Genomic DNA, 70,915 nt, shown 5'->3' with positions numbered 1-70,915 from the left:
GAGCACTGGTGCTGCTGCCAGGGCAGAGGTGGAGGATCACCCAGAGCGGCTCCCCAGGGAAAAGCTGTGCACAGACCCAGCCCCAGCCCCAGCATGGCAGAAGGCAGCTGCAATCTCCCGACCCACCCTGCCAGTGCCAGCCTCACCTCAGCCCACTCCTGAAAGGCTCCAGTGCAGCCTTTGAGGGAGCTGGAGCTGCCTCGGGCTCCGGGGCAGTCTGGTGGCAGGAGGGTTGGACATGGGCACAGCAGCAGTGGTGCCAGGAGCAGGGGGAGGACCAGGGAAACTGCGGTGAAGACTGCTGTCCTCAGCTGCATGACCAGGGCACTGGACGGCTGATGCCTCTGTGGCCGGCCAGGCTCCAGGTTCAGGGTGGATGCCAGCTCAAGGGCAGGAGCACCAGGATTTTCATGGCCTTCCAGTGCAGCCGTGACTGTGGTGAAGGCAAGTGGGCAGACCCATGAACATGCAACTGCAAAGGCCAGTGCTGGAAAAGGCAGTGTGGGGCTGGAGAAGGACCTCCCTCTGCTCCCCATGGGGAAGAGAGTCCCCAGGCAATGCTGGACTGTGCTTTGGTTGAGGGGAGGGGAGCAGAGGGCAGGGTAGAAGAGGCAGATGGAGCCTCCTGGGGTGTGTGAGGGAGGTTTCCCAAAGCCCAGGGCTGAGCTGAGCACCTCTGGATCTTCCCCCTGACTCTCTCCCAGCTGGGCTCACTCTGCCCTCCCCTAGGAGCTCTCATCCTGTGCCAGCCGTGCCAGAGCAGAGGCCGAGGAGCTGGAGGCACCTCCAGCCAAGCTATGCAAGCCCCGGGGAAATGGTCCTGAGCACGGGGCAGGCTGAGCCCCTCCTCGTGTGTCCCGTCCTGCTGGGAGGGCACCATGGGGATGGGAAACAACCTGTGTCTGCCCTGGGGGCAGTGTGGGACATTTTGGGAGGGAGGTGAAGGAGACAGCCACCCTCCTGAAACAGCAGCTTTTCTGGTGGCTCAGGGTCTCTTCCAGTAGGATGGACATCTGTCATCAGCACTGTCACCTGTGGGAAAGCCCTGGGCAGGCATTTCAGAGACCATTCCCCATCTTCGCTGGCACTGGTCACTGAGAAACGAGCCCTGGATGCAGCCTGCGGTCCCCAACAGATCACACTGGGACTCTGAGCTCGTCCCCCAGAGCCCACAGGGCTCACAGGGCTCACAGGCAGAGCAGCAGGCCCTTTTGTGGGGCAATCCCTTGCGGGTATTTTTTGACCACAGCTTCTGAAGAAAGGCCAGACTGGAGGCATGTCACAGAGCAGATCTACTTTTATTCTAGGAATGTTCTTCTGGAGGCCAGGTCTGGCACAAGGGTGCCCAACACCTGGTCCTGCCTGTGCTCACAGGACACATGCACATGGAAACACAACCCTGCCACCACCAGGTTATGAGAACTACTGGGTCACACACCCAGCACGGAGCACAGAAGGACACCATGGAAATGAAGAGAACTCTAAAAAGAGAAATTCCTGTTGCTGTGGGTGGATGTGTCTCCAGGAAAGTGGAGCCACCACGTGAAGGCTGCAGCCAGGAAATGCCTGCTGTGGCAATGGGGGGATGGCCCTGTCAAGCACAGGGTCTGTCCCTGCAAGCATCTGCCTGACTCCCCTCCCCTCCACTCCTCCTCCCCTTTTGTAGTGTTGGAACTGAGTGCTGCAGAGGGAAGGGATCAGCCCATGGTGACAGCTGGCTGCCACCCTCGCAGGAGAGCGGTGTGACACCATACCCTGACAGTGGCCAGGGGTGTTGAGCTCTCCTAATGGACATGAGACAATCTTTACTCATCTGAGCCTGCCTCTGTCCCCCTGAGCTCCCTTCGTGTCAGTGCAAAAGAGACACTGCAAAGGGAAACTCCTCATTGCACTGAGGGCATCCGAGGGAGCTCAGATTAATGGTCTCTGAGGCTCCCCCACATCTGCTGATGAACGGGGAAGCCTGGCTTCCTGCTTCAACATGGTCTCTGGGTCACATTCAAATGAGCGATTCCTGAGGACAAGTGGCACGAACCATTTTCTTTTGTTGTCAAACAAGAATGTAATAGAGAAAAGTAGGAAAGAAAGAAATGAAGAACACATAGCTTTGATGCCAAATGCGCTGTGAATAATGAGTGGATGCACGTGAGACAGTTATTGGGGCTGATATTGTACCCATTGAACCAGTTTCCTCAGGGCATCCTTGAGCTCCTTGTTCCTCATGCTGTAGATGAGAGGGTTCACTGCTGGAGGCACCACCGAGTACAGGACAGCCACCACCAGATCCAGAGCTGGGGAGGAGAGGGAGGGGGGCTTCAGATGGGCAAACAGGACAGTGCTGACAAACAGGGAGACCACGGCCAGGTGAGGGAGGCACATGGAAAAGGCTTTGTGTCGGCCCTGCTCAGAGGGGATCCTCAGCACAACTGTGAAGATCTGCACATAGGACAGCACAATGAAAACAAAACACCCAAAGACTAAACAAAGACTAACCACAATAACCCCAGCTTCCCTGAGGTAGGAGTCTGAGCAGGAGAGCTTGAGGAGCTGGGTGATTTCACAGAAGAACTGCTCCACGACATTGCCTTCACAGAGTGGTATGGAAAAGGTGTTTGCAGTGTGCAGCAGAGCATTGAGAAAACCAGTGCCCCAGGCAGCTGCTGCCATTTTGACACAAGCTCTGCTGCCCAGGAGGGTCTCGTAGTGCAGGGGTCTGCAGATGGCAACAAAGCGGTCATAGGCCATGACTGTGAGAAGAGAATATTCTGCTGAAAAAAAGAAGAGAAGAAGGAAGAGCTGGGCAGTACATCCCGAGTAGGAAATGGCCCTGGTGTGCCACAGGGAATTGGCCATGGATTTGGGGACAGTGGTGGAGATGGAGCCCAGGTCGAGGAGGGAGAGGTTGAGGAGGAAGAAGTACATGGGGGTGTGGAGGCGGTGGTCGCAGGCTACGGCTGTGATGATGAGGCCATTGCCCAGGAGGGCAGCCAGGTAGATACCCAGGAAGAGTGAGAAGTGCAAGAGCTGCAGCTCCCGCTTGTCCATGAATGCCAGCAGCAGGAACTCATTCAGGGAGCTGCTGTTGGACATTATGTTCTCTCCAAGCATGGGGGACTGTCCAAAGAAGAAAAGACATTGAGATGTTAGGAGAGATTTTGCAAGCAAAAAACCCCACCAAAATGTTCCACTTCTCATAGACACACCCCCCCACCTCGCCATTGCCTCTCTCTTTCCTCAGTTGGCTTTTGTGCAGCTCCCTTGCTTGAGCTCCACTGTGCACTGGCAGAGCCTGCTGTGAGGAGCTGGGGCCTCTGCCCACGGGCTCCAGTGGAGTCTGTCCTGCTGTACAGTGGTGGGCATGAAGGAATGGGGATGACTAGCTCTCACATGCAGAATTTCTGTCAGGTGAACTCCACTCATCACGCGGAAGGGCTTTTCAGCATCTTCATCACCAGTTCTAAAGAATGAGAGATGAGGAACAGAGGTTTAAGGAATTTTTAATATATATATTTTCTTGTAGATGTCCTTGCCACTCCTGGGGAGTGTTCCTCACAGGTAGAAATTCTTGGCATTTCTACTGAGAGTCCTGAGAGGAAAGGATTCACTGCCACTTGGTGCAGAGTGAGGACAGCTACTCTGTCTATTACTCTTGCTCACAGATGTCCTGTGCTTACATCCCTTTGAGCTGGAGGATGATCACGCTCATATGCTGCCCTAAAAAGAAACCAGCTACTGCTGAGAGCACAGAAGTCCAGTTTCAAAGTGCACATCTCCAAATTTCTCTCCCTTTCTCAGGGCACTTGAGCGAGGTCTCCACACTCCCCTTCTAGCAAAGCACACACAGGGCTCTCTCCAGCTGCCCATTTACAACCTCCTACCCCCATTCCCACACTCTTCACATCTCTCTCTCTCAGATCTCACAGAGATGCTATGAGACATCTGTGCCTTTTCTGGAGGGCAGCTCAAAGCCTGGCAGGAAGCAACAGGGAAACAGTCAAAGGACTGTTAGGACTGAAGATGGAATCTCCTTAAGGGAAAGTCAGTTCATTTTCCGACTCCACAGACTGCATTTCCTGGAGCAGCACAGGCCAGAAGGGGGCTGGGGCAACCCCCCTCCCATGCAGACCCCTTCTGTTGTACATCTTGCAGTGTCAGTGTCTGAACTGCAGCTGGAACGCCCTAACCCCAGGCAGCCCATGAGAAACATAGGAGCCCCATGGACAGGAGGGGAAATGAGGAGCAACACCATGATCCTTCTGCCAAGGCAGATCTTTCTGCCAAGGGAGGCAAGCAGAGACACACAGATGGGCACTCGGCAAAGCCTTCATCTGACCCCGGTGGGCATGACACCTCACAGAAGGTGACATTGCAGGGCAATTGCACTTAGCCCTTTTGTCGGGCAGCACAAAATGGGCCCGGGGCAGGAGAGATGCCCCTCTCCTCTGCTGGGGGTCTGGCTGCAGAAAAGGTGGCTCATGCCCTGGGGTCCATGACTGTCAGGGCAGAGGCTCTGCTGAGGGGGAGAGGAGACACGGGTGCTTGCTCAGAGGAAGGTGTCTGTGTCAGAGGGACCATGACTTGCCCAAATCCATCCTCCCATGATGAGTCTGTCGGCAATTCTCTCTCCTTCCCTGCCCATCTCTGCTGCCTGGCGCTGTCCCTGCTGAGAGCTGTTTCTCAGTCCCAACATCTTTCCCTTGTCAGTGCTCACAGATCCCATCCCACCCTGTGTGTTCTCAGCTCTGCCCTACAGAAACCTCCCGGGTCAGGGCACTGACCAGGGGCACCTCCGTGTTTGCAGGTCCTAAGGAGCAGGTGACACAAACCCTGACGAGGCCAGAGAAAGTGATGTTGGTGCTGTCTGTAGGTTGAGGTGGGCATGAAGCAGCTTGCTGATGTCTCTCACAGACCTAGTGACCTCTGAGAGCGAAGGTTTGGGAGTTCCTTGCCAAACCAGAAAACTCTTTCCTTTTTTCTCCCTGACAACATTAGAAAACTGAACGTGCAGACACCAGAAGGGAAGCTCCTTCCCTTTCAAATAGCCTTTTTTTTTGTTTTAAACTTTCCTCTGAAAAGACTCCTCAGAAATGTCCTGTGCATAAGCTGGAGGTGTGAGCAGCCCCGATCCATGCAACACCCTCTCAATAGGAGAATAAACTTGCCCTGACGACGAGGAGCACTCTTCCCACCCAGAGTTTCTCCCCGCCGCACTGTGGGGAGTTTCCTGGGCAGGCTGAGCGCTGACCCTCGCAGACAGCAAAGTCACTGCCCCAGGCACACAGCACCCTGGGGTGCAGGGACACAGCTGTGAATCACAGCCCTGGGCAGACCTCTGTGCACACCCTGGCTTCACACCCTGCAGCCGTCCCTGGGAGAAAGGAGAAGGATGCCCTGACCCTGTGACGGCGTGGCTGGGAATCCCTGCTCTGAAGCAGCTCCTACTCCTCGGCACTGCAGAAGCCAGGAGAGACACCCCCAGAAACCCATCAGTCATGGGAAGGGCTGCATTTAGAAGACCCCCTCCATGAAACTCAGTAGCATTGCTCCACAGCCAGTGACTTACCGTGTCAAGGGCTGTGAAGGTTCCCCCCACAATGAGCTCTCCTCTGTCCTCCCACTCCACACTGCCTTTCACTTCTCTCTGTCTTCTCTCATCTTATGTCAGCAAGAGCAGGCAGTAGCTGGAGCCCTGCTGCTCTTGGCAGAGCAGCTGCTCCTGCACAGAGCTGTCTTTCGACAGCGCTGCCTGGTTGCCAGGAGCTCCCTCTGTCCCAGGAGCCTGGCCCCACTCAGGAACCAGTGGCCCAGCTGAAGGTGTGATTTTATTTGTCCTTTGTACTCCCTCCCCCTGGGAAATGCTCACTAAGGCAGACTAAAGTAATCACTGATGGGCCCCTCTCTAAACAGTGAAGAGACACTGATTCCAGCACTGTACTTGGTCTCATCAGAGGAGGGTTAGCTCAGAGAGGAGGAAATGTCCCACTCTGGAAGCCCCTACTCCCTTCTCTTAACTAGGTAGGACACCTAGACAAGGGAGTTCATTTTCCCATGATTCAGGTATCGGTTCCAATGAGTCAATCTAGGCATTTCATGCCAGGTCAGAAATGCTGAGGTGGAGTGGGATTCCACTCCCTCCCGTGAACTCCACAAACACACAGGAGGTGGGATTCCCCTTGCCCAGCTGAAGTGTGCACAACAGAGATGCCTGTACACAAGATCCTACCGTTCTGATCACTGGAGATGGAAGGTGGGAGTCAGTTGCTCACACACAAACACCTGGCGACATTTGAAGAGACAGCGGTGGTCCAAGACATGTGCCAGTGTCCGCTTGCTCTGAAAGAGGAACCATGAGACCTGCATCCTTCTAGAGCATCAGGTGGAGGCTAGGTGGGAAATGTCCTTGTCCATCTCAAATGGCAATAGGTACTTATTACTACTACTAAAGCTCCAGTCACTACAGAGTTGACAAACAAGCAGATCCCTACATTGCAAACAGCTAGTGCAATTCAGTGCAGACACTTGATTCTGTGACATAGAAATAGGCCAGCAGGGTCATGTCAGATGCCTGAGGTGTCCAGCACAACCCCACGTCCCTAGCAGATACAGCATGGGACCTACAGGAAAACATGTCCTTTTGGAGTGGTTGCTGGGCAAGTGCCGCGGCCATCTTGTGTTCACTACCTATGCTCAAACAACTGAATCCCACCACTGCCTTTAGGCCAAGTCCATCCCATCTACATCCAAGTGTGCTGCATAAATGGGAGAGGCACATCACACCAAGGTCTCCACTCATGTCTCTGCACTCTCAAACTCTTCAAGCTCTTCTTACCCTAAACCTCTTCTCACCCCAAACCTCTTCTCACCCTCCAATGACATGAACAGGAACTGTGCTCATGATGCCCACAGAGTGGCTGGATCACAGGCTGTCCAGGCCCCGGGACTTCTTCAGGGGCACCTTGTCCTTGCTGCAGATCGGTTCACTTCTGTCACAGGGCACAAGGTGATGCAGAGCCAGCTCGGGCAGCAAACACATCTCCTGCCATTCCCGCACAGCCCTGCTCTGTTTCTCCCTGGCTTCTGGTACTGCAGGGTTTGCTCTCTCAGTGGGAACCTCCTTTCACCATTACATTGCCATCTCCATCTATGCCAGTGTACCACTGCTCTGAAGTGGGGCCATTGCAAACATGGGGTCCTTGGCTCTTGGTAACAGCTTTCACCATGATCAGTCTGTGCTCTGTGTCACAGCTGAGCTTCTGCAGCCCAAATATATGCAAATACATGCAGCCTAAGGTACAGATGGGAGCAGATGGAGATGTATAAGCTGTCACAGGAGTGAAACAGCAGAGTCCAAGCAGTCCAGGAGGTTTCTGGAGGGTGCCAGGGACAACTTCGTAGCACAGCTGCCAGGTGGACCAAGAAGGGTGATGCTTTCCTGGATGTGGAAGTTGGAAACAAGGAGGAATTGAGCAGGGGTGGGATAGTCAGCGTCAGCCTTGCGTATAGTGACCATGAAAGAGTGGAGTTTCAGATCCTGAAGGGAGCCAGGAAGAACTGTAGCAGAGTACGGACCCTGGACTCCAGAGGAGTACACTTGGGCTTCTTCAGGGGGCTGGTGGGGCAGCCCATGGGAGGCAGCTCTGAAGGGCCCAGCAGCTCAGCAAAAGCCAGCAGATCTTTAAGGACACCATCCACCAAGCACAAGAATGGCTCATACTCTTACTCAGTACAACTAGCAGACATCTCAGGGGACCAGCTTGGCTAAACAGGGCGCTGGCACCTGAGTTGCAGGGAAATAAGGCAGCCTATGGGAAGGGGAAGGCGGGAGAGGCCGCAAAGGAGGCATTTAGAAATATTGTCCGGTGACATAGGCATGGTGTTAAGGGAAGCCAAAGCTTTCCTAGGATAAGACACTTAGAGGGGATGTCAAGGGCATGCACATGAGCTGCTACTGCTCCAGCAAGAATAAAAAGGGAAAGGTGGGATCACTGCTGAACGGGGCAAGGAGTCTAGCAACAGCAGAGGCAGATAGGTCTGAGACACTCCACACCTTGTTAGCTTCACTTTTCCCAAACAAGGTCTCCCAGCCCGCTGTGCTTCCACTCAGGACTCTTGAGGAGAAAAGCAACCAACAGTGGAGGAGGACTGGTGAGGGATTACTTGTGAGAACTCAAACTATACAAGTCAGTGGAGTTGGGCAGCTGTACACAAGGATGCTGGGAGGGCTCACTGCTGTCACAGCAAAGCCACTCGCTATCATCTTTGGAAGGGTGTGGAGACTGGGCAAGTTCCCAGTTTCTGAAGAAAGGCCAATATTAGATCCACCTTCAAAAAAGGCTAAAAGGACAACCTGGGGAGCTGCAGGCAGTTCAGCCTCACTTTGGTGAGCAGCACGCCATGGAGTGAACCCTCTCAGGTCACATTTCTGGGCACATGAGGCAGAAGAAGGGGATAGGGAATGGTCAGTATGGATTTACTCAGTGTAAATGGTGCCTCACTAACCTGAATGCCTTCTACGATTAAAAAACTGTATTTGTGGCTGGAGAAGAGTAATTGTCTTTTACGTAGACTTATAGCAAGGTGTTTGATGCTGTCTCCCACAATATTCTTGTATGCAAGTTAGAACACTACAGTCTAGAGGGGTGGGCAACCAGGTAGGTAGAAAGATGATGAGGCTCAGAGGGCAGTGGTGAATGGGTAGTACTCTTCCTGGAGGCCAGGCAGAAGTGCAGCACCACTCATCTCCCCAGGAACCTGTCCCTTTTATCATCTTGATTAGTGACACAGAGCAGGCAACACTCATCATGCTGGTAGATGACCCCAAACTCGAGGCAGGTGGGACCAGCCATATGCTTGAGGGCTGCCCTTCAGAGGGACCTAGACAGGCAGGAGGAAGAGGCTGTCAGGAATCTCCCAATAGTCACCAAGGGCAAATGCCAGGTCTTGTGCCTGGGGTAAACCAACACCCTACAGTGTTACAGGCTGGGGCGTAAGTGCCTAGGGAGCAGCTCTGTGGAACAAGACCTCAGGGTCCTGGCAGACAGGGGACAAAATATGAGCCATCAGCATTCCCTGGCAGCAAAGAAGGCCAAAAGCCTCCTGGGCTGTATGACCAGGAGCCCAGCCAGGAGGTCCAGGGAGATGATGATCCCCCTCTAGTCAGTATTCATTACATCCAGTACAGAATTGCAAGAAAGAGAAAGAGGTTGGTAACTGGGAATGAGCGTGGCAAAGGACTCTCAAGGTAGATGGGGAGCTGAAGCACTTGCTCTGTGAGGAAAGGGGGCTTGTTCAGTCTCGATAAGAGATGGCTTTGGAGGAATCTCAGAGCAGCCTTCCAATGGCTACAAAGAGGAGGAAGATGGAGGCAGGCTCTTCACCGTAGTGCATTGTAGGAGGCCAAGAGGCAATGGGCATAAGTTGAAAGAAGAGTCATTCATGCAGGAGATAAGGAAAAGCTTTTCCACTAAGAGGTGGGTCAAGCACTGGAAGTGGTTACCAAGACAGGCTGTGCAGTCTCCTCCCTTGGAGGTTTCCAAGACCAGACTGGATCAAGGCCAGAGTAACCTGCTCTGATGCCAGAGCTGATTCTGCTGTGAGCAAGGAGGTTGAGCTAGAGACCTCCTCAGGTCCCTTCCACCTTGAAGGAATCTATGATTTGTCCTCCTCTGGGTCTTCACTTGTTGATGTCAGGGAAAGCATGCAGGTTCCCCATGACAGTGGAAGCAGGTCAGCTTTCTTGTCCTTCTCCAGTCGAAGTTGTTCAGATGCAGGGCTTCTTGGCAGGGACCCCCAAAGCAGCCCTGATCAATCCTTTGCTTCACTTTTGATTTCCTTTTTTTTTCTTTTCCCCCTTTTAAGTTCATCTCTTTCACCATCCTGATCTCCTCCCATACAGTTAGCCCACCCATGCTTATTTCCCCGCATAATTTGCCCATTGGTGCTACTGCACCAATTTTTTTTTTCTCCTCTCTTGGCACAGAAGAGCTTCAGTCCAAAAGGACCTTGAGAAATTTGGGTGATTCAGCTATGTCATGAAGATTTACCAGGAGAAGCATCAAGTCCTGCACCTAGTGGGGAAAAACCTCATCCATGAGGAGAGGTGGAGAGATTAAGAAAGCCGATGTCATCCCAGTCTTCCAAAAGGGCAAGAAGGAGGATCCAGAAAACTACAGGCCTGTCAGCCTCACCTCCATCCCTGGAAAGGTGATGGAACAGCTCATCCTGGAGGTCCTCACTCAGCGTCTGGAGGATGAGAGGGTGATCAGGAGTAGTCAGCATGGATTCACCAAAGGGTGAAATTCATGCTTGACCAATCTGATAGCCTTCTGTGATGGAATGACTGGCTGGGGAGATGAGGGCAGAGCAGTGGATGTTGTCTACCTGGACTTCAGCAAGGCTTTGGACACTGTCTCCCATCACATCCTCGTAGCTAAACTCAGGAAGTGCGGGCTAGATGAGTGGACGGTGAGGTGGCTTGAGAACTGGCTAGATGGCAGAGCTCAGAGCACTGCCAAGGTCAATGGTGCAGTCTAGTTGGAGGCCTGTAGCTAGCGGTGTCCCCCAGGGGTCAGTCCTGGGTCCAGTCTTGTTCAGTGTATTCATCAGTGACCTGGAGGAAGGGACAGAGTGCACCCTCAGCAAGTTTGCTGAGGATACTAAACTGGGGGGAGAGGCTGACACCCCAGAAGACTGTGCTGCCATTCAGAGAGACCTGGACAGGCTGGAGAGGTGGGCGGAGAGGAACCTCATGAAGTTCAACAAAGGCAAGTGCAAGGTCCTGCACCTAGGCAGGAATAACCCCATGCAACAGTACAGGCTGAGGGGGTGGACGTGCTGGGAAGCAGCTCTGCCGAGAAGGACTTGGGAGTCCTGGTGGACAAATTAAGCATGAGGCAGCAGTGTGCCCTTGTGGCCAAGAAGGCCAATGGCATCCTGGGGTGCATTAGGTAGTATTGCCAGCAGGTGGAAGGAGGCGATCCTGCCCCTCTCCTCAGCCCTGGTGGAGGTGATCCTGCCCCTCTCCAGCCTCACCTGGAGGACTGCATCCAGTTCTGGGCTCTCCAGGACAAGAGAGACATGGCACTACTGGAGAGAGTCCAGCGGAGGGCTACAAAGATGATGAGGGGACTGGAGCATCTCTCCTATGAAGAAAGGCTGAGAGAGTTGGGCATGTTCAGTCTGGAGAAGAGAAGACTGAGAGGCAATCTCATAAACATGTATAAGCAACTAAAGGGGGAAGTGTCAAGCGGATGAGGCCAATCTCTTCTCCGTGGTGCCCAGCAACAGGACAAGAGGCAATGGGCAGAAACTGAACCACAGGAAGTTCCACCTAAACCTGAGAAAAAACTTCTTGACTGTGAGGGTGACAGAGCAGGGGAACAGGTTGCCTAGCGAGGTAGTGGAGTCTCCTTCGCTGGAGATATTCAAAACCCGTCTGGATGTGATCCTGGGCAATATGATCTAGAGGACCCTGCTTGAGCAGGGAGGTTGGACTAGATGATCTCCAGAGGTCCCATCCTACCTTAACCATTCTGTGATTCTGTGATTTGGGCCTCTTTATCCTGCTGAAGTGGAGGCGAAAGGCAGCAGAGTAGGAGCCTGTGACTGCTTGAAAGGTGGATTCAGAGATGGTAGGGCTTCTCTGGGTAGTGGCAAACAGCATGAGAAGGGGAAAGAGCCACACAGAGCAGCTTGAGAGGTTCAGACATGGTATTAGGAAATGGAAATGTCACTCAAAGGGTAGTGCTGTGCTGTGGTGCTACAGGTCACCCAGAAGGGAACCTGGGATCAGCCCCTGACTTTGTGTTTCAAGGAAAAGCCTGTGAGGACAGGGAGACATCAGTAGAGGCATGTTGATCCCAAGTGAAAGCAAGGTGGGGAAGCAGGTTGGGTGTCTACAGTCTGCAGGGGAACAGGCACAGGCATGGGAAAGCATAGGACAGCCTGTGGTGGAGACAAGCCAAGGGCACTGCCAAGGCTGAAAGCCTCCAACTGAGGTCTTTGTCCTCCTGCCTATGGCTGTTGTCTCTGGCACCAAGGCCTGTGACAAGATGCCATTTCCTTATAGCATAGTGGCTTTGCTGCTTCCTCATCCCCAGGGAGCCCAGGAGGTGCCGTGTCCTTGTCCTGCACTCAGTGGTGCACACCCCCCACCCTCACACTGCCTCAGCAAGAGCCCTGAGCAAAGCATGAGGGAGAAGATGACCCTACCCAGGGGCTGGCTGTCAGCGCCTGGCCATTCTGCTTGATAAAACACACCAAGGGTTACTTGGCATCAGAGCCACCCACACATTTCCTTTGCCTACCTGCAATCAGGGCCTCCAACTTGCTGCTCTAATCAGCCCCTGGGGAAGGTTTGCGAGTAATGGCCCTCAGTGGGACCTATTAACACGCCAAGAAGATTTAGAGTCTACTTCTGACTTCAACTTCTTGAGAGGTTTCTTCAGTCTCCTCTCCATAGCTGAGGTTCATGGACTCAGCACCAAATATATGACCCCGAGAGGGTCATTAAAATGCAAAAGCCCTAAGGAGCCATGTCTCTTGCCATCATTTTCCTCAGCTCTCCAGTTCTTCTGTGGCTAATTGGAGAGGTTTCAGGAGTGCATTTAGAAGAGGAAGATCTCAATGAGCACCTGAAAAAGATGTCGGCTTCTTAAGCCTTCTTATTTCTTCAGAAGACGTGATATGCATATTCTCCCATTCAGACTGACCCAGAGCGTCTCCTAACCGAGTCTGGACATGTGGGAAAAGCAGTATCCTTGATGCGAGACATGTAGGGACAACCTTCCTCCTCACCTCCCCAACCCCACTATTTCTCTCTTCAACCACTGGGGACTTAACATCACTCCTGTTAAAATCTAACTCTTTTGCCACTCCAGTCTGTACCTGAATGTTACAGCTTCTATGCAGCAATTCCCACCTCCTTTCCTTACAGAACCAGTTACAGGCACAAGAGAATTTTTCTGAATTGCAAACAAACAAAATAAAAGATGTTACAGTTTAATACAAAGTAAATACATTCCACAACTCTATGTTAAGTCCAAGCTGCCTCCACTGAGGTCCACCTTCCACAAGGAATAACCTTCCTTGAAATGACTGATAGATAGGAAAGGATAGAAAGAAAGACAGCTAAGGAGCTGGCTAGAGAGACAATCAGACTCCTGAAAGATGAGGCAAGCTTCAGACTCCCTGGAGCTCAGAGCAGCAACTGGAGAGTTGTGAGATATCTGAATGGATGAAGAGCAAGGGGTGGAGGAAGACTGGAAAACAAGGGAAAGTGCACATGCCCAGATAGTCTGATGCAAAGGAAACTTTGGACATGACCAACTTAATCAGGACATGTGAAAACATGTGAGAGATGACTGAGATTACCTCCACAGCATAATAGGCAGAGCAGTGGTAACCCAAGCTGAGGGGCCTCTCAGTATTTCTTCGCCTGAGATTCATCCCCTTCCTCCAAATTCCCATGATTTTTTCCTGATGGGAAAACATTAACATGTGTGTCGGAAGCAACGGGAGACATGCTCATCCGATGATGATCACAAGCCTCAGTTTATTTGCACATTTTCATGACTTATATAATAGAGTTAATTAGCTCATACATATTGCAACAGCCAAGCTCCTTATAGGTTGCTAACATTAGTTACTTATCATGCCCGACAGCCAGATGCGGTCAGCCTGTTTGTACCGGCATTTTTGCTGATACAAAACCTAGCCTCAACCCCACATCCGCTCAACCAGACACTTCCCCAAATCCACGCGACCCAGGCGCGTTTCACATTGCCTCCTGACACACAGTTACATCCAAGCAGTTCTTGCAGCCGTGTCTTCATGTCTCTCGTCACGTAGCCGACTTCCCAAAATACCTTCCACACGTCCCCCGCTTTCTTGTAGTAGGACATAGTTAATCTGTATTTTAGCAAGTAAGCGCAAAAACAGCTTGCGAAGGTAGGAAATTAAGCAAGGTAATATCAGCAAAAGTAGCAGCAGCATAAGTCCTACATTTATGCTGTACATGAGCAAGGTTTTGAGCCAGGGGCCAATGCCAAAAGAAGTGAGCCAGCTGTCCAATGGGTTGTTGAGGACCTTAATGTTTTTGGTGTGATCTTTGAGCCATTGCAGCTGCTTATGAACAGACTCAGAATTGGAGGATAGATTGAAGCAGTACATACCTTCGAACTCCGTACAACCATGGCCGTGTGCCAATAGCAAAAAATCAATGGCAGCTCTATTCTGGAGGACCTGATGTTGCAGGTTCTCCATATCTTGTGCCAATTCACTAAGGATCTGAGTCGTCACGTTAGACTATTTCACCATCCAGCAAGCGAGTTTGCTGATAGTACGGAGTGCATGAGCAGTACCCACCCCGGGGACTATGGAGGCAAACAAATTAGCTGTGGGCACCCAGAGTTCGACTTGATCGCTGCAGTCGGGAGTCAGTGCAGATAGGGTTCTCTTTTCACGGTGAGTCTTGTTGAACAAGAGGTGTGACATCACGGTAACATTTGGCATGAAAAGGGTCAATTTTCCTAGGTAGCACGGGCCCCCATGGGCATGCCTTGGAATTCCCTGCCAGGCCCAATCCCCACAAATTAAATAGGTATTGCGAGGTAATGCTTTTGCACTGTCATTAGCCCAAACCTTTACATCTCTCGGTCCCCATCCGTAGGTTCTATAGGGACCGCACATGTATGTTTTATTCCAAAAGGGGTAGCTCCTGGGAGTAAGCCAAAACGTGGGATCGTCCACACCCCACCTGAAGTTGCCCAATTCAATGCATCCCGACTCATTTGCCGAACTATTTAGCATTCGGCTTCCCAGGAGCCTGATCTCCTGGGGGTCCCACGGTATAGTTTTGTTCAGAGCTGCCAAGAGTCTTGCTGTACATTCACTATCAGTAAGTTGGCCATCACATCGGCCGGTGGACAACGTAGCAAAATCGGATACATTAAACCCAGGTATACCCACCAGGCATGTGCGAAAAGGGTCAGTAGCCGACGCTAAAGCCAGACAGAAGGAAGTGGTATGCGTTTTCATAGCCCATGTTAGCCACACATTTGGAGGGGAAGCAAAGTAAAAGGCAGAGCTGGTAAGGCACAGTGTTATAAGGCAACAACCGCGAAGCCATATTGGCACTCTCCCCCTATTCGGACCCTTTAGCTGTTGGAGGGTCAGCTGCATCAGACACTGCCGTAGCGAAAGGATCGAGAGCAGGTTTCGTCCACTTCGCAGGTACCCACAACGGACCTGTCGGGGCAGAAACACAAAGATAGCCCCTTCCCCAAAACAGAACCTTTGCAGGCAATTGCCATAAGCCGGTTCGCGGATCCTTGTACCGGACCCAGATATTATTATGATCTCGGCTTCGAGGCACGGTGCCGGTGTGTATAAGAACGGGCGGATGACGCGCCTCGCCGAATACACATAGGTGGTTTAGGACGAAAAGGGTTTTCAGCAGTCGAGAATGTGGGTCAGCGATTCCCTCGTGATGCTTTAAATGTTGTTTCAGGGTATTGTGTGCCCGCTCCACAATAGCTTGCCCCATAGGGGAGTGGGGAATGCCCGTAATGTGGCGAACCCCCCACGTTGCTAAAAACTTTTCAATTCTACGACTGGTGTACGCAGGCCCATTATCTGTTTTTAGTTGTTGCGGTACACCCATAACAGCAAAACAACCAAGTAAATGTCGTTCAACATGCAAGGCTCTCTCCCCCACCTGGGCTGTTGCCCAGATGAACTTACTATAGGTGTCAATAGACACATGCACATATTTTAGGCGCCCAAAAGTGGGGATGTGTGTGACATCCATTTGCCACAACTCATTCGAGGAGAGTCCTCTGGGATTGACCCCTAAACCTAAGCCGCAACCGCCATTGTGGTCACTGCAGATGGGACATGCGCGGACTATGCCGCGAGCCTCTGTATGCGTTATGCCAAACTCTCGGCAGAGACCCTTAGCATTCTGGTGAAATATGGAGTGAGTCTCCCTAGCCAAAGTGGTCTTGGCCACGGGGGCGGTTGCCGAGAGAGAGACCAATTTGTCTGCCCTGGCATTGCCCGCGCCAAGACCAATATTCCATTTGTGACTACGGACATGAATAATGCAATATGGGTGTTCCCTAAGTTTTACCGCTCGTCTTAGCTGATGTAAGAGCGCAAGGAGGCGTTCATTTTTGACATCCTTAACCAGGGCATCCTCGATGCGCTCAACCACACCAGCCACATAGAGTGAGTCAGTGACAATGTTAAGGGGCCCTAGCAAGTGTAGCAGTGCCCAAACCACAGCAGACAACTCCATGGTTTGGAGCGTATCTGCTGGTGTAGCATTGAGCAATGTTTGTTGCCAAACACTATTGTCCTGCCAGGTGACGGCGGCCCGACGCGATTTTCGCCCTGCGTCAGTATATACTGTTATAGCGTCCTTTATAGGGTTCTTCTCTCTCTTGGGGCATGTCATCCAGTTCCATTGTCCGATCCATCGTAATAATGGAGATTTAAAGCTATTAGTTTTAATCACGGAACCGGCACCAAGCAGTGCTTCTTGTAAATGTTCACTATTCTGCAAATACCATCGTAAGGAGTCTTTCGTTCGCATGGGTAGATATATCGTAGAAGGCTCACAACCTTGAACTTGTAAGATTCTTTCCCTTCCTCGTTTTATCAAATCTGCCAAAACCTCTACTTGTTGTACTAAGGTTTTAATCTGCTGTAAAGCAGGGGACACCCACTCGAGGATACCCAACTCTCCGGTGCCCCTTAGTTGCACTAGAGCCCCGATTAGGTATCGGTGCCCCAGCCATACAGCAAGATCAACCGGGACGGTAGCATTAAGGCGGTGTACATGTCCCACAAGCGCACGGTCTACAATCTGTTGTATAAGGTTTCTTTGATGCGGAGTGATGTTGAGTTTTGTCGTAGGGTCCGTGCCCCTCAGAAGCGGGCGGAGTCCCTCCAGCAATTCATTTGGGATGCCCACTATGGGCCGCAGCCACTGCAGGTCTCCCAAAAATTTCTGCGCATCATTAAGGGTCCGCAGCCGTGATTGTAATTGCAGCTTCTGAGGGGAAACAGTTTTATCAGTAAGTACCCAACCTAGGTACTTCCATGGTGATACTTGTTGAACCTTGTCTGGAGAGATCACCAGGTTAGAGCATTGCAACACCTGCTGAACATGCTCAATTTGACTGTCAGAAAAAGGAGTAGCTTGGGCAAATAATATATCATCCATATAATGATATATTACGACATGTTTCCATTGCTCACGTAGAGGCTGCAATGCCGCAGCTACATACAGCTGACATAACGTAGGGCTATTACGCATGCCCTGTGGCAACACTGTCCATTCAAACCGTTGATCTGGACCCTCTCTGTTGAGGGAGGGCAAAGTGAACGCAAATCGCTTCTGATCCTGAGGGTGCAGGTCGATGGTAAAGAAGCAGTCCTTCAAATCGATGATCAGCAGGGACCAATGTTCAGGAATCATGGCTGGGTTAGGCAACCCTGGTTGTAAGGCACCCATGGGCTCCATTTGCTTGTTGATTTCCCTCAAATCATGCAGCAGTCGATATTTGCCCGATTTCTTCTTTATGACAAATATTGGGGAGTTCCATGGACTAGTGGATAGACGTAAATGGCCTTGTTGGAATTGCTCGTTTACTAATTGATGAGCATGAAACAGACTTTCCCGTTTTAGTGGCCATTGCTTAACCCATACCGGTGTGTTGGTAGTCCAGGTAATGGGAATTGGGAAAGTCCAAGCAATGGCTAAAAGGCTAAAGGGTGTTCATTCGTGAGCACAACCCCTAATTGAGCGAGTATATCTCTGCCGATTAGGCACTGCACTGTTGGTGGTAGTTGTACCACAGAAAACACAGCAGAAACTTGTCGCCCCTCTAGCTTTACTTTCAATGTAGGTGTTCGTTGCGCAAACGTCATGCCCCCAACTCCGGTGACCGTAGTGTTTGATGGAAACAGGGGCCATCCCTGGGGCCACTGTGACGGGGCGATTATGCTAGAGTCTGCGCCAGTATCCAAAAGAGCCATAAGAGTCACTTGTTGATCATTATAGGCAAGTTCAACTTTATGTCTAGGTCGATCATTTAGAGTCAAGGTCAGGAGAGTCAGTCCCCCGGAGGAACCGAATCCTTGTCCCCCCCGGTCCTTGTTGGCTAACGAGGGTATTTCCTTTGTAAGTTGTTCCAACGGGATTAATTGAGCAATACGTTGTCCTTTGGTTATCCGTATGGGTGGAAAAGGAGTGTGCAGCATTATCATTATTTCTCCGGTATAATCAGCGTCAATGACGCCAGGTAGAACAAAGAGTCCCAACATTGATGCTGATGATCGGCCGAGCAACAATGCCCCCACAGACTTGTTTTGAATCATGACAGGACCGTACACCCCAGTAGAAATGCGATGGGGCTGAGTGGTCAGGAGGGTAACGTCTACAGCGGATGCCAGGTCAAGTCCGAGACTCCCTCTCGTTGCTGGTCTGAGCTGGGAAGTTGTGTAACAGCTACTTGTGTCTGTGCGCGGCTGCTCCGACTCGCGCTCCCACTGAAGTTTCCCGAGCGGCGACGACAAGCACCAATGTTGTGGCTGTCTGAACGACATCTGGCACACCAGACACCAGACGCGGTACATTCCTTCCGGACATGACCCGGGAGTCCGCAACGGTAGCATTTCACTCGGGGGAAACTTCGCCCCACATTCTGCCGGGTGGCCACTGACGCTTGGAGAGGTGCAAGAGCTGCTAAGACCTGCGTTTGAGACGTCCTAGCCTGTTCTTGTAACCCGACACCTAGTTGCTTAATGGCCTCCACTACCAGGGCCTGGGGTCCAATAGGTACCTGGGCCAGCCTTTCCAATGCCTCCTCAATCGTCCAATTGGCACTGAGGGTGCTCAGAATGTTACGAGTAGTAGTATTACAATTTTGTAGGGCGCACTGCTTCAGCAAGGCGCCCCGCATGTACTCAGGAACCCCAGCTCTCTCTATAGCTGCTGCAGCCTTATCGATAAAGGCTCCAAACGTCTCATCTCTACCTTGTTTAATGCCCATGTACACTGGTACACCACCGGGCTCCTTAACACGATCAATGGCACGGCGCACCAACTGCATCGCCTCCCGTAACTTATCGGGGCCCAGCAGGGCCTGCGCCTCGGTGCGGAGGAATGGGCCGATGCCCATAAGTTCCTCCACCGTCACGCCGTGTAAGGGGTCGCCCGGCTGTCGTTGGCAAGCCACCGACTCGTGAACCAAGCTCTGCCAATGGGCATTAAACAACAATTGTTGATGCTGAGTAAAAATCAACCGAATTATCCCTCTGTAATCCGCGGGCAGAAGTATCTGCGTGCTCCAAATGTAGTCAAGCATTTGCCTCACTGGTTCACTGTGGGCCCCAAACTGACTGTCAGTCGCCCACAATTGCGACAAAAGTTTCCAATCTAGGGCGGTTATCACTGCCTGCACGCCGCCCCCCGGAACAGCCTGGAAGGTGACGGGGCAGGCAAGCTGCTCCGCCGCCTGCAGCACATCCGCGTCCCCCCGTTCCAGACTCTCCCTGGCGAGCGCAGCCCAGGCCTCCCGACGGTCCTTAGCCGTGGCATCAGCCAAGTCCGCTTCCGCCCCCGGGGGCGGCTCCGGGGAAGGGGGGGCCGAAGCCGCATTCTTGTCAGGGGCCGAGCCCGCAGGGGCCGACTCGCCAGGAGGAGGAGAAGGAGGGGAGGGAGGGGGGGGAAGGGGAGGGGGCAAATAGACAGTAGACGTACTCGGGGGTAGGGGAATATCTCATGGCCAGTCCGTGCCATAAGTCTTATTTTTTTCATGTGCGGCAGAGGCCTGCTCTGCCGCCCGCTGCTCAGCCTGGTATTGCAGCAACTCATTATGGACGGCCCTCCAGGTTTTACCCAACTTTTTGGCCAACTTATCTCCATCAATCGCAGCCTCCCAGAGCTTATCACCCAGCTTACGCCACTCGGACAACTCATGGACTGTATGAGGATTCAGAAAACAGCCCTGGGAGTGTCCGTAGGCCAGTAAACCAGGAAGCTCTTTTTGGAGGTCCAGCACCTTAACTTGCCTTTTTTGCAGGAAGCTGGTAAAAAGGTTATACGCTGCTTGCCTCTGCATACCTGATTCACGTCAGCGCTGTTGCAGCTCTCCAAGGTCTCGGCAGCGCGTATCAGCCGGGTACGCCGATGCGAACGCCCGGGGCTCGACACAGTTTTCTTCGCTGTGTTTTAGCCGTCCTCGCTGCAAAATACCTGCCCACCTCGTTGCTCCACCGTGGATCACGTCGGGGTCACCATTTGTCGGAAGCAACGGGAGACATGCTCATCCGATGATGATCACAAGCCTCAGTTTATTTGCACATTTTCATGACTTATATAATAGAGTTAATTAGCTCATACATATTGCAACAGCCAAGCTCCTTATAGGTTGCTAACATTAGTTACTTATCATGCCCGACAACCAGATGCTGTCAGCCTGTTTGTACCGGCATTTTTGCTGATACAAAACCTAGCCTCAACCCCACATCCGCTCAACCAGACACTTCCCCAAATCCACGCGACCCAGGCGCGTTTCACATTGCCTTTTGACACACAGTTACATCCAAGCAGTTCTTGCAGCCATGTCTTCATGTCTCTCATCACGTAGCCGACTTCCCAAAATACCTTCCACAACATAGCTGAATCACCCAAATTTCTCAAGGTCCTTTTGGACTGAAGCTCTTCTGTGCCAAGAAAAAGAAAAATTGGTGCAGTAGCACCAATGGGCAAATTATGCGGGGAAATAAGCATGGGTGGGCTAACTGTATGGGAGGAGATCAGGATGGTGAAAGAGATGAACTTAAAAGGAGGAAAAGAAAAAAAAAAAAGGAAATCAAAAGTGAAGCTAAGGATTGATCAGGGCTGCTTTGGGAGTTCCTGCCAAGAAGCCCTGCATCTGAACAACTTCGACTGGAGAAGGACAAGAAAGCTGACGTGCTTCCACTGTCATGGGAACCTGCATGCTTTCCCTGACATCAACAAGTGAAGCTCCAGAGGGGGGAGAGTCATAGACTCCTTCAAGGTGGAAGGGACCTCAGGAGGTCTCTAGCCCAATCTCCTTGCTCACAGCAGGGTCAGCCCTGAGGTTAGACCAGGTTGCTCTGGCATTGATCCAGTCTGTCTTGGAAACCTCCAAGCAAGGACACTGCCCAGCCTCTCTGGGCAGCCACTTCCAGTGCTTGACCATCCTCTTAGTGGAAAAGCTTTTCCTTATCTCCTGCATGAATGACTCTTCTTTCAACTTATGCCCATTGCCTCTTGGCCTCCTACAATGCACTACAGGGAAGAGCCTGCCTCCATCTTCCTGATGACCTCTTTGTAGCCATTGGAAGGCTGCTCTGAGATTCCTCCAAAGCCACCTCTTCTCCAGGCTGAACAAGCCCCATTTCCTTACAGAGCAAGTGCTCCAGCTCCCCACCTACCTTGAGAGCCCTCTGCCACGCTCATTCCCAGTTACCAACCTCTTTCTCTTTCTTGCAATTCTGTACTGGGTGTAATGAATACTGACTAGAGGGGGATCATCATCTCCCTCGACCTCCTGGCTAGGCTCCTGGTCATACAGCCCAGGAGGCTTTTGGCCTTCTTTGCTGCCAGGGAATGCTGCTGGCTCATATTTTGTCTCCTGTCTGCCAGGACCCTGAGGTCTTGTTCCACAGAGCTGCTCCCCAGGCACTTATGCCCCAGCCTGTAACACTGCAGGGTGTTGGTTTACCCCAGGCACAAGACCTGGCATTTGCCCTTGGTGACTATTGGGAGGTTCCTGACAGCCCATTCCTCCTGCCTGTCTAGGTCCCTCTGAAGGGCAGCCCTCAAGCATATAGCTGGTCCCCCCTGCCTCGAGTTTGGGGTCATCTACCAGCATGATGAGTGTTGCCTGCTCTGTGTCACTAATCAAGATGATAAAAGGGACAGGTTCCTGGGGAGATGAGTGGTGCTGCACTTCTCCCTGGCCTCCAGGAAGAGTACTACCCATTCACCACTGCCCTCTGAGCCTCATCATCTTTCTACCTACCTGGTTGCCCACCCCTCTAGACTGTAATGTTCTAACTTGCATACAAGAATATTGTGGGAGACAGCATCAAACACCTTGCTAAAGTCTACGTAAAAGACAATTACTCTTCTCCAGCCACAAATACAGTTTTTTAATTGTAGAAGGCATTCAGGTTAGTGAGGCACCATTTACACTGAGTAAATCCATACTGACCATTCCCTATCCCCTTCTTCTGCCTCATGTGCCCAGAAATGTGACCTGAGAGGATTCACTCCAGGACGTGCTGCTCACCAAAGTGAGGCTGAACTGCCTGCAGCTCCCCAGGTTGTCCTTTTAGCCTTTTTTGAAGGTGGATCTAATATTGGCCTTTCTTCAGAAACTGGGAACTCGCCCAGTCTCCACTTCCTTCCAAAGATGATAGTGAGTGGCTTTGCTGTGACAGCAGTGAGCCCTCCCAGCATCCTTGTGTGCAGCTGCCCAACCCCACTGACTTGCATAGTTTGAGTTCTCACAAGTAATCCCTCACCAGTCCTCCTCCACTGTTGGTTGCTTTTCTCCTCAAGAGTCCTGAGTGGAAGCACAGCGGGCTGGGAGACCTTGTTTGGGAAAAGTGAAGCTAACAAGGTGTGGAGTCTCTCAGACCTATCACAGAATCACAGAATCACAGAATCGTTTAGGTTGGAAGGGACCTCTGGAGATCATCTCGTCCAACCTCCCTGTTCAAGCAGGGTCCTCTACAGCATATTGCCCAGGATCACATCCAGACGGGTTTTGAATATCTCCAGCGAAGGAGACTCCACCACCCCTCTGGGCAACCTGTTCCAATGCTCTGTCACCCTCACAGTGAAGAAGTTTTTCCTCAGGTTCAGATGGAACTTCTTGTGTTTCAGTTTGCACCTATTGCCTCTTGTCCTATTGCTGGGCACTACTGAGAAGAGTCTGGCCCCATCCTCTTGACACCCTCCCTCCAGATACTTGTACACATTGATGAGATCACCTCTCAGCCTTCTCTTCTCCAGGCTGAGCAGGCCCAGCTCTCTCAGCCTTTCTTCAGAGGAGAGATGCTCCAAGTCCCCTCATCATCTTTGTAGCCCTCTGCTGGACTCTCTCCAGTAGGGCCATGTCTCTCTTGTCCTGGGGAGCCCAGAACTGGACACAGGACTCCAGGGGAGGCCTCACCAGGGCTGAGGAGAGGGGCAGGATCACCTCCCTCCACCTGCTGGCAACACTCTGCCTAATGCACCCCAGGATGCCATTGGCCTTCTTGGCCACAAGGGCACACTGCTGCCTCATGTTTAACTTGTTGTCCACCAGCACTCCCAGGTCCTTCTTTGCAGAGCTTCTTTCCAACAGGTCAACCCCCAGCCTGTACTGGTGCATGGGATTATTCCTGCCTAGGTGCAGGACCTTGCACTTGCCTTTGTTGAACTTCATGAGGTTCCTCTCCGCCCACCTCTCCAGCCTGTCCAGGTCCCTCTGAATGGCAGCACAGTCTTCTGGTGTGTTAGCCTCTCCCCCCAGTTTAGTATCATCAGCAAACTTGCTGAGGGTGCACTCTGTCCCTTCCTCAAGGTCATTGATGAATATATTGAACAAGACTGGACCCAGGACTGAGCCCTGGGGGGCACCACTAGCCACAGGCCTCCAACTTGACTCTGCGCCATTCACCACAACCCTCTGAGCTCGGCCATCCAGCCAGTTCTCAAGCCACCTCACCGTCCACTCATCTAGCCCACACTTCCTGAGCTTACCTAGGAGGATGTGATGGGAGACAGTGTCAAAAGCCTTGCTGAAGTCCAGAAAGACAACATCCACTGCTCTGCCCTCATCTACCCAGCCAGTCATTCCGTCATAGAAGGCTATCAGATTGGTCAAGCATGATTTCCCTTTGGGGAATCCATGCTGACTCCTCCTGATCACCTTCTTGTCCTCCACATGCTTAGTGATGACCTTCAGGAGGAGCTGTTCCATCACCTTTCCAGGGATGGAGGTGAGGCTGACAGGCCTGTAGTTTCTTGGCTCCTCCTTCTTGCCCTTTTGGAAGACTGGCGTGACATTGGCTTTCTTCCAGTCCTCAGGCACCTCTCCTGATCTCCAGGACCTTTCCAAGATGATGGAGAGTGGCCTAGCGATAACATCCGCCAGCTCCCTCAGCACTCGTGGGTGCCTCCCATCGGGGCCCATGGATTTATGGATGTCAAGTTTGGACAAAAGATCTCTAACCTGATCCTCCTCAACCAAGGGAGAGTCTTCCTTTCTCCAGACTTCCTCTCTTGCCTCCAAGGTCTGGAATTCCTCAGGACTGGCCTTAGCAGTGAAGACAGAAGCAAAGAAGGCATTCAATAACTCTGCCTTCTCTGTATCCTTTGTCACCAGGGCACCTGCCCCATTCAGCAACGGGCCCACGTTTTCCCTAGTCTTCCTTTTGCTCTTGATGTATTTGAAGAAGGCCTTCTTGTTGTCCTTGACATCCCTTGCCAGATTTAATTCCAACTGGGCCTTAGCCTTCCTTGTCGCATCCCTGCACACTCTGACAACGTCCCTGTATTCCTCCCAAGTGGCCTGTCCCCTTTCCCACATTCTGTACACTTCCTTCTTCTGCTGGAGTTTGGCCAGGAGTTCCTTGCTCATCCATGCAGGTCTCCTGCCCGCTTTGCTGGACTTCTTCCTCAGAGGGATGCACTGATCCTGAGCCTGGAGGAAGTGACGCTTGAATATTAACCAGCTTTCTTGGACCCCTCTTCCTTCTAGGGCCCTACCCCACGAGATTCCCCTAAGTAGGTCCCTGAAGAGGCCAAAGTCAGCTCTCCTGAAGTCCAGCGTTGCAATCCTACTCATTGCCCTGCTCCCTCCTCGGAGGATCCTCAACTCCACCATCTCATGGTCACTGCAGCCAAGGCTGCCTCCAACCTTCACATCTCCAACTAGACCTTCTTTGTTCGTTAGTACAAGGTCTAGCATTGCACCTCTCCTCGTTGGCGTCTCCACCACCTGGGTCAAGAAATTATCATCAATGCTTTGCAGGAACCTCTTTGACTGTTTGTGCCTAGCTGTGCTGTCTTGCCAACAGATGTCAGGGTGGTTGAAGTCTCCCATGAGAACCAGGACCTGTGATCGTGAGGCTTCTTCCAGCTGTCTGTAGAAGGCCTCATCGATGTCTTCCTCCTGGTCAGGTGGCCTGTAGTAGACCCCCACAACAGTGTCACCCATGTTACCCTGCCCTTTAATCCTTACCCATAGGCTCTCCACTTGCTCTTCATCCACCCCGAGGCAGAGCTCCATACATTCTAGTTGCTCCCTCACATGAAGAGCAACTCCACCACCTCGCCTTCCTGGCCTGTCTTTCCTAAAAAGCACATAGCCATCCATGACCGCATCCCAGTCATGTGAACTATCCCACCATGTCTCTGTGACTGCAATGAGATCATGGCCCTGCGACCGCACACAGATCTCTAACTCTTCCTGCTTATTCCCCATGCTGCGTGCATTGCTATACAGGCATTTCAGAGAGCCAGTCAAGCACGCAGGCTTCCCAGGAGAGGTGCAAGAGGATCCTCCATAGCCACGTTGCATGCTGTCTCCCCTGGTTGTATGCACCCACTGGAGGCATCCTGACTTGAGCGGTGTTTTACTGACTCCCCTGCCACTATACCACTCCCCTTCCCCCATCTTGCCTAGTTTAAAGCCCTCCGTACCAGGCTGGCCAATCTGTTGGCAAAGACATGCGTGCCCCCTCACAAACAAGCTCCCAGCCAGGCCAGCTTTGCCTGCCTCTGCCTCTGCCCTCTCTCCTGGGGGCTTTCTCCTGCCCCTGAGGACCCCACAGTGCCCACCTGCCTGCTGCTGCCCAATCAGCTGCAGTCATAGAGGTGATCTCACAATCACTAGGCCAGTGCTGTCATGTTACCTGCTTCTCCCTCCTTCCTTCCTCCAGGCTCTCATGTCTTCCTCATGGGCTTTGCTGTGCTCTTGATGACCTCACATGGCTGCCCACCTGCTGCTGGCCAATCAGCTGCTGTGAAAGGAAAGGGGAAGTAGCCCTCTCCTCAGAGGGCATTTTGATGCACTGGATGACCTCTCAGCTCCTGCCTGTTTGCCTACTGCTGGCCGCTCAGCTTGTTGCAATAGTAGTGACACAAAAATCCATGTCCCAACAGCATCAGTTTTAACTCCCTCTCCCCTTGCCCAGGGATGTCATTTCAGCTGAGCAGGTTTTCCAAGGTGCTGGCTTGCTACTACCGTAAGCCTACACTTTTTGGAGAGGAACAAGAGGATGGAGAGTCAGGACATAAAGCACCCCTGGAGAGGATGGGGATCGAATGACCCTGGGTGGTCGTGTCTGCACATCTCATTCCTGAATGGGGAGAAGGGAGGGTGCAGTCCCACGGGGCAGTGAAAGAGGCTGTGTCAGTCCTCGCCCAAGGAAGCGCATGGGGACGTGGGAGAGATTCTGCCATCTGCCTGATGCACAGACAGCTCTGCCAGAGACCTCTGTGGCAGGGTCAGGCCTTCCTCCACCCCAAGCACAACCTCGGGGGAGAGGACAGCCCTCTCAGTCCAGTCGGTGCTCGATCCTTGGCCTGACTTGCTGCCTGGAGAGAGGCTGAGACTGGAGACAGAGCAGCATGCCCTGGGTCACAGCTGCAGCTGAGACCTGACGGGAGAGTAGGGTTCAGCAGCAGCAACAGCTGGCAAGAGGACCAAAGCAGCTTGTGGGGTTGCAGGAGCAGGTCCTCTTGCTCTGTGCAGGGATGGGGAGCTGCAAGGTGCTGCAGCTGGGCTGGACGGGGCAGCCTGATGTGTGAGTGTGTTTGGGTAAGGAAACACACACTGGGGAGGTTTGAGATGTTTGTGCTGTGAGCTGCTACTGAGGGGACAGAGAACATAAAAACAAAGTCTGTGTGCAAGGTGCAGGAGATTAAAGAAAAAAAAGAATAAATTGGGAGAGCAAAACTGACACTTTCCCTCAGCACCTGCTAGCAGCAACAGGTGGGACCGCTGTTAATGGGCCAAGAATCACCATGAACAGGGCATATTCTGGATCCAAAAGCTCAGGCAGCACTGTTTTGCCTTTTTGCCTCCTCCTAGATAAACACCATTATAAAGTAGATAAAAAAGAAAAATATTTATTTCTGAATAACCAAACATACCAGTATTGTACTTTTAATGGCCATGCAAGGTAACACCCAGGAGGAGATGGGGCCAGGAGGGGCTGGACTGAGAGGGGAAGGGACCTCACAGACCCAGCCCCATCCTCCCAGGGTGCTGTGCTCGCTGAGGGCCCAGCAAGGGATCCAGCTGACCAGGCCCTGGCTGAGGAGAGGGGACTGGGGACATATACACATGAACACACTCACACCCACACATGGTAGTTTTGCTCAATGCCTTTATTGATCCTTTTGGGAAAATGGCTCAGGTCTCCTGGGGATCAGGTAGGGGGTTCAGGGATGATCATCTCCTCATGCCCACAGGGGAGGGGAAACAGGACGGGGAGTCATCACAGCTCCAGTCTTGAAAGGCAAGGCACAAGACATGACTACAAAGTCTGCTGGGAAATGAGTCTGGTCACCTCCCCACCAGGTCCCTCCGAGAATATAGGGCGAAGGAGAAGGGGATTGGAGTCCCCAGTGCCTCCAGGGCAGGGCTTGCCTCTACTGGGTCCATTCAAAACCCTGAGCCTCTGCTGATCCATCCATATGGTGACCCTGGAGGTCTGTATAGACCCCAGAGCCCTGCCCCATCTGTACGGTGACCTGGGGATCTGTACAGCATTCAGAGCCCACAGCCTACTCTGTATCATGGCCCTAGGGATCCATAAAGACCCCAGAGTCCACAGTCCAGTCCGCATGATAACTTTGGGGGTTTGTACAGCACCAAGAGCCCACTGCCCAGTCCATACAGTGAGCCAGGGGGTCCGTACAGTCCCACTGAGCACAGGGGAAAGGGTTGGGGCAGCTCTGCATAGGTCACTCCTGGGGTAGATCATCAATGTCCCCTCTGTCCCCCTACTCACACTAAGGTCTTACCCACCCCAGAGGGCTCTAGCATCCCCCCAGGTCAAGGATCTCTTGTAGGGCTGGGGATGCCTTGATGCTGCTCACCTAGGCCTGGGAGGCTGCAGCCTGGCATCTCCGGCGTAGGGCCAGTGCCAGTCTGGGGAGCTGTGGAGAAAGGGAGGGTTAGGGACACAAGGAGTGCACTGGGGTGCACTGGAATGGCCTAGCAGGGGAGGGGAGGGGAAGGGGCTGGGGCCTGCAGACCTCATGGTACCTACCAGAGCCCTCTTCTGTCGCACGACGTCAACCTGCAACTGAACAGAGACCATTAGACAATGTCAGACAGTGGCATGTGCCCAAATCCCAGCTGTGGACAAGGGGAAGCAAACCCCCTCCAGTTCCCCAGACTGGCTGCCTGCCAGGTGCACCCCATTACTTACTGGCACAGCAACATCTGCCCCTGCCAACAGATCAGTGTCTCCCACATCCTAGGGAAGAAGAAACATGGGTCAGTCTGGATTGGGCTGGGCTGGTTTCCTCATTCTCCCCTGCCCTAAGGCTCCCCCTGCTCTGACTTGGGGGCAGGAACTGCCTTTCTTGCCCTTTGCCACTCCATTGCTTCCAGACCTCATTGTGGACACCTGTGTCCTGCCCAGGCCAAAAGCAGGGATGGGGATAGGGATGAGATTTGGGGGCCCACAGGGAGGGGATTTGGCAACCCCCAAAGAAAGGAATGTGGATATCAATAGGATGGTGTCAAAGAGATGGGATCTGGAGGACCTAAAATGAAGGGACTGGGGTGGTGGGGGCCTAAAGGGAAGGGATTGGAGACCCCAGAGCATGGGATTGGGGGTGCTGAAGGGACAGAATTGTGGGGGATAGTAGGGAGGGGCCTGGGATTCCAGTGGAAGGGATTTGGGGAGAGCAAGAAGGGTGACTGGGGTGGACTGATGGCAGAGGATTGGGGGAAAACCAAAAGCAGGGGATTGGGGGACTGGAGGGATGGGATTTGGTAGGCTAGGTCAATGAAAGGGGATTTGGGGGGCCCACAAGGCAAGGGACTGGGTGGGATCAAAAGCAGAGAACTATGGGGGGGGGGAACTGTAAAGGAGGTGATGGGGGAAGCTGAAGGCAGGAGATTTGGGAAGGCTGGGATAAGAGATGGAGAGAGCTCAAGAACAAGGGAGCTTGAGGAGACCAAAAAGAAGGGATAGGGAGATCCAGAGGAAAGAGATTTCTGGCCTGCCAGACAGAGAATTCTTGTGGGCCAATACAGGGTTTTGGAGGGACCTTCCCAGACTGACTGCATTTACAAATCCCCTCTCCGGGCACCATGGGGTTAATGGCCCAGGTGGGTCTGAGGGAGGGTCAAAGCTGCATTTACTGGGGCTCCTGGGTGCAGGTGGAGAAACCAAAGGGAACGCCTTCTTTGGGAAGAAGAGAAGCACAGCCAGAGAGGCTGCTACTCACCAATACAATTTCACTCTGCAAAGGAAACAACAGCCCTAAGAGTGGGGAGAAACCCCACCTCTGTCCCCCCAGGGCTCCCATGAGGTGTCTGGAGGGGGATCTCCAGGCTCTTTGGGGATCCCAGACCCCACACTGGGATCTGAGGAGCCATCTGGGCACTTACCGGAGGGTTCAAGTCCACAACAGCTTTATCATCTTCCAGGCGAAGTGCCCTCACTTGCTGGAGGGAGAGGAGAGGGTCAGGGTGCAAGAGGGACCCAGGAGCCTGGGGAGGGGGTCCATGTCCCACACTGGGCTGAGACCCAGGTGTCCAGGAGGGCTTTGTACTCCCCGACAGTGGGACACCCGGCAGCTGAGACCCATGGCTCCCCTGGCTGTGGTAGCCACAGTGGAACTGGCAGGACCAGGGCAGGGATTATCCCTCTCTGCTCTGCTCAGCTCAGCTCAGCTCAGCTCAGCACGCTGCAGCAGAGACAGGGGGTCCCAGCTGGAGATGGGGACCCATTTGCAACCCCCATTTTGAGGGAGATGTCAGCAAAGAAGTTTCAGACCTTGTTCCCCGCCAGGTCCCTCCAGTAGCTGTGGGTCCCGCTGCCCTACTCAAGCACAGGAAAGCTCTGCCTCTGCAGCCGCCCCTGGCCTCAAGCCCATCCCCGTGCCTTTTGGGCTCACCAGTGCATCTGCTGGGTGGTGCAGGATGGTGAGGAGCAGGGCCACACTGAGCACTGCGACCTTCATCTTCCTCCGGGGTCTGGTGAGTCCTGGATGAGGCTGCTGAGGGCGAGGGGCAAGATTTATCCCTCCCAGGACTCCCCATCACCCCCCCTCCTCTGTCCCAAGAGCCCTGGGGAAAAGTCAGGCTTGGCAGCGCCACCTGTCCTGGCAACAACCCCTCCCTGGCATTGATTTCCCCACCACCCTGCACTGACCCAGCCACCTTCCCTGGCACCCATCCAACATCCCTGGAGCTGCACAGGGGCAGCTCCAGGGAGAAGGACCCAGGTATCTCAGGGTGGGGGCTGGGGGGCAGTGTACCCATAACAGCTGGACACCCTGCAGTGAGCACCCCCTGCCCCAACATGATTCCCCCCCTTACAGCCCCACAAAGCCTGATTCCCCCAATCTCCCAGGGCCCACATCTCCCTCCCTGTTCCCCATCTCCCTGCACCCATCATCTCCCAGTCCACTTCTTCCCCCCAGGACTCCCCCAGAGCTGTTGCCAGCCTCAAATCAGGAGTCTCCGAGCAGGGTCATCCCTGGCCCCTCTCCAGTCCCTTGGAGGAATGGCGGGCTGAGACTGACCTCTCTTCTTGGGGTACCAGGAACCCTGGGGACCCTGGGAAGGCAAGGTACTTGGGTACATGGGCAATGGGCACACCACGGTGACTGGGGGCTGAGTACTGGGAGGCACTGGAAATGAGGAGCACTGGTGAGTGGTGGACCCTGGGAGATGAGGGGTTGTTGGGCTTGGGGCAACTGCTGGGGGTGGTCTCAGTGCCCAGCTCCAGCTCACCCCAGCTCCATTGCACTGGGGCCTCAAACTGCTCCCGTGCTCCAGCCACAGCCTCCCCAGAGCAGAGCAGAGCAGGGATCCAATGGGAATAGTCCCTGTCCTGGCCCTGCTGCTGACTGAAGGACCATGCCCTCCCGGACTCCTGGGTCCTTCTCTGAAGAGCAGCCCTTGCCCACTGGCTCCCACTGCCCCATCTCCAACTAGGCTCCAGCACCAGCCTCTTCCCTGGATGGGCCGTGGCCAGGGCTCTGTCTTGGCCCCAGGGAGTGTCCTTTCAATGCCCTGGTCCCCAGCAAAGGCCACCACTGTCCCCAAGCAGGATGTGGCTCTTCAGAGGGCGAGTGATGAAGCAGGTGCTTGTCCTCGAGCAGCCACTTGGAGATAATTGTGCCCCTGAAGCACCTCTGATAAGCTGTGTTTGCCCAGGGCATGTTTATTTTTATGATGCACAAGACTGGAATCAAAGGCTGCGGGTGAAAATCTGGTTCAGGTTTTGAAGGCGGTGGGAGGTTTTGCCCGATTTCAGGGAACCAAGATGTCACACTGGTTTTGTTCCTGTCATGATACAGACTCTGTCACAACCTCAAAGAGAGAGTCCATCTAGTTTTATTAAGGTGAAAAGAGATAAACAAAAGGCACTGAGACATGGCTCACGAGTAGTGTAAATCATTCAGACTCTGTAGTGAAACAGTATGTGTCATTTTTAAAGATTACTCCTTACAGAATGGAGCTCTTATCTTTACAGCTCTTACCTTTATGGGAGACTTAGCATAACAAAGAGGGCTGTTGTGGATCATTTGTGAAAAGATTCAAGCAACCAGGGCTAAGGTGAATATTTGCGGGGACATGTCTTCTCCCTCCTGTGCTGCTGTGAGTCCCCAGCGTGCAGCATCCCCCACCCAGCCAGCCCTGGATCCAGCCCATGCTGAGAGTGAGCCCAGCAAGGTGCCAAGCAGCCCCATCAGGCTGTGCAGTGTGTGGCTGGTGACATCCTCCCCAGGGCCATGCCTGGATTTGAGCCGTCCCTGGGTTGCTCTCATGCCTCTGCCTGCTGGCCAGGACCCCTACGTGAAAGGGGCTGCTTCTACTGCTGTTGGGGCCATGGGCTCCGGCGCGGGGTCAAGCCTGGGCAAAGCCAGGTCAGGAGAAGGCAGAAATACCCATCTGCTGCCCTGATCACAGAATCACAGAATGGCCAAGGTTGGAAGGGACCTCTGGAGATCATCTAGTCCAACCTCCCTGCTCAAGCAGGGTCCTCTACAGCATATTGCCCAGGATCACATCCAGACGGGTTTTGAATATCTCCAGGGAAGGAGACTCCACTACCTCTCTGGGCAACCTGTTCCAATGCTCTGTCACCCTCACAGTGAAGAAGTTTTTCCTCAGGTTTAGGTGGAACTTCCTGTGGTTCAGTTTCTGCCCATTGCCTCTTGTCCTGTTGCTGGGCACCACGGAGAAGAGATTGGCCTCATCCTCTTGACACTCCCCCTTCAGATACTTATACACGTTGATGAGATCCTCTCTCAGTCTTCTCTTCTCCAGACTGAACCGGCCCAGCTCTTGCAGTCTTTCTTCATAGGAGAGATGTTCCAGTCCCCTCATCATCTTTGTAGCCCTCCGCTGGACTCTCTCCAATAGCGCCATGTCTCTCTTGTCCTGGGGAGCCCAGAACTGGACACAGTACCCCAGGTGAGGCCTCACCAGGGCTGAGGAGAGCGGCAGGATCACCTCCCTCCACCTGCTGGCAACACTCTGCCTAATGCAGCCCAGGATACCATTAGCCTTGTTGGCCACAAGGGCACATTGCTGCCTCATGCCTAACTTGTTGTCCACCAGGACACACAGGTCCTTCTTTGCAGAGCTGCTTTCCAGTAGGTCAACCCCCAGCCTGTACTGGTGCAATCACAGGTATAAGGGAAAAAAAAACCATAAACAAAAGATAGGCTTGGCTTTTCCTAAGATACTTTGGGAGTCATTGAGGAAGATGCTGAAATATTGTGTATTCAAATAGTTTCCTCAGGGCATCCTTGAGCTCCTTGTTCCTCAAGCTGTAGATGAGAGGGTTCACTGCTGGAGGCACCACCGCATACAGAACTGCCACCACCAGATCCAGAGCTGGGGAGGAGATGGAGGGGGGCTTCAGATGGGCAAAAAATGAGGTGCTGATAAACAGGGAGACCACGGCCAGGTGAGGGAGGCACATGGAAAAGGCTTTGTGTCGGCCCTGCTCAGAGGGGATCCTCAGCACAACTGTGAAGATCTGCATGTAGGACAGCACAATGAAAACAAAACACCCAAACATTAAACAAAGACTAACCACAATAACCCCAGCTTCCCTGAGGTAGGATTCTGAGCAGGAGAGCTTGAGGATCTTGGGAATTTCACAGAAGAACTGCTCCACGACATTGCCTTCACAGAGTGGTATGGAAAATGTGTTTGCAGTGTGCAGGACAGCATTGAGAAAACCAGTGCCCCAGGCAGCTGCTGCCATCTTGACACAAGCTCTGCTGCTCAGGAGGGTCCCATAGTGCAGGGGTCTGCAGATGGCAACGTAGCGGTCGTAGGCCATGACTGTGAGAAGAGAACACTCTGCTGAACATAAGAAAAAGATGAAAAAGATCTGGGCAGCACATCCTGAGTAGGAAATGGCCCTGGTGTCCCACAGGGAATTGGCCATGGATTTGGGGACAGTGGTGGAGATGGAGCCCAGGTCGAGGACAGAGAGGTTGAGGAGGAAGAAGTACATGGGGGTGTGGAGGTGGTGGTCATAGGCTACGGCTGTGATGATGAGGCCGTTTCCCAGGAGGGCAGCCAGGTAGATGCCCAGGAAGAGTGAGAAGTGCAAGAGCTGCAGCTCCCACGTGTCTGCAAATGTCAGGAGGAGGAACTCGTTGAGGGAGCTGCTGTTGGACATTTGAGCCTTTGGGGCACAGGGGAAATGTCCAAGGAGAAAAAGATAGTGACAAGTTAGAACAGGCTTTTCTGAGAAAAACTTTCAATATTTCAAAGAACCCCCCCTCAAATATAAATACTTTTCCTTTCTTCTCAGGAGGATCTTCTTTCAGCTCCTCAGCTGCATCGCCAGCTGCGTATGCTGTCCTGCTCTGCACCAGTGAGGACATGGGAACTGGTTTTTGACATCTCTGTTGTTCACAATTGATGTCAGAGGATGTCCACCTTTAATGGAAAAGGCCTGCTAATATCCTTGCACACAATTCTAAATGTGTGGCCTGCAGTGGATAGGTTTAGCAGTTCTTTGAGATTTTTAAGTTCTGCTATCACATCTAGCAAATTTTGCTTGTACGGGTAGATATTTGTATTGCTGCAAGTATGAACATTAAAAACTCCACAGAGGTGTCTGTGGCTTAGCGCAGAATCAGTAGTGCTGTTGGGTTCATCAGTCTTGTTCTCAGCTGCCCTGCGCTGGCACTTGTCTTACCTAGAGGATGATTTCACACACAAGTTACTCTAAAAAAGACCCTGGACTTTGATAAGATCAGGAGAGGCTGGTTTCAAAGTGTAGATCTCCTGACTCTGCTCTCTTTCTCAGCCCGAGGTGGAGATATGATGGTGAGAATAGGACATTGCTCCTGACCATGATGATCAGACCAAGGACTCTGTGAGGTGAGTGCCAATAGCCGAGGAAACTCTCAACACTTCCATCCTAGCTGAGAAATATAGGGTTCACTTCAGCTGCACACACACAAAGCTGCTCGGGAGCACTTTTCGGCATTAGCGTCTCCTGAGTTTCTTGAAATGGCTTTCCAATTCTGCTATGATCCTTCTGCAGAGTGGCTCACAAACCCGACAGGGCACCTGAAGGAGACAGTCATATGTCCTGAAAACAGGATATCCTAAAGGGAGGTCAGCTCCTTCCCTAGCCCCTCTGACTGCACTGCCCAGAGCCCTGAGGCTCGAACAGAGCTTGGACAACTTCTTTTCTATGCAGATACCTCCGTGGCAGGACCTCAGGGTGGGTGTCTGAATTTGCAGCTGAAGCCCCACACCACAGAGCCTGACAGCAAGTACAAGAGCAGGAAGGAGAGGCAGGGAAACAAGGAGAAACACCGTGACCCTGCTGCTGAGGAAGGAGAGAGAGAGACAGACGGGCACCTTACCCAGATTGGAGCACGCTGAGAGTGTGTCCTCACAGGGCAGTTGTTCTCGGCTCCTTTGCCTTGCAGTGGGAAATGGGCACGTGGCAGGAGAGAGGCAGCTCTGCTTTTCTGGAAATCTGGCTGCAGAGGAGGTGAATCATTCCCTAGATCCCATCACCTTCAGAGCTGAGGGAAGGATCTATTGGTAGGAAAGGAGAAAAGAGTGCCTTGCTCAGAGGAAGACATCTACAGTGAAGGACCAAAAGAGAGTTGCCTGAATCCGGGCTACCACAGTGTTTCTGTGAGCACTTTCCTATCATTCCCTGACCATTTCTCAGCTGCTTGGAGCTCTTTCTCTGTCCCCACATCTCTCTCGTCAGTACTCACACACCCCATCCCACTTGCTGGGTTTTTAGCTCTCCCTATAGAAACCTTTCAGCAGAAAGGCACTGCCCAGGGGCATCTCTGTGTTTGCAGGACTAACAAGCAGGCGAGACTCAGTAGGATGAGAATGATGAGAACTGTAAAGGTGATATTGCTGCTGCTTGCAGGCAAAAAGATGGTTGAAAGAACTTCCTGAGGAACCTTGCAAAAGTACTGATCCCTTACAGTAATACTGCAGAACTCTCCTTTAGTTGTCTAAATCCAAAATATCCTTTTCCGTTTGTGCCCTTCCAAAGATACAACAAAAAAGCAGAGACTCAAGAGAGTGCCTTCCCTTTCAGGTCAGCCTACATGAGTGTCATCTTCCTTTTGGAAAGCCCCCTCCAGAGATGTCCTGCGGGTGAGCTAGACCTGTGAACAGCCCCGGCCCACACAGCACCCTCTCAATAGGAGAATGAACCTGCCTTGCTAGGGCTCTCTCCTTCCATCCAGAGCTTCTCCCTGCAGCACTGAGTGAAGTTCTCCAGGCAGGCTGAGTGCTGATCCTCACAGGCGGCAGAGTCACTGCCCTGGGTACGCAGCACCCTGGGGTGCAGGGACACTGCTCTGAATTACAGCCCTGGGAAAACCTGTGTGCACACTCCGGCTTCACACCCCTGCAGGCAACCCTGGGAGAAGGTAGCAAAATGCCCTGTCCCTGTGACGGCGTGGCTGGGAATCCCTGCTCTGAATGATCTCTCCCTCCTCCACACTGGAGAAGCCAGGAGAGCGATCCTTAAAAAAAAAAATCCTGTAACGGGATGGGTTCTTCAGAGCTCTCCTCTGTCCTCCCACTCCACACTGCCTTTCACTTCTCTCTGTCTTCTCTCATCTTATGTCAGCAAGAGCAGGCAGTAGCTGGAGCCCTGCTGCTCTTGGCAGAGCAGCTGCTCCTGCACAGAGCTGTCTCTCAGCAGTGCTGCCTGGTTGCCAGGAGCTCCCTCTGTCCCAGGAGCCTGGCCCCACTCGGCAACCAGTGGCCCAGCTGAAGGTGTGATTTTATTTGTCCTTTGTACTCCCTCCCCCTGGGAAATGCTCACTAAGGCAGACTAAAGTAATCACTGATGGCCCCTCTCCAAACAGTGAAGAGACACTGATTCCAGCACTGTACTTGGTCTCATCAGAGGAGGGTTAGCTCAGAGAGGAGGAAATGTCCCACTCTGGAAGCCCCTACTCCCTTCTCTTAACTAGGTAGGACACCTAGACAAGGGAGTTCATTTTCCCATGGTTCAGGTATCGGTTCCAATGAGTCAATCTGGGCATTTCATGCCACGTCAGAAATGCTGGGGTGGAGTGGGATTCCACTCCCTCCCGTGAACTCCACAAACACACAGGAGGTGGGATTCCCCTTGCCCAGCTGAAGTGTGCACAACAGAGATGCCTGTACACAAGATCCTACCGTTCTGATCACTGGAGATGGAAGGTGGGAGTCAGATGCTCACACGCAAACACCTGGTGACATTTGAAGAGACAGCGGTGGTCCAAGACATGTGCCAGTGTCTGCTTGCTCTGAAAGAGGAACCATGAGACCTGTATCCTTCTAGAGCATCAGGTGGAGGCTAGGTGGGAAATGTCCTTGTCCATCTCAAATGACAGTAGGTACTTATTACTACTACTAAAGCTCCAGTCACTACAGAGTTGACAAACAAGCAGATCTCTAAATTGCAAACAGCTAGTGCAATTCAGTGCAGACACTTGATTCTGTGACATAGAAATAGGCCAGCAGGGTCATGTCAGATGCCTGAGGTGTCCAGCACAACCTCACGTCCCTAGCAGATACAGCATGAGACCTACAGGAAAACATGTCCTTTCGGAGTGGTTGCTGGGCAAGTGCCGCGGCCATCTTGTGTTCACTACCTATGCTCAAACAACTGAATCCCACCACTGCCTTTAGGCCAAGTCCATCCCGTCTACATCCAAGTGTGCTGCATAAATGGGAGAGGCACATCACACCAAGGTCTCCACTCATGTCTCTGCTCTCTCAAACTCTTCAAGCTCTTCTCACCCTGAACCTCTTCTCACCCCAAACCTCTTCTCACCCCCAGATGACATGAACAGGAACTGTGCTCATGATGTCCACAGAGTGGCTGGATCACAGGCTGTCCAGGCCCCGGGACTTCTTCAGGGGCACCTTGTCCTTGCTGCAGATCGGTTCACTTCTGTCACAGGGCACAAGGTGATGCAGAGCCAGCTCGGGCAGCAAACACATCTCCTGCCATTCCTGCACAGCCCTGCTCTGTTTCTCCTTGGCCTTTGGTACTGCAGGGTTTGCTCTCTCAGTGGGAACCTCCTTTCACCATTACATTGCCACCTCCTAGCTATGCCAGTGTACCACTGCTCTGAAGTGGGGCCATTGCAAACATGGGGTCCTTGGCTCTTGGTAACAGCTTTCACCATGATCAGTCTGTGCTCTGTGTCACAGCTGAGGTTCTGCAGCCCAAATATATGCAAATACATGCAGCCTAAGGTACAGATGGGAGCAGATGGAGATGTATAAGCTGTCACAGGAGTGAAACAGCAGAGTCCAAGCAGTCCAGGAGGTTTCTGGAGGGTGCCAGGGACAACTTCGTAGCACAGCTGCCAGGTGGACCAAGAAGGGTGATGCTTTCCTGGATGTGGAAGTTGGAAACAAGGAGGAATTGAGCAGGGGTGGGATAGTCAGCGTCAGCCTTGCGTATAGTGACCATGAAAGAGTGGAGTTTCAGATCCTGAAGGGAGCCAGGAAGAACTGTAGCAGAGTACGGACCCTGGACTCCAGAGGAGTACACTTGGGCTTCTTCAGGGGGCTGGTGGGGCAGCCCATGGGAGGCAGCTCTGAAGGGCCCAGCAGCTCAGCAAAAGCCAGCAGATCTTTAAGGACACCATCCACCAAGCACAAGAATGGCTCATACTCTTACTCAGTACAACTAGCAGACATCTCAGGGGACCAGCTTGGCTAAACAGGGCGCTGGCACCTGAGTTGCAGGGAAATAAGGCAGCCTATGGGAAGGGGAAGGCGGGAGAGGCCGCAAAGGAGGCATTTAGAAATATTGTCCGGTGACATAGGCATGGTGTTAAGGGAAGCCAAAGCTTTCCTAGGATAAGACACTTAGAGGGGATGTCAAGGGCATGCACATGAGCTGCTACTGCTCCAGTAAGAATAAAAAGGGAAAGGTGGGATCACTGCTGAACGGGGCAAGGAGTCTAGCAACAGCAGAGGCAGATAGGTCTGAGACACTCCACACCTTGTTAGCTTCACTTTTCCCAAACAAGGTCTCCCAGCCCGCTGTGCTTCCACTCAGGACTCTTGAGGAGAAAAGCAACCAACAGTGGAGGAGGACTGGTGAGGGATTACTTGTGAGAACTCAAACTATACAAGTCAGTGGGGTTGGGCAGCTGCACACAAGGATTCTGGGAGGGCTCACTGCTGTCACAGCAAAGCCACTCGCTATCATCTTTGGAAGGGTGTGGAGACTGGGCAAGTTCCCAGTTTCTGAAGAAAGGCCAATATTAGATCCACCTTCAAAAAAGGCTAAAAGGACAACCTGGGGAGCTGCAGGCAGTTCAGCCTCACTTTGGTGAGCAGCACGTCCTGGAGTGAATCCTCTCAGGTCACATTTCTGGGCACACGAGGCAGAAGAAGGGGATAGGGAATGGTCAGTATGGATTTACTCAATGTAAATGGTGTCTCACTAACCTGAATGCCTTCTACAATTAAAAAACTGTATTTGTGGCTGGAGAAGAGTAATTGTCTTTTACGTAGACTTATAGCAAGGTGTTTGATGCTGTCTCCCACAATATTCTTGTATGCAAGTTAGAACACTACAGTCTAGAGGGGTGGGCAACCAGGTAGGTAGAAAGATGATGAGGCTCAGAGGGCAGTGGTGAATGGGTAGTACTCTTCCTGGAGGCCAGGCAGAAGTGCAGCACCACTCATCTCCCCAGGAACCTGTCCCTTTTATCATCTTGATTAGTGACACAGAGCAGGCAACACTCATCATGCTGGTAGATGACCCCAAACTCGAGGCAGGTGGGACCAGCCATATGCTTGAGGGCTGCCCTTCAGAGGGACCTAGACAGGCAGGAGGAATGGGCTGTCAGGAACCTCCCAATAGTCACCAAGGGCAAATGCCAGGTCTTGTGCCTGGGGTAAACCAACACCCTGCAGTGTTACAGGCTGGGGCATAAGTGCCTGGGGAGCAGCTCTGTGGAACAAGACCTCAGGGTCCTGGCAGACAGGAGACAAAATATGAGCCAGCAGCATTCCCTGGCAGCAAAGAAGGCCAAAAGCCTCCTGGGCTGTATGACCAGGAGCCTAGCCAGGAGGTCGAGGGAGATGATGATCCCCCTCTAGTCAGTATTCATTACACCCAGTACAGAATTGCAAGAAAGAGAATGAGGTTGGTAACTGGGAATGAGTGTGGCAGAGGGCTCTCAAGGTAGACGGGGAGCTGAAGCACTTGCTCTGTAAGGAAATGGGGCTTGTTCAGCCTGGAGAAGAGGTGGCTTTGGAGGAATCTCAGAGCAGCCTTCCAATGGCTACAAAGAGGTCATCAGGAAGATGGAGGCAGGCTCTTCCCTGTAGTGCATGGTAGGAGGCCAAGAGGCAATGGGCATAAGTTGAAAGAAGAGTCATTCATGCAGGAGATAAGGAAAAGCTTTTCCACTAAGAGGATGGTCAAGCACTGGAAGTGGCTGCCCAGAGAGGCTGGGCAGTGTCCTTGCTTGGAGGTTTCCAAGACCAGACTGGATCAATGCCAGAGCAACCTGGTCTAACCTCAGGGCTGACCCTGCTGTGAGCAAGGAGATTGGGCTAGAGACCTCCTGAGGTCCCTTCCACCTTGAAGGAGTCTATGACTCTCCCCCCTCTGGAGCTTCACTTGTTGATGTCAGGGAAAGCATGCAGGTTCCCATGACAGTGGAAGCACATCAGCTTTCTTGTCCTTCTCCAGTCAGAGTTGTTCAGATGCAGGGCTTCTTGGCAGGAACTCCCAAAGCAGCCCTGATCAATCCTTAGCTTCACTTTTGATTTCCTTTTTTTTTCTTTTCCTCCTTTTAAGTTTCTCTCTTTCACCATCCTGATCTCCTCCCATACAGTTAGCCCACCCATGCTTATTCCCCCACATAATTTGCCCATTGGTGCTACTGCACCAATTTTTCTTTTTCTTTTTTCTTGGCACAGAAGAGCTTCAGTCCAAAAGGACCTTGAGAAATTTGGGTGATTCAGATATGTCATGAAGATTTACCAGGAGAAGCATCAAGTCCTGCACCTAGTCGAGAATAACCCCATCCATGAGGAGAGGCAGAGGGATTTGGGCCTCTTTATCCTGCTGAAGTGGAGGCTAAGGGCAGCAGAGTAGGACCCTGTGACTGCTTGAAAGGTGGATTCAGAGATGATAGGGCTTCTCTGGGTAGTGGCAAACAGCATGAGAAGGGGAAAGAGCCACACAGAGCAGCTTGAGAGGTTCAGACATGACATTAGGAAATGGAAACGTCACTCAAAGGGTAGTGCTGTGCTGTGCTGTGGAGCTACAGGTCACCCAGAAGGGAGCCTGGGATCAGCCCCTGACTTTGTGTTTCAAGGAAAAGCCTGTGAGGACAGGGAGACATCAGTAGAGGTAAGTTGATTCCAAGTGAAAGCAAGGTGGGGAAGCAGGTTGGGTGTCTACAGTCTGCAGGGGAACAGGCACAGGCATGAGACAGCATAGGACAGCCTGTGGTAGAGACAAGCCAAGGGCACTGCCAAGGCTGAAAGCCTCCAACTGAGGTCTTTGTCCTCCTGCCTACGGCTGTTGTCTCTGGCACCAAGGCCTGTGACAAGATGCCATTTCCTTAAAGCATAGTGCCTTTGCTGCTTCCTTGTTCCCCAGGGAGCCCAGGAGGTGCCGTGTCCTTGTCCTGCACTCAGTGGTGCACACCCCCCACCCTCACCCTGCCCCAGCAAGAGCCCTGAGCAAAGCATGAGGGAGAAGATGACCCTACCCAGGGACTGGCTGTCAGCGTCTGGCCATTCTGCTTGATAAAACACATCAGAGACACCTAAACATTTCCTTTGCCTTCCTACAATCAGGGCCTCCAACATCCTGCTCTAATCAGCCCCTGGGGAAGGTTTGCGAGTAATGGCCCTCAGTGGGACCTATTAACACGCCAAGAAGATTTAGAGTCTACTTCTGACTTCAACTTCTTGAGAGGTTTCTTCAGTCTCCTCTCCATAGCTGAGGTTCATGGACTCAGCACCAAATATACCCGAGAGGCTCATTAACATGCAAAAGCCCTAAGGAGCCATGTCTCTTGCCATCATTTTCTTCAGCTCTCCAGTTCTTCTGTGGCTAACTGGAGAGGTTTCAGGAGTGCATTTAGAAGAGGAAGATTTCAATGAGCACCTGAAAAAGAAAGATGTCGGCTTCTTAAGCTTCCTTTATTCTTCAGAATATGCGATATGCACATTCTCCCATTCAGACTGACCCAGAGTGTCTCCTAACCGAGTCTGGACATGTAGGAAAAGCAGTATCCTTGATGTGAGACATGTAGGGACAACCTTCCTCCTCACCTCCCCAACCCTGCTATTTCTCCCTTCAGCCACTGGGGACTTTAACGTCACTCCTGTTAAAATCTAACCCTTTTGCCACTCCAGTCTGTACCTGAATGTTACAGCTTCTATGCAGCAATTCCCACCTCCTTTCCTTACAGAACCAGTTACAGGCACAAGAGAATTTTTCTGAATTGCAAACAAACAAAATAAAAGATGTTACAGTTTAATACAAAGTAAATACATTCCACAACTCTATGTTAAGTCCAAGCTGCCTCCACTGAGGTCCACTTTCCACAGGGAATAACCTTCCTTGAAATGACTGATAGATAGGAAAGGATAGAAAGAAAGACAGCTAAGGAGCTGGCTAGAGAGACAATCAGACTCCTGAAAGATGAGGCAAGCTTCAGACTCCCTGGAGCTCAGAGCAGCAACTGGAGAGTTGTGAGATATCTGAATGGATGAAGAGCAAGGGGTGGAGGAAGACTGGAAAACAAGGGAAAGTGCACATGCCCAGATAGTCTGATGCAAAGGAAACTTTGGACATGACCAACTTAATCAGGACATGTGAAAACATGTGAGAGATGACTGAGATTACCTCCACAGCATAATAGGCAGAGCAGTGGTAACCCAAGCTGAGGGGCCTCTCAGTATTTCTTCGCCTGAGATTCATCCCCTTCCTCCAAATTCCCATGATACTTTCCTGATGGGAAAACACTGACATTTGCATTAAAATTAGTCAATCATTTTAGCTGATCAGAGTGTGTTTGTATTCTTTTAACTGTTGAAAACAGTTCTTCACCTCTCCAGGCAGAGCTCACGTGTCTACCCACAAGCATCCAGTGGCACTTGGAGAGGCCCCAGTGTCTCTGAGGTACCTGCCTGGGCCTGGCAGCTCTCCCAGGGCACCTGTGGGAGACTGGAGGCCCTCGGAGCTGCAGAGGGGACCAGGGCACCTACAGTAGCACCAGACATCCATGACCCTGTGACTGCATCACACCCCAGCTCTGAAAAACACTTTCCTTTAAAAAAAAAGTATATTAAAAAGACAAAAAACCAAAGAAGGATGATAAGAACACAGAGCAGTTCAAGAGCTGAAGAGTGTAACAAAACATTTCTTCACTTTAAAGCATCCCTCCAAGAAACCCTTTCTGAAAGACGACCTCTTTAATACAAACACTCTAAGCTGCATGGTTATATGTATTTCACAAGAGAGCTGGGATATCTTACATCTTTGGTTAAACATCAACTCATGAGACAGGCAAACCCAAATCAAATAAGGGATGGAACTCAAGGAGAATAACAAAAATCAAACCAAAAAAAAAAAAAAGAGGACAAAGCATTCTTTAGACATTTAACTTTATTTCACTACTTGTGGCATTTCCCAGCACCTCTCAATTATATTCAATGTGAGCAAATACACCTTTCATTTGTTTTCCTTCTTGGAGAGCCCATATTTCAAAATGGACAAGACGGCACTTCTGAGTGCTTGGTTTTTTGCTCTCCAACTCTTCATTGCATAAAGGAGTTTCCATTAATCAGAAATGCATTTTTTGGCTTCATACACTGTCATTCTAATAAGTAGTGCAGCCTTACATTAACTGAGGTTCAGTACACCATAGCAGTCACAGTCTAAACTTTACCCTCTTTCATCTCTTTTCACCAAAAAGGGTGCACTCAAGCGTATAAAGTGCATTTAGGAGTACCTTGGAAAATACCTTGTTCTTCCCCTCTGTTTCTTTTTTAGTTGAAAAATCAGAAATGGTGAATGAATAGTGGGCTTCTTTGCAGCTTGTGGACTAGATCTGAAGCACACAGTCACTGAGGTAGATTAATACATACAACAGGAAGAGCTGAAAGTCACTAAACAAAACACTGATTGTTCAGCACACATCCAGGGAACTACAACTCACATCTCACTGCCTAGTAAAAGCCAGCACTTCTTGGCCAGGATAAGTCTATTACTGACAAGGTAAGTCAATGGACAGACATGTAAAGATGTAACAACACCTTTTAAGCTGGAGTTGAGAAAATAAGTGCAGACAGTCAGTGTCCCACTGGCATAAGTAAAATGAGACTGCAAGAGTTGGGCCTGTTCAGCCTGGAGAAGAGAAGATTCAGAGGTGATCTCATAAACGTGTAAAAGTATCTGAAGGGGGAGTGTCAAGAGGCTGAGGCCAGCCTCTTCTCCGTGGTGCCCAGCAACAGGACAAGAGGCAATGGGCACAAACTGAACCACAGGAAGTTCCATCTGAACCTGAGAAAAAACTTCTTCACTGTGAGGGTGACAGAGCATTGGAACAGGTTGCCCAGAGAGGTAGTGGAGTGGAGTCTCCTTCGCTGGAGATATTCAAAACCCATCTGGATGTGATCCTGGGCAATATGCTGTAGAGGACCCTGCTTGAACAGGGAGGTTGGACTAGATGATCTCCAGAGGTCCCTTCCAACCTAAACGATTCTGTGATTCTGTGACCTCGTCATAGTCTTTGTGTCCTTCAGGTGCTTCTGGGTCTTCCTCTATGAGGAAAACATAGAAAATACAGCAAGCAAGAGACTAACTACCTCCAGGGAGAAACACTGGCTGCTATTTGGGGAGGGCAGTGTTTCATTCTTGGTGTCAGAAGAAGCCAAAAAAGCCAGACCGAAACTCAACACATTTCTGATCTCTGATCAAAATAATCTCGGTTTTTAGGCAAGCTAATACTTGTTCTCTGTTTTCTTCATTAGTTCTAGCCAATGATTTTCTATGCATGTTTTCCAACCAGTAAACAGGAATAAATGCACAAGGCAAAAGCAAACCACATTTTTATCTGAATGCACAATAATTTCCAAAGGTTGGTAGATGAATTTTATGGCAAGCCTGAGTCCCACGCTTCCCTGTGCAGCACCTATCACCACCACCAGAGACAAGATTTTCATTTGTTCCTATGCTGGCCCACGGGTGCTGCAAGGCATGAGCCTTCCACCTGCATGGCAGGCATTCCAGTAGAAGCTGCTCTCAGTGCAAGGCCTTGCTCTCTCCCTGCACAAGGGCAAAGTCATTTCATTGGCTTGCACTTAGGCTGCATCCACTAATTTCTCAGAGAGTTACTGTCCCCACCACTGGGAAAAGAAGAAAACAGCTTAATCATTGCTTTGCAGACTACAGACAAAAATCTGGGTGCCAGCTGCTTTGTGAAAGAAGGCATCAGAGACATAATTCAAATGAGAGTTCCTCACCTGAAGGTCATCACACTGTTACTCTCACAAGGCACATTTAACCACAGCTGCTGCTGAGGCAGAAACATGCTTCAGCAGCCAGCTGCCAGTTCTGCCAGGTGACAAAGCTCATCTGAAGAACCCTCAACACCTGCCCCTTGCGGGGGGCAGCATGACTTTGCCCACCCCACTCCTAAATGCATGCAAGACAGGACAACCCAGCAAAACCACATTTCCTTCACTCACAACAACTTGCAAGCCCCTTAGAAGAAGCTGCATCTGGAAACAACCAGTGTTTTCACAGCTCCAAGGGTTAAACACATTTCCCCCCAGAAGACACAAAGACCAGATACATGGCAAAGCCACTGGCTCCAGACCCTTGCTCCAGGGGAACTGCACAGCTCCTGCTGGGAAGCAGCTACCAGAAAGCCAGACAGACAATCCAGCTCAGCCCTGGGAACTGCCAGCCCTGCTCCTAGTGCACCAAACAGGGAGAAGCTCCACAGCCCCAGCTGGTTTGTACCTAAGAGAAAGGCAAGAACACCTAGTCCTGTGTTCAAGGGAGAAAACCTGAGCAATCCTTCTTGTGGGTCAAAGCAGAAAAGCAGTGGCAGAGCAGTTACTTGCAACAATGGTTCACAAGGCTTGCTGCCTTTCTGTCCCATCACATCAGAGCGTTTGATGGTCTTCTTTCTGATATCTAGGACCTGGTATTACATGGCAATTGCTAAAAGAGACATAGCAATGGGCTTGGGCTGCAATCAGAAACAGCCCCAAATGGACTCTCCTTGCTTGCTTGTATGCCTCCTCCAGTTCTAAAGACAGTCCAGTTGGACTCACCACCACTGCCCGCTGCATTCTCCAGTGAATGGGCACCAGGATGTGGTCCTGCTGGGGGACAGAGACACTCCTCCGGTCCATCTTCTCACTGCTGTGTAGACCCCCAGATAATTAGCTTCGGATAGAAGAAAGTACTGAAAGCTGGATTGCCTTGCTTCTTTTTTCTTTACACTATGAGATTCATGTAGGAATTTGTGATCTGTATGATTAAGAGTGAGCTTGAGATGGAAAGTACAACACTGGTTTACCAAATGAAAACATACAGCAACACTTCTCTGCTGGAGCAGGCAGCTGCCTCAGAGAACTCCAGCCACAGCTTCTGTTCACAGACTTTTGTGCATGGTTACCTCTACAGAGTTTGCTAGGAAGACTTTTCATCCACTCCAACTGATCTGGACTTGAGCATGATTAATGCTGGGAAGCAGCGTTGTACAAGAAGTGCAGGTGCTTTCCAAAATACTGTGCCCTTCAAGGCTGAAAATCAGAACCCAAACACAGACACTTCGGAGATCTGCTGTTGGGGGAGGGGGGCAGCAAAGAACTTGGAAAAGAAAACTCACATCCCTGGCTGTCGCCTGGCGAAGGCTGGGTGGTGCTTGGTGTCTGCTGGGAGACCGATGCTGGCGAGCTGGGACTGACGGGTCAGCACGAAATGTGTCTCCGGCTGAGAGCTGGACGGGAGGACGCAGGCGTTTCCTGCTGCCTTGAGTTTGACCTTCTGAAATAGCAGCTTGTGCTGACTGAGAATGTATTTTTTTCGGGATGGGTTTGCATTTAAAATCCCCCCTCCCCAATTTTTTCTGCTTGACTTTAGTACCCTATTGAGAGCCAATGTTCTGCGTGTGATAGGCAATGCGTTGTTCTGGGGACGTTTTGTACATCTGACACAAGCGACGCTTGGGCCGCTGGCCAGCAGCCCGCTGGCACAAGAGCACCGTTTTGCAATGGTGCCGCTTCCCCGTGGAGCGCGAGAGCGTCAGTGCAAGAGGGACTGGGGGCTTCAGGCAGTGCCCAGGGGGTGGCCTTTGCCCCGGCACAGAGATGCCCATGACAAGCTTCCAGCAGCAGCAGCCATGCAGGTCTGAGCATGCACTGATGCAAGGGGAAGAAATCTGTCCTGAGGATTCATGTTTTAAGTCTGCATTTTGCATACTGTAATTCATATTGCTTTCATGTACCCTGATAGCAGTTTGTTCATGACTCTCCCTTCCCTCATGTGTGTTGCTTCGATCTGAAAGTGCACGAGTGATGATTTCTCTTGTTTTACTCTCCTTGTAGTTCACTCCCTGTAAAGCTTGATAGGAAACATGATAGGCAGCTGGCTAAGATAAGCAGGGGAGCACAATAAAGCTACCTGCCTTGCTCTGTGCTGGTCCTGGAAGTGGTCTGCTGCAGGCTAGGGGGTGGGGTGTGTGTGTTGTGTGTGTGTATGTGTCTGTTGCACGGGGAAGTGTTTAAAAGGAGCAGAAGGCAGGTATTTAAAACTAGGGAACCCTGTTAAAAATCCATATGCTATACTTTCCTGTAATGGGAAAAAGCAGGAAATTGAGAAGAAGAACAGAAAAGAACCTTTTTTTCTGAAAGGAAAGTCATTAGGTTGCCTATTAATTGCAATTAATTCATGGTATTAACTCTATTCCCCCGTCCTTCCCGCTCCAGGGCTGACTTTCATTCGGAGTGTGCCAGGGGCCCGATGGGAAAGGGCAGAGTGAAGGGGCTTTGGGCTGGCTCTTGAGTGCAGCCCCAGGGCAGGGGGCTGGGGGTAGTAAAGGAGTGTGGGGAGAAACAGGTCCATGAACCTCTGCACCAGAGATCAGCTTTTTTGTCTCTTGTTATGGTGTCAGGTTAGGGGTTGGTGTCACATGGAGCTGAGGGGAGGTAAAACCATGCTGCAGCAGCGCATGGTCTGTTGCCTACAGTCCTGCTCTTAGCTTGTGACAGTCCTTGCAGTTTTGTGGTGAGAGGGATTTCTAGCTGAAAAAAAGCCCCATGAGCAGGAAGAGGATGAGAGGAGAGGGCAGCTCGTGCTTCCCCATCTGGCCTGGGGTTCTAGCAGCTGGAGGAGGTGCTGAAAGCCGAGCCCACAGCAAGGGACTGAGGCTGCAGTTTAGAAGGAGACTGTTCCCATCCGCTGACCTGATGGTCAACCAGGTGGCTGAGCTGGTGAGGAAAGCCTTAAAGTGGGGGAGCAACTGCGGGGAGAGGGTGAGTCAAAAAAGAGTGAGGAAGTGCTGGCCTGGGCTGGCAAGGAAAAAGTGCAGGGAGATGTGGAGAAAAGAAAACCCAGAGAGAGAGTAGTGGGAATGCAGGGATCTCTGCCTAGGGATGGACGATGGGCCTGTCGAGAGCTATGAGTGAGGATTAGCGGGCAGACCAAGAAGAGTGGCCTTGTAGTGGATGTGTGCTATGGACTGCCTGAAGAGGGGCAGCCTCTGCAAGCTCAGAGCTGAGGAGAAGAAAACTCTTCCTGCTCCCCAGACACCAGCTCTCAGCCAGGTTCAAAAGCTGAGGCCAGAGGCATGGAGGCAATAGCATGGTGCTGTGTGTCCCCAGGGGGACCGCCATGACACTGTGATGGGGGTCTCTATGGCAACCACCAAGGCACTGTGATGGGGTCCCCACACAGTGGGGCCACCAGGGCTTTGTGATGGAGGTGGCATCATGCCCACAAGGCCATTGTGATGAGGCGGTCGCCATGGTGACCGTGTCCCTACTGGGACCAGAGCCCCCAGGGGTCCCCACTCTGAGGAGAGCAGCTCGACCAGGAGGGAGCAGCTCCCCCTTGGTGCCAGAGTAGCAGGTCCTCACGAGTGGATCCTGGAGATGGACAAGGAGCGGCAGGCAAACGCCTGCTCCCAGTCCACGGACGGGCACCCAGGCACGCAGGAGTGCAGGAGGAAGGTGAGTGGTGGGGCTGGAGGGAGAGGCAGGCAGCAGGGATGGCACCTGCGTGCAGAGCACGAGGATGGTGGGGAAGGGGAGGTGGGGCAAGACAGCCAGGCATGAGCTCCCCCAGCGAGGGGGCATTTATTCGTGGCCCTGGAGATTTTCTCTCAGATAAAGCACACACCGACCTGGATACTCCAAGGCCCACAGGGACCCTGTAAGCTTTGCACTGAGGGGCAGGGAGAAGCTGTGGGCCAAGCGCAGCTGGGCCATGTGCAGCCATGAGGTTCCCTTTGACATGGGGCTGGGGTTTCCTGTGCTTCAGGGGCTGCTCGTACCAACACAACCACCTCCATCATGTGCCCCCTTCTTCCCGCAGGTGGGCCAGCAGGAGCTGCACACAGTGGTGCAGCGCAGCCGGACCCCGGCTTCATCCCACCAAAGGGACAGGCTGCCTTCGCTCCCCGGCCCACAGAGCTCGTGGGCCTCTGAACACGGCATCGTTGCAAAGGTACAGAGCTGAGCAGCGATGGTGGCAACGCCTCTGCCTGACTCCCCGGAGGTGCCAAGAAGTGGGTGGGAAGTGCTGGGAGAGACCGGGAGGTCTCTGCCCCCAGCAGGCTGACTGCCTGCTCTGCACAGCAGTCTGCAAGGACATGCCTTGGGGTGTCTGAGGGAGATGCCTTTGCCTGTCTCTTGCCCCACGGTGACAAACCCTCTCCCCACCCGGCCTTTGGGAGCAGGGGGGAAGCTGCCCATATGGGAGAGTGCAGTCTTTGTCGAGGGCATCGGGGCCACAGGAAGTTTCCATGTGGGAAGGATAGAGGGCAGGGGGGAGGATGGCAGGAACTTAGCCTTTCTCATGGGCTTTGATTGCAGGTGGTGGAGGACACTGCCAGGGACGTTCCCACTGTGGCACAAGTTCTGCATCCCTCCGCCGGCCTTGTAAGGAAGGCTCCTCTGGGGCACAGGGAGACACTGCCTGGCAGGACTCGCGCAAGAGCAGGGACACCACATCTGCCTGGCTTACCACCTCTCCCAACCAAGGCAGCTCGGCAGGCCCCTGGAGGCCTGGAGACCTCTGCAGCTAAAACTGCAGGATCTACAAGGCAAAGCAAGCTGCCTGCTCTAGAAGCATCCTGCAGGTCTTCTCCCCGAGGCAGGGCCAATGCCATGGACGCCAAAGGGGTGGCCAGGAGAACCCTGGAGAGAGAGACCAAAGGATTAGAGAAGCTGGCAGTGAATTCCAGCACAGCTGCTGCCAGGGAACACTTCCCACCTGTTAGTGCTGCTGGGAAGGCTGTGGACTCAGGGAAGAGCCTGGCAGAGGAAGAGCTAAAGCCATGCCCTCTTTCCTTGCCTCCCCTTCCAAAACGCAAGCAGGAAGCTCACGGTCCCACCCGGGCAATGCAAGAGCTCGTCCACTGCTTGCCTGAGCCCAGGCCTGGCTCTTGTGCATCAGCCCTGGGAAAAGCAAGGCTCTTGCTAGACGACAGTACCAGGACAACTCTTCCCCTGACAAGCCAGCAACTCTCCGGAAGCTCCTCCTTTGTCCCAGGAGCACAGGCCATTCCTGAAAGGGAGATGCAAAGCACACCAGCATACAAGGAGCAGGATGAGCTGCTTTCTGCTCCCGGAGATGCCTGTGGGCAGGAGGTCAAGGCACACTGTTCAGGCATGCTGGTGCAGAGGCAGGACTTGGTGCTAAGCAAGTCCTCAGTGTCCCAAGGTGCAGACCTGCAGCCTCGTGAACTGCAAGTGCCCCCTGCTGAGACGCGCCAGGGAGAAACAGCCTCTTCTGCCCCGCATGATGCCCTGCAGTGTGCGACAACAGCCACAGGTGTTTCAGAGGAAGCTGGACTCCCCATGCCCTGCTGTGCAGAGGTGTCACCTGGCTTTGAAGAAGACATCCCTGCCAACTCCCACAGTGACATGGCCCCACCATCGCCTTCCGTGCCTGAGCCTGCCAGCCTTGTGCAGAACATCCTTGGAGAAGCTGGCCTGGAAATGATGGCTGAGAGCCAGGGCCCTGCCCCACAGGGCCCTGCCCCGCCTGCTGGGGTTGTGCAGGGTGCAGGCCTGGGGCTCGAGTCTGCTGCCTTGAGCCGTCCTGATGACAGGAGCCCTGGACCTGGCCGGCATCCAGCACAGCCTGATGTGAACGAAGCCACGAAGGAGCTCAGTGCAGCCGTGCCCAAAAGGACATCATCGGCACAAACCAGCAGTCTGACAGTACCAGCAAGCCCAGGCCAGGACGAGCCCACAGAGCAGGACAAAAGCACAGTCCCTGCAGCTCAGCAAGGGCCTGATGCCCGTGCTGGTGGGGGCAAAAGGGAGGTCAGCGGGGCTGGTGCACCCGCTTCCCCAGGCAAGGGCGGTGCACGAGGGACCCCACGATGCCCCCGGGCAGGGCAGGGCCCAAAACAGCAGCCTTTGGGCATCATCTGCCATGTGCAAGGACAGCCTCTGCGCGTGCACCCCGACAACACCTCGCAGTATCTCGCAGTGCTCTCCATCAAAACAGAGCCGCTGGAGGAGTTCGAGAGGAGCAGCCTGGCGCGCACCGGGCACACCTTGGCCCAGCTGCGAGAAGCCTGTTTCCAGAGGAAGAAGCTGAGCCTGCAGGAGAGCGAGGGCGAGGAGGCCAAGGGGAAACGTTTCTCCCTGACAGCGTCAGGATCCCTCAACGTCAAACGCAAGGAGGTGAGTGCCAAGGATGGGCTGGGCCAGGTGGTAACCCTGCCTGCGCTGGGGCCAGCCGCTGGGCCACACTGCAGCAGCCTGACTCTCCCAGTGGGAGCAGGGCCCCGGGAGGCCTTTTGTGGTGGGAAAAGCAGCGCCCTTCACAAATGTGCCTCTCTTCTTTTAGCTGCTGGCCAGAAATTCCTTCTATAATTTGTGGAAACCAGAGCTAACACGAGTGGAGCTCCTGAAGGATGCCAGGTGCAAGTGGGAGGTGCTGGAGCGGCTGTATGCCCATGCCCCCAGGAGGGAGCGGGAGGTGGGAGCCAGGAAGAGAGTGCTGGGAGCGGTGCAGGAAGAGCAAGGGGACTGGAGCCCTGAGGAAGAGGAGGAGGACGCAGATGAAGAGCTTCTGCAAAGGGAGGAGCTGGAGGAAAACACGTCCTTGCGCGAGATCTGGATCAGACCTAGCCTCAGGAGCCTCTTAGCAGACGAGGAAACGTGCCCCCAGAAGGTGCCTTGCTCGCCCAGCGTCAAGGCCGGAGACACTGCCAGGGAGGCAGCCGGTGACATGGAGAACATGCCTCTGGAGCCAGCAGTGCTTGGAGGAGCTGAAGCAGCGGCATGTGCTTTGGGGGATGGCTTTCAAGAGGCAGGGGACAGCGTGTCTCTGGCGCCATCAGAGAGACCAGAAACAAAGCCAGAGGCCTGGCCTGCAGCCAGAGACCCTCAGGAGGCAGAGGAAAAAGTGCCTGCCTCTGCAGCAGAAGCTGTGCCAGAGGCCCGTCTCTTGGCTGGAGGCCCTTGCGAGGAGAGCATCAGCCTGCCTCTCGAAGCACCACTGCCCGAGGGAAGAAAAGCAGTGGCTTCTGCCTTGTGTGGAGGCCCTCCTCCCCAGGTGAGCAAGGAGCACATCATTGGTGTCCACCATCAAAGGGGTCTGCTGTGTGAGCTGTGTCTGGGGTGTGCAGGGTGGGTGCAGAGAGCTGCCCCGTCCCGTGGGACCCCCCTGCCCATGGTGCCAAGCTGTCACCCTGAGGCCTTTGCCCTCTGCGATATCTGCCATGGGGGAGCTGCCTGGTGCTCTCCGTTTCCAAGTGCCCAAGGCCCAGGGCTGAGGTCCCCTCCAACGCCTGCACTGCATTCAGCCCTGGGCCCTGGATGCAGAGCGAGGAGGGAAGGGGTGACCCCAGCAGCAGCCCCCTCCCACACCCAGCGAGCCAGCCCCCTTCTGCCACCCACCCGGCCACCTCTCTTCCCCCCTGCCCGTCACAGCCCCCAGCCCAGCCCTGCTGCTACAGCCCCACAACAAGCCTTGTCCCGTCTCTGTGCCACCTGCAGGTCCCTTCCCTTGGGACTCACAGCTCTTGGCAGCATCCCACAACCCCAAACCCTTCCGCACATCCATCCCGGGGCACCAGTGTCCTGAGCATCGCCAGCTGATGGCACGTGGTGTGTGTGCTTGCTCTCCCCGTGCAGGTTGCCTCTGAGCCCAAAGAGGAGAAGTCATCCCCTATCTTCAGACAAGCACCAGAGGTGGACCCAGGTACGTACCCAAGTCAAGAGCCCTTCTGGGCACGGCGGGCCCGTGCCAGCACAGCGAGCGGCACCGGGGCCGGCAGCAGTAAGCGCTCGGGGGCTGGCCGTGCTGAGGCCGTGACCCCTCGGGAAAGGCCTTGGTGGTGGCGACAGGCAGGTCCTGCACCCCCACAGCCCCTCGCCCACGCCTCTCCTTCCCCCACAGGCATCACCACCCTCCCGGACACCGCAGCGCCCAGGCGACGGCCCTCGCTGCTCAGGACGGTGCTTCGGGCTCTGCGCAGAGCTTTCTGCTGCAGCTGTGCCACGGGGCAGCGAGAGCAACGGCGCCAGGAGGCCAGTGCCCGGCAGGTCCCCTGAGATGGGGGCTGGCACAGAGCAGAGAGGCAGAGCGACGGAGACTGTCCCGGCTGCTACAGAAATGCTGCCCCATCGTGTCCCATAGCACCCATGGGCCCACACCAACCCTAGTTGGTGACAGCCTTTTTCCTGCTTTGAATAAAACCCTCGGAAGCTTTTTTCCCCCCTTTGTTACTTGTTGCAGGCAAATCTCCATAGCAAGACTAGTGCAGGCAATGGCAACGAAGCCAGGCAGGTCTGGAGAGAAAGCTGTTGAAGCAGTCACAGAGTCAGAGAGCAGCTGGGGTGGGAAGGGGCTTCTGGAGGTCTTGGCAGCTGGAGGCGGCCAGCAGGGGTTTCCCAGGGCCTGGCAGGGTCAAGCTCTGTCTCTGTTGCACCACCCTCAGGCTTCACAGGCTCTTGGCCCTCTCTCAGGGGAATTTTCCCTGCTGCCACTTGTGTCGTGGCCCCTCGTCCTGTCCCCAGGCACCTCAGGAAGGGTCTGGCTCCATCCTCTCCCCACCCTCCCCTTCGCGGTGTGCGTTTAGGGCTCGCCGGGAGGCAAGTGAAGACCTGGAGCGAGGAGAAGCTGCAGAACATGTGCAAGGGTGAGCGTGGACAGTGGTGCATCATCTGGGGCTGGCGGGGAGGAGGAAGGAGCCTGGGCAGTGAGCTCCAATTCCCTGGCCTGCCCCAAGCAAGGAAGGCTTGGGCTGCCTGGGTGGAGGGGACAGGGGCATTTGGGGGGCATTTGGGGGGCATTTGGGGCATTCCTGCCCAGCAACTTCCAGCTGAACCACTTGTGCCACCTGCTCCCTCCTCCCCAGGGGAAGAGCTGGCTGGGGCTGACCCTGCATGGAGGGGCTGGCTGAGCTCTCTGCAGAGACAGGTGGCTGAGCTCTGCTCCGTGGCTTTCTCTCTCAGTCCTCCAGCCCCTCGAGAATGACAGCCAACCCGCCATGCGTTCCCTGGTGACACAGACCATCCTGATCCTGACATCTCCAGGGAAAAAGTCCCCATCAGGATCCAAGCTGCAAGCCCTGCGCTCCTGGATGCAGAGAGGGTGGGACAGGTGGCACCGTTCTGCGGGAGATGGCTCTGCCTGAGCAGAGCCAGAGCAACGCTCCTGATGCCCTGCTGCTGCCCGCTGGGACACACTGGCTCCCTGTGCTGGGCACACTGGCTCCTGGCTGGCATCTCGCCCTGCCCACAGGACAGCGGCATGCCGCAGGCACATCCCGCCCCATCACCAAGCTCCCCCTTCACCCCTTGCCTTTTGTGCTTTCCACAAAGAAGCAGCCCTGTCTCTTTACCACGTGGGCCTGTCATTTCTTTAGGGAGACAAAGGCAAGGGGCACAATGCAGCCCTGCAACAAACTAGCAGGAACAAAATCCCCTGGCTCCCTTCCAGCCCTCTGCTGCAGCACTCACCGGAAACATGCAGGCTGGGAAGAAATGGTATTTTCACTCTTTTCACCCCCCAACCCCTCAACCCTGCCCCTCCCCCCCCCAGAAAAAAAACCTTAAGGAAGAGGCCGGCATCTCTGAAGCAAAGTCTGCACACCCCAGGCAAGAGCCGAGAGCTCTAAAGGTCGAGCACCCGCAGCTCGCCTTGCCTTGGCCACACATGGGCACGACCTTGGTCCCAAACCCCTGCTCTGTTCAATGAAACTGTGAAGAGAACCCGAGGAGCTCTGCAAGCAGGCAGGCACATCACGTACACCATGGCTTAACCTGACCCTCGACTGCTGCGAGGCTCCGAGTGATGGTGCAGGCAAGGAACATCTCCCCCTGCCCTCCACGCTTCTCTCTCACCTGCACAGGCCAAAAGCACTCCACAAACCCCTTGCAGGCTGCCCACACGTAACCGGCACCAACACGAGTGCTTTCCACCACAGAGAGAACAGCCACTTTGCGTCACACTTTGTCTCCTGGGACTGCCTGCGAGCCCAAGGGATCAGCAAGGGCAACGCCAAAGACCCCACCGCAGAGCGGGGCACCACAAGGCATTGCTCTAGCAGCAGCCAAACCCCCCCAGGCAGCGGTCGACCAGAGAGGCCTCGCAGCCTTCTCCACTGCCACATCCAGAACCCTCCAAACACGGAGCAAGCCACGAGGCAGCAACTGGAGCTTGGCTTCCCAGTGATGCGTCTGTGTGAGAAATGCCATTGGAAAGACCTGAGGATGTAACTAGGTGTAATTGTTGTAGATAATGCTTGGCTGAGCACCCACAGCTCCAGGAAGAAGCTCATTACTCAGTCTTTCACAGAGAGTTAACAAAACAAGGCCTTGAAGAAAGCATCAAGATGACACCATAAGTCAGCCAGATAAGGGAGTATCCATTCACATGAGCTTGAAGAGAACAAAGACAGCTGATAAACCAAAGAAAACTGCTTGAACTATGGGTGAACTTTCCGAATTAGCATAGTAAAGCACCCATCCAGGAGCAGGGAGGCCCCCCTAACAACCAAAGCCCCTTCCCCATGGAGCATGCGTAGCAGAAAAGGAGGATACTGTAACGTTAAACGAAGATGAGACGTAGCAGGAACCAATGGGAAAGAGGATGACTGAATGGAGTTGTAAAATGTCCTGATAACTGTAGCTCAAACTGTATGAAGTGTCGGCTGTGTAGTAATGAGGTGTGCCTGGTTTGTGGACTTGTCCACCGAGCAGCCTGCGCAGAATAAAGCAATGGCTACTCCCTAAACTCGACTTTGTGTATATGCTTAGAGAGTCTGCTGAGAAACGAGCAACAGTTCTGGCAACCCAGATGGGATACTGACTTCAGACTGGATCTTGATTGGATGCCCGCCGCAGCCGGAGGGAATCGCAGATTGGACTCCAGCTGGCACCGGAGGACTTCTCTGGGGACTCCGCTCTTGCGATCCCCTGGTGTGTGGGGAGTTTTCTAACCGAGATCTCTATAAGACATTGCTTTCCATATTTTTGGGACCTCCTAGAGTAACTCGCAACCTTAGGGTGCAGATCGGTGGAGTATTGGAGGCGCCTTAATTTTGGGTATCCCTGTGCTCTAGTACGGTGACGACCGGAGCACGAGGCTTTGGTAACAGTACTCCTTCGTTATCTTGGTAATTCTGGTATTGTTATTTTGGTCATTGGTATCTTGGTAATTATAAAAGCTCTTGGTAATTGTAAAAGCGGCATTGTTATTTGGGTTATTGTTTGTGTATTTTATACAAATTGGAAATGTAACAACTACCGAAGGGGGGATCACCACAAATTCACCTTTGGGCTGTATTTTGAATCATTGGAATACATTTGGAGGTGATCCCCGAACATGTAGACAATTACTTACTTATTGTAATCAATGGTGGCCGTTATAGACGTTGTGGAAGATCAGGAAAAATGGCCTAAAAATGGAGCTTGGACTTATAATACCATTTTACAGTTGATGTTGCTCTATAGACAGAAAGGAAAATGGGATGAAATACCGTATGCTGATATGTTCTTTGAGTTACGAAATGATTGCAAGAGTAGGACAAAATGTGGATTAATGGCAAAAGAGAGAAATGTGTTAGTTTTAGAGAACGGGGGAGACAGAGGAATGGCAAAGCGTTGTTGTTCTGCATGCAGTATTGGGAAAAGGTGTAAAAAGCTGAGAGAACATCCCGAGGAGGAAGAGGAAGAATTCCTGGTAGCTCCGAGAAGAAGGGGCAGAGGCGGGGATGGCAGAGAAAGGGAAGAGGAGGAAGCGGCGCCACTGCCCTCCTGCAGAGAAGAGTGATCCTGATGGGGAGGATGATTTGTCTAGCCCTGTAGCAAGGCGTCCTCGGAGAGGAGGTGCGGTTCTGCTAGCACTCCGGAGACAGGCTGGAGGACCCAGTGGAAATGCAGTGCATGTGAAAGTCCCTTTTTCCACAATGGATTGAGGGTCTTGGAAGGAAATGGCAGGAAACCATAGGGAGGATCCAGATAAAGTAGTTAAAGTTTTAGAAACTGTAATAGACAATCGTAATCCCGATTGGCGAGATTTGCAGGTAGTATTTGGCAGTAGAGATTTCCAGAGGAAGCCCCCGAGCAGCTGAGCCAGGGAGGAGCGAGGGGAAGCGCTGGGATGCTGCTGCTGGGGGAAGCCCGGGGCAGAGGCAGACAGGCCCTTGGGACAGCCGGGCCCCCCCCGCAGTGCCCCCCAGCTCCCCGCGGAGCCCTCGAGGGCCGTCGCTCTCAGCCCCGTGCTGGGGCGGCGGGAGCCAGGCCCGCGGCAGGAGCGATGCCCCTCTCCTCTGCCGGAGGTCTGGCCGCAGAGCAGGTGCCTCCTGACTTGTGTGTGTCTGACACGGCTTGCAAGCCTTGTCTTACATCGTGTTCCTTTCTCTTCCCTCTGCTCTTCGTTCTTGTGTCTCTTCCCCCCCTCCCCATGTATGCTTTCTGAATATTAGCATGCTGCTGAAGCAAAGGAAAGAAACTAGGGTTGGTGTGTGTGTGTGTGGGAGGCAGGGGAGAGAGGGGCTGCTTAAAAGGAGCAGAAGGCAGCTGGCTCTTGAGTGCAGCCCCAGGGCAGGGGGCTGGGGGTAGTAAAGGAGTGTGGGGAGAAACAGCTCCATGAACCTCTGCACTAGAGATCAGCCTTTTTGTCTCTTGTTATGGTGTCAGGTTAGGGGTTGGTGTCACATGGGGCTGAGGGGAGGTAAAGCCATGCTGCAGCAGTGCATGGTCTGTTGCCTACAGTCCTGCTCTTAGCTTGTGACAGCCCTTGCAGTTTTGTGGTGAGAGGGATTTCTAGCTGAAAAAAAGCCCCATGAGCAGGAAGAGGATGAGAGGAGAGGGCAGCTCCTGCTTCCCCATCTGGCCTGGGGTTCCAGCAGCTGGAGGAGGTGCTGAAAGCTGAGCCCACAGCAAGGGAACTGTGGGCTGCGGGTTGTCTCACTTCATTTGGGAGGAGACTGTTCCCATCTGCTGACCTGATGGTCAACCAGGTGGCTGAGCTGGTGAGGAAAGCCTTAAAGTGGGAGCAACTGCGGGGAGAGGGTGAGTCAAAAAAGAGGGAGGAAGTGCTGGCCTGGGCTGGCAAGGAAAAGGTGCAGGGTGATGTGGACAAGAGAAACCCCAGAGAGAGAGCAGTGGGAATGCAGGGAGCTCTGCCTAGGGATGGACGATGGGCCTGTCGAGAGCTATGAGTGAGGATTAGCAGGCAGACCAAGAGGGGTGGAGCCCTGTAGTGGATGTGTGCTATGGACTGCCTGAAGAGGGGCAGCCTCTGCAAGGCATGAGGAGTGTAGAGTTGAGAAGAAAACTCTTCCTGCTCCCCAGACACCAGCTCTCAGGCAGGCTCAAAAGCTGAGGCCAGAGGCATGGAGGCAACACCATGGTGCTGTGTGTCCCCAGGGGGACTGCCATGGCATTGTGATGGGGGTCTCCATGGCGACCATCAAGGCACTGTGATGGGGTCCCCACGGTGACCACCAGGGCTTTGTGATGGAGGTGGCATCGTGCCCACAAGGCCATTGTGATGGGGCGGTCCCCATGGTGACCATATCCCTACTGGGACCAGAGCCCCCAGGGGTCCCCACTCTGAGGAGAGCAGCTCGACCAGGAGGGAGCAGCTCCCCCTTGGTGCCAGAGTAGCAAGTCCTCACGAGTAGATCCTGGAGATGGACAAGGAGCGGCAGGCGAACGCCTGCTCCCAGTCCACGGACGGGCACCCAGGCACGCAGGAGTGCAGGAGGAAGGTGAGTGGTGGGGCTGGAGGGAGAGGCAGGCAGCAGGGATGGGACCTGCATGGAGAGCACGAGGATGGTGGGGAAGGGGAGGTGGGGCAAGACAGCCAGGCATGAGCTCGCCCAGTGAGGGGGCATTTATTCGTGGCTCTGGGGATTTTCTCTCAGGTAAAGCACACACCGACCTGGATACTCCAAGGCCCACAGGGAGCCCGTGAGCTCTGCACTGAGGGGCAGAGAGAAGCTGTGGGCTAAGTGCAGCTGGGCCATGCGTGGCCATGAGGTTCCCTTCGACATGGGGCTGGGGTTTCCTGTGCTTCAGGGGCTGCTCGTACCAACACAACCACCTCCATCATGTGCTTCCTCCTTCCCGCAGGTGGGCCAGCAGGAGCTGCACGCAGTGGTGCAGCGCAGCCGGACCCCGGCTTCGTCCCACCAAAGGGACAGGCTGCCTTCGCTCCCCGGCCCACAGAGCTCGTGGGCCTCTGAACGCGGCATCGTTGCAAAGGTACAGAGCTGAGCAGCGATGATGGCAACGCCTCTGCCTGACTCTCCAGAAGTGCCAAGAAGTGGGTGGGAAATGCTGGGAGAGACCAGGAGGTCTCTGCCCCCAGCAGGCTGACTGCCTGCTCTGCACAGCAGTCTGCAAGGACATGCCTTGGGGTGTCTGAGGGAGATGCCTTTGCCTGTCTCTTGCCCCACGGTGACAAACCCTCTCCCCACCCGGCCTTTGGGAGCAGGGGGGAAGCTGCCCATATGGGAGAGTGCAGTCTTTGTCGAGGGCGTCAGGGGCCACAGGAAGTTTCCATGTGGGAAGGATGGAGGGCAGGGGGGAGGATGGCAGGAACTTAGCCTTTCCCATGGGCTTTGATTGCAGGTGGTGGAGGACACTGCCAGGGACGTTCCCATTGTGGCACAAGCTCTGCATCCCTCCACCAGCCTTGTAAGGAAGGCTCCTCTGGGGCACAGGGAGACACTGCCTGGCAGGACTCGCGCAAGAGCAGGGACACCACATCTGCCTGGCTTACCACCTCTCCCAACCAAGGCAGCTCGGCAGGCCCCTGGAGGCCTGGAGACCTCTGCAGCTAAAACTGCAGGATCTACAAGTCGAACGAAGCTGCCTGCTCGCGAAACATCCTGCAGGTCTTCTCCCCGAGGCAGGGCCAATGCCATGGACACCAAAGGGGTGGCCAGGAGAACCCTGGAGAGAGAGACCAAGGGATTAGAGAAGCTGGCAGTGATTTCCAGCACAGCTGCTGCCAGGGAACCCTTCCCACCTGGTAGTGCTGCTGGGAAGGCTGTGGACTCAGGGAAGAGCCCGGCAGAGGAAGAGCTAAAGCCATGCCCTCTTTCCTTGCCTCCCCTTCCAAAACGCAAGCAGGAAGCTCACGGTCCCACCCGGGCAATGCAAGAGCTCGTCCACTGCTTGCCTGAGCCCAGGCCTGGCTCTTGTGCATCAGCCCTGGGAAAAGCAAGGCTCTTGCTAGACGACAGTACCAGGACAACTCTTCCCCTGACAAGCCAGCAACTCTCCGGAAGCCCCTCCTTTGTCCCAGGAGCACAGGCCATTCCTGAAAGGGAGATGCGAAGCACACCAGCATACAAGGAGCGGGACGAGCTGCTTTCTGCTCCTGGAGATGCCTGTGCGCAGGAGGTCAAGGCACACTGTTCAGGCACGCTGGTGCAGAGGCAGGACTTGGTGCTAAGCAAGTCCTCAGTGTCCCAAGGTGCAGACCTGCAGCCTCGTGAACTGCAAGTGCCCCCTGCTGAGACGCGCCAGGGAGAAACAGCCTCTTCTGCCCCGCATGATGCCCTGCAGTGTGCGACAACAGCCACAGGTGTTTCAGAGGAAGCTGGACTCCCCATGCCCTGCTGTGCAGAGGTGTCACCTGGCTTTGAAGAAGACATCCCTGCCAACTCCCACAGTGACATGGCCCCACCATCGCCTTCCGTGCCTGAGCCTGCCAGCCTTGTGCAGAACATCCTTGGAGAAGCTGGCCTGGAAATGATGGCTGAGAGCCAGGGCCCTGCCCCACAGGGCCCTGCCCCGCCTGCTGGGGCTGTGCAGGGTGCAGGCCTGGGGCTCGAGTCTGCTGCCTTGAGCCGTCCTGATGACAGGAGCCCTGGACCTGGCCGGCATCCAGCACAGCCTGATGTGAACGAAGCCACGAAGGAGCTCAGTGCAGCCGTGCCCAAAAGGACATCATCGGCACAAACCAGCAGTCTGACAGTACCAGCAAGCCCAGGCCAGGACGAGCCCACAGAGCAGGACAAAAGCACAGTCCCTGCAGCTCAGCAAGGGCCTGATGCCCGTGCTGGTGGGGGCAAAAGGGAGGTCAGCGGGGCTGGTGCACCCGCTTCCCCAGGCAAGGGCGGTGCACGAGGGACCCCACGATGCCCCCGGGCAGGGCAGGGCCCAAAACAGCAGCCTTTGGGCATCATCTGCCATGTGCAAGGACAGCCTCTGCGCGTGCACCCCGACAACACCTCGCAGTATCTCGCAGTGCTCTCCATCAAAACAGAGCCGCTGGAGGAGCTCGAGAGGAGCAGCCTGGCGCGCACCGGGCACACCTTGGCCCAACTGCGAGAAGCCTGTTTCCAGAGGAAGAAGCTGAGCCTGCAGGAGAGCGAGGGCGAGGAGGCCAAGGGGAAACGTTTCTCCCTGACAGCGTCAGGATCCCTCAACGTCAAACGCAAGGAGGTGAGTGCCAAGGATGGGCTGGGCCAGGTGGTAACCCTGCCTGCGCTGGGGCCAGCCGCTGCGCCCCACTGCAGCAGCGTGACTGTCCCAGTGGGAGCAGGGCCCCGGGAGGCCTTTTGTGGTGGGAAAAGCAGCGCCCTTCACAAATGTGCCTCTCTTCTTTTAGCTGCTGGCCAGAAATTCTTTCTATAATTTGTGGAAACCAGAGCTAACGCGAGTGGAGCTCCTGAAGGATGCCAGGTGCAAGTGGGAGGTGCTGGAGCGGCTGTATGCCCATGCCTCCAGGAGGGAGCGGGAGGTGGGAGCCAGGAAGAGAGTGCTGGGAGCGGCGCAGGAAGAGCAAGGGGACTGGAGCCCTGAGGAAGAGGAGGAGGAGGCAGATGAAGAGCTTCTGCAAAGCGAGGAGCTGGAGGAAAACACGTCCTTGCGCGAGATCTGGGTCAGACCTAGCCTCAGGAGCCTCTTAGCAGACGAGGAAACGTGCCCCCAGAAGGTGCCTTGCTCGCCCAGCGTCAAGGCCGGAGGCACTGCCAGGGAGGCAGCCGGTGACATGGAGAACATGCCTCTGGAGCCAGCAGTGCTCGGAGGAGCCGAAGCAGGGGCATGTGCTTTGGGGGATGGCTTTCAGGAGGCAGGGGACAGCGTGTCTCTGGCGCCATCAGAGAGACCAGAAACAAAGCCAGAGGCCTGGCCTGCAGCCCGAGACCCTCCGGAGGCAGAGGAAAAAGTGCCTGCCTCTGCAGCAGAAGCTGTGCCAGAGGCCCGTCTCTTGGCTGGAGGCCCTTGCGAGGAGAGCAACAGCCTGCCTCTCGAAGCACCACTGCCCGAGGAAAGAAAAGCAGTGGCTTCTGCCTTGTGTGGAGGCCCTCCTCCCCAGGTGAGCAAGGAGCACATCATTGGTCTCCCCATCAAAGGGGTCTGCTGTGTGAGCTGTGTCTGGGGTGTGCAGGGTGGGGGCAGAGAGCTGCCCCGTCCCGTGGGACCCCTCTTCCCATGGTGCCAAGCTGTCCCCCTCAGGCCTTTGCCCTCTGTGATATCTGCCATGGGGGAGCTGCCTGGTGCTCTCCGTTTCCAAGTGCCCAAGGCCCAGGGCTGACGTCCCCTCCAACGCCTGCACTGCGTTCAGCCCTGGCCCTGGATGCAGAGCGAGGAGGGAAGGGGTGACCCCAGCAGCAACCCCCTCCCACACCCAGCCAGCGAGCCCCCTTCTGCCACCCACCCGGCCACCTCTGTTCCCCCCTCCCTCTCACAGCCCCCAGCCCAGCCCTGCTGCTACGGCCCCACAACAAGCCTTGTCCCGTCTCTGTGCCATCCGCAGGTCCCTTCCCTTGGGACTCACAGCTGTTGGCAGCATCCCACAACCCCAAACCCTTCCGCACATCCATCCCGGGGCACCAGTGTCCTGAGCATCGCCAGCTGATGGCACGTGGTGTGTGTGCTTGCTCTCCCCATGCAGGTTGCATCTGAGCCCAAAGAGGAGGAGAAGTCATCTCCAGCCTTCAGGCACACTCCAGAGGTGGACCCAGGTACGTACCCAAGTCAAGAGCCCTTCTGGGCACGGCGAGCCCGTCCCAGCACAGCGAGCGGCACCGGGGCCGGCAGCAGTAAGCGCTCGGGGGCTGGCCGTGCCGAGACCACGACCCCTCGGGAAAGGCCTTGGTGGTGGGGACAGGCAGGTCCTGCACCCGCACAGCCCCTCGCCCACGCCTCTCCTTCCCCCACAGGCATCACCACCCTCCCGGACGCCGCAGCTCCCAGGCGACGGCCCTCGCTGCTCAGGACGGTGCTTCGGGCTCTGCGCAGAGCTTTCTGCTGCAGCTGTGCCACGGGGCAGTGAGAGCAACGGCGCCAGGAGGCCAGTGCCAGGCAGGTGCCCTGAGATGGGGGCTGGCACAGGGCAGAGAGGCAGAGCGACGGAGACTGTCCCGGTTGCTACAGAAATGCTGCTCCATCGTGTCCCATAGCACCCATGTGCCCACACCAACCCTAGTTGGCGACATTTTCTGCTTTGAATAAAACCCTTGGAAGCTTTTTTCCCCCTGTGTTACTTGGTGTCAGGCAAATCTCCATGGCAAGACTAGTGCAGGCAATGGCAACGAAGCCAGGCAGGTCTGGAGAGAAAGCCGTTGAAGCAGTCACAGAGTCAGAGAGCAGCTGCGGTGGGAAGGGGCTTCTGGAGGTCTCGGCTCCAACGTCCTGCTGCAGGTGGAGGCAGCCAGCGGGGGTTTCCCAGGGCCTGGCAGGGTCCAGCTCTGACTCTCTCTGTTGCACCACCCTCAGGCTTCACAGGCTCTTGGTCCTCTCTCAGGGGAATTTTCCCTGCTGCCACTTGTGTCGTGGCCCCTCGTCTTGTCCCCAGGCACCTCGGGAAGGGTCTGGCTCCATCCTCTCCCCACCCTCCCCTTCGGCAGCTGCAGGCAGCAGCGAGATCCCCCTGCGCCTTCTCTTCTCCTGGCTGAACAGACCCAGCGCCCTTGGCCTCTCTTCAGACGTCCTGTGCTCCAGCTCCCGACCAGCTCGCGGTTGTCCACTGGGCTTGTGCCAATGTGTCCATGTCTGTCTGGGAGTGGGGAGCCCTACCTGGACCCTGTGCCCAGACGTGGTCTCTCCCGAGCCGACCCCAGGGCAGGAATGCCTTCCCTCGCCCTGCCGGCTGCTCTCTGCTAACACAGCCAAGTGTGGGGCCGGCCTTGCTGCCCAGGCATGCTGCTGACCCCAGCTCAGCTTGTGCCCAGGACCTGCAGGACTTGATCTGCGGAGCTGCTCTCCAGGGACCAGGCCCCTGCCCAGCCTGCTGTGGGGCTTTTACTTTTCCCAGCAGCCCATTTCGATGTCCTGTCAAGGTCCCTCGGAAGAACAGCCCTAGGTACCTGCTGCTTTTGTGACCATCCGAGAGTGCCCTGCCCACTTTATGCTGTGAGCTTCCCCTAAAAGTGTCCTAGCTCCACCCACTGCTGGGAGCTTCCTCTGACGGTGCCCTGCACCCACATGGTGTTTCCACCCAGGCTGGTTCCCTGCCCAGGCCCCTCCACAGCAACAGTGACATGAGTCTCAGCTCCTCTGCTGTGGCATTATATGCAGCAACATTTCCCTGGCCTCTGTGGAGGGCCCGATCGAGAGCTGGGCATGGACATCCTGGCTCCGCACAGCCTCAATTACCGCCCCGCAGGGCTTGGCACATGGCTGTGCTGCAACCCCAACTGTCCCTTTGGCTCTAGTGGCTGCCCCCACGGGGTTCCCCAGGCCTCCCCCACACCTGGGCACACCTTTGCATCCCAGGGCTCTCCCGACAGTGCTGGCTGTGACCCAGGCCACCCACGAGGGCCTCTGCTGAGGTGCCTGTGAGACCTGGCCCTCACATGGTGAGCATGGGACACCTAGATTGGGATCCCTCACAGTCAAGCTGTGCCACCCTAGGGACCTGGTGTTCAGCACAGGGCCGGTCGACCCCTCCTCGTGTGTCCCGACCTGCTGGGAGGGCAACAGAGGGAGAGCGAACAGCCTGAGTCTGCCCTGGGCAAGTGTGGGACATTTTGGGAGGGAGGCAACTGCAACAGCTGCCACGCTGCAGCAGCACCAGCTGTGTCCCCTCCCTGCAGCCCCTGCCACAGCCCTGCCCACCCCTGCCCCTGCCAGGGCTGCTGCCCCCTCACTCCCAGCCCCCAGCCCCTCTCCTGCCACCGTGGGGACCAGCTCTACAGGCAGGAGCTCCCCAGCCCCTGGCCCTCCCCACCTCTCCCCACACCAGCCATCCAGCCCCAGCTGGATGCCCACCTGCCTCCGGCTTTCCATTCATGGAGTCCCAGAAGAGTTTTGGTGGGGAAGGACCTCTGGAGGTCTCCAGTCCAACCTCCCATGCAAAACAGGGCTGCTTGGAGCCCTACGGTCTCAGCCTTATGGTGATCACTGGGCTGTGCCTGACCCCGGTTACCATCCCCAAACCTGCTCTGCTCCTCTTGCCCACGCACTGCGGGACAGCACCCCTCATCGGTGGGGCACTGCCCTCCTGCCTTGCCAACACCCTCAGCTCCCGCTTCCCCTTCCCGTACGAAGCAGCCCCACCCTTGCTGCTCCCAACAACAGACTCTTTGGAGCAAAACCATTTGACCCGTGATACAGCAAAACCTGCCCTCCTGGCTACCCATCATCAAATCAGTTCCCACGTGGCTGCCCTCCCCACTAAGGCTCTGTGTGCAGTGTTACCTGGCTAGGGGGTCCAAATCTGAGGCACTCCTTACACCTTTCAATTGGCTGTCAGGCAAGGGTTGCTGTTTGGCATATATGGTCACCTTGGGGACCTACAAGCTGCTTCTGCTTGCATCCCAGCTTCCCTTGCCAAGGTTTTCTTGACTGTAGTGAAGGGGGCAGGTCCAAGGCAGAGATGGGGAGTCAGGTCAGGAGGCCGGGGACAGGGTCAGGTCAGCAACCAAGAGGTGCAGGGCCAGGCACAGGCATGTCCATGACATAACTCAGGCCAGGCCCAAGGACAGGGGCAGCAGCTCCCCAGCAAGGGGGAGGAGGCCCCACAATACACTGGTCACTTTCTGTCTGCCCTGCTCTTGTGCCCAGGAGATCCCCCTCCCTGTCTGCCTGCAGCCCCTCCATGCCCACCCTGCTCCCCAGCACAGCACAACAGCCCTGGCCCTGCAGCCCCTCCACAGCTCCTGCTGACCCAGGAACAGAGCAACCTAACCTGAGCTGGTGCCCAGAGAAACCTGTTTCTTCTTCTCATTTTCTACCTGAATGCTGCCCTGCTTTTCTCTAGGGAGGTTGCTGCTCCCCAGAGAGCTTTTCCCCAGGTGAGTGTGTCCGTGCTGGCCTGGCTGGATGTTCCTGCACCCCTCCCCTGTGCTCCCCACAGGGCCCTGGGCTGGCATTGCTGCTCTGCAGAGCGAACGAACTGTGGGGCCACAAGGCCACGAGGTGACTCCTGACTTCACACTGGCCATGCTGCTTGGGGCAGGAAGCAGACCCCACCAGACAGGGCTAAACACTCATGACACCCCTGGCACATCTCTGTGCTCTTGGATGGTGCTCAGAATGACACCAGGCTGTTTGCAATGGCAGGAGATGTGTCTGGGTGTGCACTAGCTCCAGCCTGTGGTTTTTGCCTGAGGGTGCATGAATCACTCTCCAGTTCCCCTTCCCTGGGCTTCCTGGGTCCCTACTGCCTCTCCAGGGATTGCAGAGCCCTCATTCCCCTGTGCAGACCTGGATTTAGTGCTTTACCTTCTGGTTACTCCACCATGGACTGTCTCTACTTTGTGAGACTCCACTCACTGTCCATCCCCAGGCACACACTATGCCTTGAGATCTCTGAGCTCTCCTGGGGGGCTCAGATTCCCCTCCAGCAGGATGGGCATCTGTCATCAGCACTGTCACCTGAGAGACAGCCCTCAGCAGACATTTCAGAGACCATTCTCCATCTCCACTGGCACTGGTTGTCTCACTTCATTTGGAAGGGGAGTGTTCCCATCTGCTGACCTGATGGCTGACCAGGCATCCAAGCTGGTGAGGGAAGCCTTAAAGTGGGAGCAACTGTGGGGAGAGGGTGAGTCAAAAAAGAGGGAGGAAGTGCTGGCCTGGGCTGGCAAGGAAAAGGTGCAGGGTGATGTGGACAAGAGAAACCCCAGAGAGAGAGCAGTGGGAATGCAGGGAGCTCTGCCTAGGGATGGACGATGGGCCTGTCGAGAGCTATGAGTGAGGATTAGCAGGCAGACCAAGAGGGGTGGCCTTGTAGTGGATGTGTACTATGGAGTGCCTGAAGAGGGGCAGCCTCTGCAAGCTCAGAGCTGAGGAGAAGAAAACTCTTCCTGCTACCTAGATAGCAGCTCTCAGCTAGGCTCAAAAGCTGAGACCGGAGGCATGGAGGCAATAGCATGGTGCTGTGTGTCTCCAAGGGGACTGCCATGACACTGTGATGGGGGTCCCCATGGCGACCACCAAGGCACTGTGATGGGGTCCCCACGGCGACCACCAGGGCTTTGTGATGGAGGTGGCATCATGCCCACAAGGCCATTGTGATGAGGTGGTCCCCATGGTGACCGTGTCCCTACTGGGACCAGAGCTCCCAGGGGTCCCCACTCTGAGGAGAGCAGCTCAACCAGGAGGGAGCCGCTCCCCCTTGGTGCCAGAGTAGCAGGTCCTCACGAGTGGATCCCGGAGATGGACAAGGAGTGGCAGGCAAACGCCTGCTCCCAGTCCACGGACGGGCACCCAGGCACACAGGAGTGCAGGAGGAAGGTGAGTGGTGGGGCTGGAGGGAGAGGCAGGCAGCAGGGATGAGACCTGCATGGAGAGCACGAGGATGGTGGGGAAGGGGAGGTGGGGCAAGACAGCCAGGCATGAGCTCGCCCAGCGAGGGGGCATTTATTCATGGCCCTGGAGATTTTCTCTCAGATAAAGCACACACCAGCCTGGATACTCCAAGGCCCACAGGGACCCCGTGAGCTCTGCACTGAGGGGCAGAGAGCAGCTGTGGGCCAAGCACAGCTGGGCCATGTGCAGCCATGAGGTTCCCTTTGACGTGGGGCTGGGGTTTCCTGTGCTTCAGGGGCTGCTCGTACCAACACAACCACCTCCATCATGTGCCCCCTTCTTCCCGCAGGTGGGCCAGCAGGAGCTGCACGCAGTGGTGCAGCGCAGCCGGACCCCGGCTTCGTCCCACCAAAGGGACAGGCTGCCTTCGCTCCCCGGCCCACAGAGCTCGTGGGCCTCTGAACGCGGCATCGTTGCAAAGGTACAGAGCTGAGCAGCGATGGTGGCAAAGCCTCTGCCTGACTCCCCGGAGGTGCCAAGAAGCAAGTGGGAAGTGCTGGGAGAGACCAGGAGGTCTCTGCCCCCAGCAAGCTGACTGCCTGCTCTGCACAGCAGTCTGCAAGGACATGCCTTGGGGTGTCTGAGGGAGCTGCCTTTGCCTGTCTCTTGCCCCACGGTGACAAACCCTCTCCCCACCCGGCCTTTGGGAGCAGAGCAGCAGCCGCCCACATGGGAGAGTGCAGCCATTGGCGAGGGCATCGGGGCCACAGGAAGTTTCCATGTGGGAAGGATGGAGGGCAGGGGGGAGGATGGCAGGAACTTACCCTTTCTCATGGGCTTTGATTGCAGGTGGTGGAGGACACTGCCAGGGACGTTCCCATTGTGGTACAAGTTCTGCATCCCTCCACTGGCCTTGTAAGGAAGGCTCCTCTGGGGCACAGGGAGACCGCGCCTGGCAGGACTCGCGCAAGAGCAGGGACACCACATCTGCCTGGCTTACCACCTCTCCCAACCAAGGCAGCTCGGCAGGCCCATGGAGGCCTGGAGACCTCTGCAGCTAAAACTGCAGGATCTACAAGGCAAAGCAAGCTGCCTGCTCTAGAAGCATCCTGCAGGTCTTCTCCCCGAGGCAGGGCCAATGCCATGGACACCAAAAGTGTGGCCAGGAGAACCCTGGAGAGAGAGACCAAAGGATTAGAGAAGCTGGCAGTGAATTCCAGCACAGCTGCTGCCAGGGAACCCTTCCCACCTGTTAGTGCTGCTGGGAAGGCTGTGGACTCAGGGAAGAGCCTGGCAGAGGAAGAGCTAAAGCCATGCCCTCTTTCCTTGCCTCCCCTTCCAAAACGCAAGCAGGAAGCTCACAGTCCCACCCGGGCAATGCAAGAGCTCGTCCACTGCTTGCCTGAGCCCAGGCCTGGCTCTTGTGCATCAGCACTGGAAAAAGCAAGGCTCTTGCTAGACGACAGGACCAGGACAACTCTTCCCCTGACAAGCCAGCAACTCTCCGGAAGCTCCTCCTTTGTCCCAGGAGCACAGGCCATTCCTGAAAGGGAGATGCGAAGCACACCAGCATACAAGGAGCGGGACAAGCTGCTTTCTGCTCCCGGAGATGCCTGTGCGCAGGAGGTCAAGGCAGACTGTTCAGGCAGGATGGTGCAGAGGCAGGACTTGGTGCTAAGCAAGTCCTCAGTGTCCCAAGGTGCAGAGCTGCAGCCTCGTGAGCTGCAAGTGCCCCCTGCTGAGACGTGCCAGGGAGAAACAGCCTCTTCTGCCCCGCATGATGCCCTGCAGTGTGCGACAACAGCCACAGGTGTTTCAGGGGAAGCTGGACTCCCCATGCCCTGCTGTGCTGAGGTGTCACCTGGCTTTGAAGAAGACATCCCTGCCATCTCCCACAGTGACATGGCCCCACCATCGCCTTCCGTGCCTGAGCCTGCCAGCCTTGTGCAGAACATCCTTGGAGAAGCTGGCCTGGAAATGATGGCTGAGAGCCAGGGCCCTGCCCCACAGGGCCCTGCCCCGCCTGCTGGGGCTGTGCAGGGTGCAGGCCTGGGGCTGGAGTCTGCTGCCTTGAGCCGTCCTGATGACAGGAGCCCTGGACCTGGCCGGCATCCAGCACAGCCTGATGCGAATGAAGCCACGAAGGAGCTCAGTGCAGCCGTGCCCAAAAGGACATCATCGGCACAGACCAGCAGTCTGGCAGTACCAGCAAGCCCAGGCCAGGACAAGCCCACAGAGCAGGACAAAAGCACAGCCCCTGCAGCTCAGCAAGGGCCTGATGCCCCTGCTGGTGGGGGCAAAAGGGAGGTCAGCGGGGCCGGTGCACCCACTTCCCCAGGCAAGGGCGGTGCGCCAGGGACACCACGATGCCCCCGGGCAGGGCAGGGCCCAAAACAGCAGCCTTTGGGCATCATCTGCCATGTGCAAGGACAGCCTCTGCGCGTGCACCCCGACAACACCTCGCAGTATCTCGCAGTGCTCTCCATCAAAACAGAGCCGCTGGAGGAGCTCGAGAGGAGCAGCCTGGCGCGCACCGGGCACACCTTGGCCCAGCTGCGAGAAGCCTGTTTCCAGAGGAAGAAGCTGAGCCTGCAGGAGAGCGAGGGCGAGGAGGCCAAGGGGAAACGTTTCTCCCTGACAGCGTCAGGATCCCTCAACGTCAAACGCAAGGAGGTGAGTGCCAAGGATGGGCTGGGCCAGGTGGCAACCCTGCCTGCGCTGGGGCCAGCCGCTGGGCCCCACTGCAG

Source organism: Struthio camelus, chromosome 32 (assembly GCF_040807025.1).
Source record: "Struthio camelus isolate bStrCam1 chromosome 32, bStrCam1.hap1, whole genome shotgun sequence".
Taxonomy (NCBI): Eukaryota; Metazoa; Chordata; class Aves; order Struthioniformes; family Struthionidae; genus Struthio; species Struthio camelus.
This window is presented reverse-complemented; position numbering follows the sequence as displayed.